Here is a 58790-nt window from a genome sequence, read left to right on the forward strand (position 1 = left end):
CCCGCTCAACGGTGAACAACAGAGTAGGACCATGATTTTGGTCACTCTCCCAAATTTAGTAGGAGTGCTACAATTGGCAAGAGACGAAAAACGGCTAAGGAGTGGTTCCGTTTATCACGAGTTTGTGAGACTTCATGCGGTACACTACAATTTTTTGGCAAGTGATGGCATTGGTAATGGCGAAAAAAAGAAAGTCTTAGATTGTTATTTCAAAATGATTGTCACTGAGTATCCTCAAATCAAGGAGGATATTACAGCTAAAAACCCAAGTGGTTATGTAAGTTTTATTTTATTTCACTTGAAATGCGTTTCTTAAACTATATTTAAATGTATGTTTTCAGAGATGCCTCAAGGATGACATTTAAAATTCCGCCAGAAACATGCGTAGTTACTGAAGTAAAAAAGAAAAGCGGTTCGAGAATACCATAGTGCCGACGGCCGGTTCTTCTCGGCAAAGTGCGAAAAGACCAAGAGAGTGTAGCAGTTCAAGGCCGGTTAGTGATGCTGATTTTGAAAAGAGAAGATTTATAGTGCAGGTAAATCCCACCTCATTAATGAATGAGATCGTGTCTCTTATTCCTCATTACGCAACTTTCGATTCGGTAAGAAAGGTATATTTAATTTAAAATTATGTGCTGTTTGGAAAACTAATGAAACCCATCAGGTTTTTGGATACGTACCTACCTCAACGGTTTTATCCACGAGCACACAATCAGCCGCTTAAGAAGAAAACAGCAACCCCCGGTAAAAAGGGGAAAAAGACAACGTCTACGGTTGGGAGATTCATTGACAAGTTTAACATGCATTTAAAAACTAGTGAAATTCATTTGGACTCTACTGACTCTGTAAACGATGCTACTACTGACGATTGCATTGTTTACACTTTAGTGTTTTGATGTTTTCTGTGTGCAAAATAAATAAATTCAACACAACAAATTTTACGGTTAACTGAATACAGTTTTTGATTAAGTGAAATAATTTCTCGGTACGCTACGGTGCGTACTGAAATGTAAAAATGCGTTTCAATGGTTAAAGCATTCGATGGGTACTAAAAATTAAATACGGCATAATATTGTAATATTTTAAATAAGCATGCAAAGAGTGCTGAAAATTAAAGACTGTACACTATAGTTATTAAAGTACCCAATTGTCACTGAAAAATAAATATGGATAATGAAAAAAATTTGTTAACTAAGCATGCAATGCGTACTGGAAATGAAATAGGGAATTTTAGTTTAAAGTCCAATATTTTTAATTACCGACAAAATGTTAAGTATGCATAGCATGGTGAAAAACTTTTGGAAAGTACTTTTATTTTAAGCATGCAAAATACGATAAGCACCCAGTTTTTTAAGCACCCGTTTTTATTTTAAGCACCTTGTAAAACACTAAAACCTTAAAATTTTAAGCATTCTTCGCCGTATGAATTTTAAGCCACTTTACGCCGCTGTGAGGACACAAGCTTGAAATGGACTCTTAGTTTAATAGGCAACCAGCGTAGGTGTCTGATGATCGGCTTAGCATGGTCGAATTTGCGGGTACCGACGACCAGTTTAGCGGCAGCATTCTGTAGTCGTTGGAGTCGAGTGATTAGGTTCTTCGGTAGGTTAACGAACAGGGAGTTGGCATAGTCGACATGCGATAAAACCAAGGCGTTAACAAGGCATTTTGCAGCTGAGGTGGTCAGGAACTTCCAAATTTTGCCAATCGTCCGTAGTTGGAAGAAGCCATTCTTGCACACCTGGCTAATTTGGGCCACCATGGAGAGGGAGCTATCAAGAAAAACACCCAGGTTTTTTAATTGAGTCGGACGGCGGGATGACGGTGTCACTGAGGGTGATAGGAATAGGCGCTATCTTGGTCGCAGCGTGAGAAGAAGATGTGTAGAAAAGAAGGTTCTTACTTGAATTAGGCTTCAATCTATTCCTTGTGAACCAGTCAGTTTGGTTTGGAAATTTCTTATTATTAAGTTCTTGTCATCTAGAGAAACAGTAAATTGGACTCGATGGAGCCCGCTCCAGGCTAAAAACGCGCTTGCTTGTCACATCCATTTATTTCTTCGCTAAATCGGCCTTTGTTCACGGGCTAGTCTAGTGAGAGAGTCGACTTTTTTTCCGGCGATGGTGAGTGGACGGACCTGTATTTTAGGCGGGGTCTCGACTACTGACTTGTCCGTGCCCAGGACGGACGGCTTCCAGCCCTCCGTCCACATTCATTTTTTTCTTCGCCAATTCGGCTATTGCACACGATTTGGTATAGTAAAAAAGGCGACTTTTTTTTTCGTCGATCGATGGAGAGTGGACGGAGACCAAATTCAGGCGGGGTCTCGTCGACTGACTTGTCCCGGTCTAGGGCGGACGGCTTCCAGTCCTCCGTCCTCATTCATTTTTTTCTTCGCTAATTCGGCTATTGTACACGGGTTGGTATAGTGAAAAAGGCGACTTTTTTTTCGTTGGTCAATGGAGAGTTGACGGAGATCAAATTCAGGTAGAGACTCGACTACTGACTCGTCCCGGTATAGGACGGACGGCTTTCAGCCCTCCGTCCTCGTTCCACATTTTCTTCGCCACATCGGCTATTGTTCACGGGCTAATCTAGTGAGAAAGGCGACTTCTTTTCCGTCCGGCGACAGAGAGTGGATGGACCTGTATTTCAGGTAGAGTCTCGTCGCCTAAATTGTCCTGGCCCATGGCGGATGGCTCCCAGTTCTCCGTTTTCATTCCGTTATGTCCTAGCTAAATCGAATTTTGTTCACGAGCAAGTCTAGTGCTTTCGGCGGATTACGGTTCGTGCTAGAGATTTCATCGCTACAACGTTTAATTTTGATACCGTTATCTGTAATGTTTTTTGGTTCGGAAATATGAAAAAAAAATTAAAACAAACATTGTGTAACAGCGACAGTTAAAGAATTGCGTGCGTATGACTTTCACAAAACATTTCATATCACCGTTCGCTTCATTAAAACCCTATTTAAATTTGTATTGCAGGAATTGTAGCACTGAACGAATGTACCACAATCTACAGGATGTAGCGTCTAAAAAATAAAGACGTTCAGAAAGAGAACCTTAGAGCTGCAGAAAGAGGCCGTAGAAACAGAGGTGGCGGAAAATCTCGAAGATGATGAAGAAATGCCGCAGTCTCCCGACCCAGCTTTATTTCAATATGAGTGTAGTTGGGGCTCGATTTTGAGGAAGTACAACGCTCTGACAACTAATCACTATGTGAATTGGCCGAAACCACAAAATTTGGCGGCGGCCATACCTAACATGGCGCGTCAGGTGAAATCAAATTTTTTTTTTCTTTTCGGTATTTGGGAAGTTAGACTCTCGGAGACATTCATGTTTTTCCCTTCATTTCTGTTGTTGCTTGTAGCCAATTGTGACACTCACGACGACGAGTAAGATCCAGCAAACAATCGCGGCCAATAAAAGGAAATTCGACGACTGGATGGGTACGCAAGGCGTCTTCTCGCGTTCTCTGAACAGTAAGCTGAGAAGTTGTTGAGATTGTTTTCTTTATTTGTTTTCGGAATGAATTTCTTGGATAAAAAAGCATAATTCTACTTTTTGGTTATGTCGAATGGTAGAGCACATGGTGGACGTCACGCCGAAGCTGACTGCAGCCGGAAAGCGTGACCCAACCATCCCAGAGATAGAATTCCAAAGGAGTTCGTTAAATGTTACGGAAACTAGGCGTTCAAGTGCAAAAAGGGCTGCCATTCGGAAAAGAAATGCAGTCACAGCTCCACCTACCACAAAGAACTGAGAGCAAGAGTGACGGAACATGGTTACGATAAGGAAAGAAGCAAACCGTCACTAAAGAAATTGGTTCACAAACTCAATTGGTAGGTTTTCGTTGGGGAGAATTGAAAAATTTCTGGTTTGAGCCTGTTTATGGTGGATGAAAGGAGTCGGTGGAAGTTAAACGTTTACTTGTGTAAATTTGAATTGTCTGGAATACTTGTGAAAATTAATTTAGTTTTTGGGTGGTTGTTGACCCCGCAGGCAAGCATTGGTCGGCCAGGGGATTGCCGAAGCGGTCCAGGCCAGCTCCTTTCGACCACTTACTGAGTATGAGGAAAACGACGGACCCGTCTGCTCACTCTGTGAGCTCCGTGTCTACAAATTGGTCAAATCTAACCCTGCGACCTGTAGGCAGTGCAAGAATCGCACCGCCATGACATACGGGGAGGTCACCGGAAGCAATTTGGACAGCTACCAGCTTCAGAATCACGCGCCGGCTAGAAGCGCGAAAACGCTTGTCTTCCTGTGCACGTGAAAGTCGGGTTTGTCGAACAAGTTGGCTGACAATCACTTCAAAAAGTTGTATACAGCTGTACAACTTAGCGAAACGTAAGTGATTCTTTTGGTGTTGCTAAAAATATTTTTTATGGGTTTTGGGGAAGATGTATAGGGAAGGGGAGATGGGTCGTTGAAAAGCGTGGAAGCATCTGGGTTGGAAGCATGTCCCGGTCAAGTAGTGGGGTGTGTATGTGTGTTTGTGTTTGTGAGAGTTGAAATGTGTGTATGTGTGTGAGTGTGAGTGTCTGTTTTTGTTTGTGTTTGTGTGTGTCTGGTTTTCTATGTGCGCGTGCAACGTTTTTTTGCCTCTGTCTTTAGTAAAGAACTTTATTTCGGCGCCGGGAATTGGCCTGGCTATCCGAAGCCTCTTTTGTTGGTGGGTAAATTCGCGAGCGCAGGTTGTGACCGTTCGCCCTTGTCAGCGATGAGTCAACCAACCAGCCAGCAACCGCCTGATGTCATGACTCTGAACATGTTGCCAAATTTCATCATCAACGCCTACCGGCCAGGCAACACTGTTCTAATTGCCATGAACCAGCCGGTCAGCCTATGCATTGGTCATCAGGATTTGTTGAGTTTAGTGATTATGTGCACGATGATTTGTTGTTTTGTGTGGTTTTGCCAGTCCGTAGTTGTTGACGAACAGCAAAGCGTGACGTTTTATGCCGAATAGTTGTGTCTATTCGTTTGCTACTAAAGGGTAAGCCTGCCTTCGCATCCAATTTGGCAAAGAGCCACTGTAAACATTACGTCGGTGACGTTTGCTCAGGTCCTTGTTGCTTCACGGTAATGTGAACGCGGCTCACGTTCGATGTTACTCATGTCGTGTGGTCACTCTTGAGTCCACGCTAATTAATGCTGTTGTTCTCGTTGTTGTTGGATGTACTCGTATGTTGTGGCTGCAGAAGGCGTTCATCACGGAGATGTTTGAGCGAGGCATTCCTCGAGATTCGTTGTTTTTCTTTTGTCGCGGCCTGCAGACTGAGCACAACAAGACGGTAAACTACACGACCAATGTTTTTGCCACCAACGTTTTGGACGGCATAGTCAATAAAATTCCGCGGTACGGTATTCGACCGCCTGTTTCGGGATACCTATACGCTACCAAAGTAGGTAAATGGACATTTTAAGCTAAAAAAAAATTGTAAGGGGGAGGGTGAATAGTATTGTGTTTTGTTGGCTAATGTTAAAAAAAAACTGTCGGTGTGCACACAGTAGCATGAGTGCGACATTTGCTAATTTTTGAATTTTGCAAAATTAGGCATTATGCAGCGAGTCAACAGGCCGCTAGGAACACGCGAGGGGACGACGTATGATGCCGGCAACACGCCCTCCAAATTGGTCTTGAAGGTGGGTGTTTAATTTTTTCCCTCATCCAGGGCGAGATTTCGAATTATTACTGGGCCTAGTTGGTCGAGGGTGTGAAGGGTTGGTGGAAAACTCTGCGATTTTTTTCACCACGAGTAGGATCAAAGGTTTTTTTTCTCAAACGTTTGCCTCGCGATACCTAGGATGTCCGTGCCGATGAGAACGAGGCCCTATTGTGCAATCATCCGCTTTGCCGAGAAGATGAAATTGGCTCATATTTTGTCGTGCAGTGCGGAGTGTGCACTCGTTGGTTTAACGGAGACTGCGTTGGGCTCTCCCCCTCTTCGGCCGAAAACATCAACGCAAACGACATGGAGTGGATTTGTGTGGATTGAGAGTCACCAGCCGCCCTGGGCAAGCAGTATCTCAGAGAAAAAACGTTTGGATCTGGCTGTAAAGTACTGCAAGAAGTTTGACGACTGCTCAATCTACGCCGACGTCTGCGACAAAGGTATGCGCAAAATTAATGCATAGGTCTATAGTTGTGAACGTCTAGACATGCGTAAGCGGGCATCTAAGTTTATGTCTTATCATGTATACGTCTGCAGTTTGATAGTTTGAATGTTCACAGCGACTACTTCATTTCTTGCATTTTCGTTAATTATAATTTTTTTATGGGTTTGGATTCATTGCAGCGCAAGAGCTTCGTGCCTGGGCGACGCTAGCCGACTTTCTCGCACACTTTGCGGGCAGGATCAGTGAGTTGGACATGTGCGGTCTCTACGCTTTGGCACGAGTTGGAAATGTAGAATAATTTCAGCGGGTGCAATCTGTGGCAATCTGCAGCGCTCTCAGATTAAAGACGTGGCGATGGCAATTGAGTGGGAAAAGTTTTGCATCCCAGAATTGTCGACGTTCGTCGCCCTTCTGACCGACACAGCTGCCCACATTTGTGTCACTCCGACGCTGTTGTTGCCACGCCGCGTAGTCGCAATTTCGGGGAGCGATAGGGAAGAAGAGGAGGAAAACGTGGAGAAGACACACGAGGGGAAAGACGAGGAAAATGATGAGGAAAATGATGAGGAAAATGATGAAGAAAATGAGGAAGAGGTGATGGCTAAGCAGATCTCGCAGTTGAGTGCCATGTCCATGTCTGACAGTGGTCATGAGGATGACGCAAAGCGTAAGGATGACGTGGTTAGAAGAGGAGTCTCTTCCGCCAGCGGAACAACTGCCCGCTAAAAGGAGGCATCTTTTGTCGTCCTCTTTTTCCTCGTTTGAAATGCCTTCGACTCCGCCGCTACGGAACCTGTCTTCCACTATCGGTTTTATAAATCGTCTCAGTCTTGGCGGGAGGCAAAAGTAGTGCTAACCGCTTTGAAAGCGAGATCACTTATGTTGCGAGTTGATGTTTTTCCGACAGTCGGCCTTGCGCAAAGATTTAGCGTTGACTATAGGCGGCGCTAGATATGCTTATCAAAGGGATTCTCACATTTTTAGGTTCAGGGATATTGCCGTTGGCTCGCAACGCGCTCATTGCGCTCATTTAAAGAAATTTACGAACTTTTTTATTATATTATTAAGAGAGAGAGAGAGAGTCAGAGAGACAGAGAGATTTATGTTCCAACATTTTTTTAAATATAATTTCAGTCACGTGTCCATCGTCATTGTTTTACTTATTATACCGACCAGTCGTTAAAATACATAATTTTTCTTACTCGATTGCAAGTTTTTATTTTTTTTATTTACTTTTGGTTGGTGTGTTTATGTTTGTCAATTTTGTATGCGGACACGTTTTGTATCGGCATGGTTCGATTTAGTAGCCTTTTTCTTTGACAGAAAAAACTGACATTTTTATTAGGTGGCTCGAGTGAGTTTGGCGAGCTAGCTGATTGTGAAAAAAAAAGAATGTGTCCGTGTCGGGAGCTCCACATCATACGCAGTTATGTGTCCATCACACTACCGTGTTAGTCTGATGGAAGGAAAAGGGTAGAAATGGCAGAACGGGAAGGCCAAGTATGATGTGATTGAAAAAATATAAATGAAATGCCAATACTCTTAAGGACTTCTCGTAGCAAGTTTCGACGTGGGTGGTATTGAGACAAATCTAGCGTACGCCGATGGTTAATGATTGCGAGTGAGCGTTTGGATGTGGTACTACGCCTAGTTAGCTTCTATGTTTGTCATTGTGGAGGAGTGAATGGCTTTGAGTGGATTCCTAGCGGACAGTCTTGCCACAAAATCATTTCTCTTCCGATAATTTCCGCTAGGGGATCATCGGTATAGAAATGATTGAAAATCAAATTTTTGAAGAAAAGATTTGATTTTCTGTTAATTTTAAATCATTTTGTTTTCGATCATTTAGTGACATCTATCAATAGAAGGGAAAAGTTTGTTGGGGTTTTTAGAGATATAGAGGGGTGAAATGTGCGAAATAGCAAAGAGATAAGAAAGACGGGAAAGGTACAAAAACTCCCACATTTGAAGGGAAAGGGGTCACAAAATGATCGAAAACAAAAATTTCTCAGATATGATTTTTTGGCCTTCTGAACGCGATTAAGATCATTTTAAAAGATTTCATTTTTGATTAAATTTTCGATCGAAATTTTATCGCGATTATTTTTCAATCGCAATTGTGGCAACACTGCTAGCGGAGTGGCAACCTCGTGAAGGATTGGCCAGTTTTCTCTTTGTAGTTTGAAAATAAGGAGAGGAAATCCACAAATAGTGCCGACGTCTCTCTTATTCGAATTTGATTTTATTTGTTTTATTGTTTTGGAGATGAATTCTTTAGCAATCTATTTTTTTTACTTACGACGAAACAGTGAGGCATAAGTAACGTTTTCCTTGTCGATGCATTGGAAATGCGCCGCGCATTGCGAGGAGTAATGGAAATTACGTCGTAGCGGTGGTGGATGATGCGCTGATTAGAGTCCTTTTTCCGCCGAGCGTTTAGCATAGTTGAAAAATTTCGCCGCAAGATTGGAAGCAGCCAGCTCATTGGCGACAGGGTATTAGCGTTGATTGGTATGTGAAATCTGTTGAACATGTCACCGGGACCCATTCCAGTAGATGTGGTTTGCCTCAGGGTGGCACTTGCCTACTCCCAACAAGGCGCGCCGGAATACATCGTTTGTCTGCCTTGAAGTTGTCATCTCTCAAGCTCTTGCAAATGTAAACATTGTTTTAATGGCATGTGTTGTTGGCATGTGCTGCTGATCGTGCCAAAAGTGTCTTATTTTAGTAAAAAAAAACCCTGCTAGTCGTGAACTCTATTTCCGTTACCTTTGCCTGCGCTCCAGCTGCAGAGAATTGCTACGCGTGTATAGTGTTGCCTGCTTTAGTGAAATAAAAAAAAAGAGATGGATCAACGAGCCAACTGTCTTTCTTTCCATCGCCGAATAGTTTAGCGATTTCTATGTGTGTGGGCAAATATCAGCGTTTAGATTTCGGCTCATCATGTTTAAAGATCGCATCCTCGTCCTCAATAACCTAAACTCGGTTCGCACTACAATGATTTGGGAATGAGTTTACCTTTCTCGTGTTTACAAAAAGAAATCTAATGAGCTAGTTTTAGCGCCTAACACCGTGGCAGACGAAATGAAGTTCTCGTGTGGCTTCTGTCAACCTTTCTAATTGTCTACGCCGGGTTGCAATAGTTGCAAAACAGAAGCTAGTGTAGCAGTTATAAAAAAAAGTTAAACTTAAGACTCCGCAAAGATTTAAAGCAGGTTAAAATCGTTTGTCTGATTCCATTTGTATTTGTCATTTCAATTGCAGACAACAATCATTTAGACCACGTGTTGCATGGTGAAAATTTTTTTCCTTCAGTGGTCTTCAATATCAATTTCGTAGTCACCGTTCTCGTCGTCGCTGAGGTACTCCTTTAAGAGTCGGGTTCAAGACGCGTCAGCCTGGTGTTTTGCCAAGGCCCTTTGCCAGCACGGCGTCGACAATCTCGCCTCCCCGACTCCTGCCTGGCAAAGAACAGTACGTACAAAGCAGTTAGCGGCAAATCAAAGGGAGTTTTGGCCTTGTCGGGACAACGTTCATTAGATCATAGACATGTTGTAGAAGCAATTAACGAGGCGAAGGAAATGGTGTGGGTATTTTTTGGGGGAAGCGGGGGGGGGGGGGAAATACGTTGATGATATTTAGGTGAGCAAAAGGTAATTGCCGTTCGAAACGCAATGCAAAGTGAGACGCAGCACCGGCTGCCGAAAATACGTCAAGTGTAGCAAATCCACCTTTTTTTACTCCTTTGACACAACGCAAAAAATGTGTTCAACCGGGAAAGAATAAGGAATGAAATTTCGTTGTGGTTGCAAAGTCTTGCAGTAGAGCGGAACGAGGAGAGCGAGTGTTGCGGCACCCCACAGCCAACATTGGTTTCTTACATTTGTTAGAGTTACGATATTCCATTTTGGCCCGATGTATATAGATTTGTTTCTGCTAGTCGGGCAGCAATGGCCAATTTCGATAGGCCTCGGCTAGGTGAGCCTGGTAATTGGCAACCCAGCTCCGTTCGCGGGGTGTGCCGACTAACTGAGCAAGCATGTACTGGTGATACCTAAACGGAAGGCGAATCAGAGAAGTGGAAAATCATTCGACGGGATTGAAGGCTATTTGATCCAAATCTGAACTATCCTTTTGAGAAACTATGCGAGAAATCGTGTAACCGGTGTACGCTCGCTTGCCTGGGCGGAGGGCAATGATTTCCTTGTCTATCTTCCGTTTCTCAATGTCCACCAATTCGTTCTCTAGCCTCATCCACTCTCGGTATTTTTCCTGCGCCTCGCTTGGGAGACTCTGTTAAGTGGTGGTGCAATGAAAGAAGAAACATTTAGAGGCGAACAGTGCGTCGTGGACTGTGAGCTATAGTGTGTTGACGGCTCTATATCTAAACTCACTGCCACAAGGGAAGGGAAAAAAACCCAATTCTCCCCAAAATGAAATGGAAAGACATGGGAATTTGAAAGAGTCTGATAAACATAGTAATGGGTACAGATTGGATCGTTCGAGTATGGTATTCAAGAATTCTTTAATGTCCACCGGTTTAGGAAGCCTCAACATTGACATGCGAAGTATAGTGTGAAACCCAGGAGAAAAGGAGAAAAACAAAAAGAATAAAAAAAACCAAACGGATCAACCGCTGTACCTTCCAACTCGCCTCTACAGATTGGAAGTTGTAGTCCAATATAGTTTGGCCCCGATGATCCAACTCATAGTCTTCAGAGCGAATCTTGTAATAAGTTCCAAAAGGCGTGTACTTGACCAGCTTCAACCGTCAATATAGTAGAGCGCGTATAGATCTCTTCGGTTGAGCCGCTGGCGGCTCGGTCGGCATATCCTACCGCGAAAACGTACCATGATTAAATAACAACCACATTTTTAAAAAAGGAACATCTTGTCTTGTACGTTGGTGTTCGAAGTTGCACTTACCGAAGGCATGGCGGTCATGATGGTTGGCCCGGAAGAAGTCTAGGCATACGACGCAGTGACAAGGGAAACGTTGCAATTAGTTGAAATTTTTAGACTTCCAAACTCCCGCACAGTAAGTGAGCGACAGAGAGGGAGCAGGAGTGAGGGAAAGTGAGAGTGAGACAGAGAAAAAGAGAAAAAGAGAGAGAGAGGGGACCGCCTCCTGAGGAGGCAGCAGGACGCTAGTGAATTTTTTCTCGGACTCTTGAATTATTTTTCCGATGGTCTGCCGAACGTGGTTGAACCCATTTTGCACCAACACTTTGAGGGCGCCGTTCGCCAAACACTGGTTTGCAGATTGTAAGTTTTTTATGGTTACTCTGAGTGACAGCCAGATTGTTGTGGCGCTGTTTTTTTTCCAATTGCAGTTTTCTGATTGCATGGATTTTTTTCTGGATTGAATTTTTTTACGTTTATTACTAGTTACGGCCTAGTTAAAAGACTGCGATGTTGTTGCTGTTTCCATTCATGATGTGAGCTGCAGATGCGGGTGCCTCTGACTCGGAGTAGCTTCACCATCGGTGACTGCATGTCAGAGTTCTTGACGGATGAAGAGATTAAGGATCGGGAATGTCTGTGCTGTTCCCATAGAGAAGCCGTGATGAAGAAGACTGTTGTGGTTTGGCCCCGGTAATAGTGTTTTGTTTTTTGTTTTTTTTTTGGCTGGCCGCGTCAGCGTCTGCATACGGGAATGTAATTGGTATTTTTTTTCTGTGTGTGTTGTTTTTTCTGTTGTATTTTAGTGTGCTGATTGTTTGCCTCCAACGGTTTTCTAACCGCGAGAAATATGAGGCTCCCATTTGCTTTCCAGAAATGTGGCAACCCGTCGAGAGGGAAAAGGATTCTGATCAAGACTACGTTCTGTGAGCCGTCGTGACTCATCTTGGCGAAACGATGGAATCTGGTACATAGTTCCTTGTAATTGTTTTTAATTTTTTGGGGATTTTTTTAAAAGGGGGGCATCTGTTGGGTCAAAGGGTGAAGTGAAACTGATGATTAATAAGGTTTTTTCTAGGTTTGTTTTTAAGGTTTGTTTGATTGCCTTGGGTTTTAATTTTTTTTAAATTTTTTTTGGTTGATTAGATCACTATGTCTGTCAATGCAGATGCAGCGATGGAGTTATTAGACTATTCAACGACCAAAGTGTTTGGAGCCTTCTGTGGGACGAGTACTCTGCGGGCGCATATCTCCTTTTTTTACGGAACAGTGATGATGAGAAGCGGGCGAGAGCCATGTAGACAGGGCACGGTGGAACAATTGAACAATTTTTTTTTCTTTATTTTTAAGTTTCGGTGCATTTGTGATTCGTCAACGTGCTCCGGTTTTTATTTTTTTGGAGTTTGTCAACTGTTTGCTATGTGAACAAGTGATTTTATTTTCTTGTGTTTTCTGTGATGACAGCACTCGCCACGCTGGAGGGGTTGCATATTTTGTTTCAGTCATCTCACGAAAACAATGGTCGTTTTACTTTTATTTCTCTAATTTTTTTTATCAAATAAGTTTGTCACTGGTGGTAATTGTTTTTTTTTTTGCCTGCGAGGCCGTACGTTCACGTGTTTATTTTTTTAATGTTTTTTTCCCCTTCGTTTGAGTTGCTAGCAAACACGTGGTTTTGTGTGTCTGTTTGCGTGTGAAACAATTTTTTTTTCTTTCTTATTAAATAGATATATATGTTCTGCATATGAAAATTATTGTCGTGAATTAGTTGTGTTTTTTTGTTGTTATCATTTTGGGTGACTCTATGTAAATGGGTAAGAGGGCCAATGTTTGCTCCATCTAACTAATTCGATTGCAAATTAATAGTTGTAAGACACGTAAAAGTGTATTTTTTTCCCATGTTTTTAGTGGAATTTTTTTTTAATGTTTCTTGTTTGCAGTCTTTTATGTTTCGACCTTCGTGGCGCTGTTGCTGTTGTTGATGGTTTTGAAAGCCGTGGCATCCCCGTTTGATTGCTACAACGTAATGCGGTTTCTTTGTTTTACATGTGTTTAAATTATTTTTTGTTTTAATTATTTTTTGAACACTTGTCTGCAGTTGCCAGAAGCCTTCCGTGAGTCTGCAATCCATGATGGTATGGTATTTGTCTCTGGTGCCGTGCAGACTCACCATTGTTGGTTGCATGACGCATTTTTTGGAAGACGAAGTTTGTGGTGATTGGACATGTCAGTATTGTGATTGAAATGTGAGTTTTGAAGAAATTGGTGGAGAAATGAACTATGTATGAAAAAAAAATTTCTTTTTTTTCTTTTGTTATAGTGGTAATATTGGCGTAAAGTTGAGAACAAAAAAATTATTCCTGAAAAGTTTTTTTTTGGGGGACGTTATTTACGGATGAAAAAATAGTCGCCTTTATCACTATACCAACCGTGTGCAATAGCCGAATTGGCGAAGAAAAAAATGAATGAGGATGGAGGGCTGGAAGCCGTCCGCCCAGGGTCGGGACAAGCCAGTAGTCGACACCCCGCCTGAATTTGGTCTCCGTTCACTCTCCGTCGACCGACGAAAAAAAGTCGCTATTTTCACTATACCAACTTGTGTGCAATAGCCGATTTGGCGAAGAAAAAAATGAATGAGGATGGAGGGCTAAAAGCCGTCCGCCCTAGACCGGGACGAGTAAGTAGTCGAGTCTCTACCTGAAATACAGCTCCGTCCACTCTCCATCGTCGGATGAAAAAACACGTCTTTCTCAATAGATTAGCCCATGAACAAAGGCCGAATTGGCGAAGAAAATAAATGAATGTTGACGGAGGGCTGGAAGCCGTCCATTCTGGGCCGGGACAGACTACTGCCTCCAGGAGCCCCGTACAAAGATCTCTCTTGAACCACCCAGGAGAATCCGGGTCAAGATATTTCTACGGTTCAAAGAATATTTTGCATTGTGACAATGACAGTGACGCCTTTTAACTTCTTTTTAATTAACTTCTTATTTGAATCACACAACGCTCTACAACTTGCTACCATGGAGGCTCCCAAGCACTGAATTATGTTTCAAACAAAATCATTAAGACGAGATTTTTAAAAAATGTTGCGGTATGTAATCAAAAAAAAATTCTTATACGTGAAAGTGGAAAAGTGCAACATTCTTTTTTATGAATATACACTCCAAATAAATAGTTCCTTTGTGGTTCATGATATTTGAATTCTTTATGACCCCTATTTCGACAATTTTTTTTCAAAGTTTTTTGACAAAGTATTCCAATGCTAAGAGTTCCCGTGCTAAGGAGCAAACACGAGAAAAAAAACGAGTGGCAGTCAAACGATTAACAAAATATCATACCAACAACAAAATCTGATAACGTCAAGTATAAAAACGAGGCTGATGTACTTTTGTTCATCTTTGAAACGAGCCAACATCTTTCGTCATTACCTAAATCAAGAAAAATGAATTAACTTATTCTATTTAAGTGATACACTCCTTGAACACATACATAACATTGACCAGGTTGTTAAGGTTATCCAGAAGTTGAAAATTTATCTTTCGTAATATTCCATACGTATTTTGGAGCTGTATGAGCTTTTCATATTGCTAGTATTGGTTAGTAGTATCAACATGTAAAATGTTTATGTTACTGTTCGAATCCAATTGTCTAGTGGTTTCCTCAAACAGTAAAATTCAAAGTGGTGGCTTATTTAGCATTATTTGGTTTGATATGACCTAATCGTGTTCCGCATTAACTAACTTCAGCATTCGGCAAAAAAAAAATTCGGTTTTTCATCATCACGGATAAAAGCAGAAACTTCCATCGGAATGAATAACACAAAGCATGTGACCAATGTAAAATCCCTCATCTAAACAAACTTAAGCTAAATTTTCTGGCTAAATATCCTTATAGTTTTCGAAATTTTTAAGAAAATAGATCTGACTACTCGTTTTTTAAGGTTTTATCAATTCAATACTTTATTATAATCTTATCAACCCAGTACTTAACCAACATCATTACTTATTCATCATCGAAAGGGGCTTACACTGAGTTACAGAAAGGCTGACAGCGTGCGCTTTTTTTCAAATCCTATAGTAAATGGACAAATGATATAAAAATAATCAGTTTATCGAATAGCAACAAATTGAATATAAGATTAGAATAATATTGCTAGCGTTATAATGGAGCCAACTAAATAATTAATGTTGGATTTTTATACGTCAAATTAGGAACGGTTAGCAACAAAATTTGTTAGGCAACGACATGCTTTAAACAGATATTGCAATTTTAAATGAAATTTACATCTGATCGTGTCAAGAGCTAGTGACCGAGTGTCGGATGTCAGCTGATTCTCAGCATGGAGTTGAAATGTGAAAATAAAGAAAAGCGATAACTCCAACAACAACCGTGGGCACTCCATTTTTATCAAAGACGTGACTACAACTGGCGCAGAGTGCTGTTCGCTTGTTGCTTGTAGCTTGTAGCTTGGTATCGTCAATGTTGATATCTAGGGCGAAATGGAGTTTTATTCCACCCGATGTTTTTTCAGCGCATTGGACTTTTTTTCTTGGAAAATAGCCTTTGCTTTTTCTAATGTTGAGTTTACGTCTAATCCTTCAATCTATGAAACAATTGAGGAAATTATTTATTATAAATGCTAGTCAAATCCAATGTTACTCTTTCCAAAAATTCTTTTGACATAATATCAGGATTGGTATTATATATTTTAACAAACCGGAGTAAATCTGAATGGCAATGGATAAGCCCAGCAGAGTTTCCACATAAGCATCCTCTAAACAAAAATGAACGTATTTGCCGTCTTTAATTGATACAGGAGCTTTCGATTTCCTTAATGTTAGACTATTATGTAAAGTGGACCAATCACATCCATCAATTTGCATTATTTATTTCCCTGTGCTGGGTAACAATGAATATTGTGGGATAGCTAGGATCGTAGACCTTAAGTATTTAAGAAGATAGGTAAAGTGTTCTTTCTCCTGCTTTCTGTAGACTGCAAAATGGCTCAAGAGCCTAATTAAAGGCATTTGGCCGTGTGCGTTGTCTTTATTATTATCTTTCGATGAATTGTATCCGTTTTTGTTATCAAAAACACATATTCTGTTTTGTTCAGTTCATAATTTTCAATACCATTTGATTGAACGTCACCAACCATCGGGTCACAATTTTACCCTACCAGTTCTTGTTCAGGAATAAAAAATGACACATCTCCTTGGCAATTTGTATGATTCTGTTTTGACAAAAAAGTTTATTAAGAACCACCAGTCAATCTATTTTAACTAACGTGATTTTAATATATTCTATAGAAGTCTTCTAAAAAATTTATAGAATTCGTACTCAATACTATAATATGTTTGCAGAACCAGAAATAAATGTAGCAAAACCAGTATGATCAGGATCAAATCACGATGAATTAATTGCAGATTTATATCTTTGACAATTATTTCTGTCTAGAAAAAGTATAATATATAAATACTGAACATTCAATTAATTCATACCATCTCTTTATATATAACGTCATATTGACGTCAAATAGTAAATTACCAGATCACTTTGAAACGGTAGGGGTAAGTTTTCGATCGGTCTCAAGTTAAATTTTGCGATGAGAGTGGTGTACATTTTGAAGATTTTCTCATACTGGTTTTGGAACGCCTCGTTTACAACCTTCGATAACTCCCTAAGCTTTGTTATGCAAGGTTTTGGGTACGTTGGTTGCAATCTGTAAAGAACTTTAAATTTCATCGTCAGTCAGCATCTTTTTTATAACGTATTTTTAGCCAAAATAGCAAAGAAATATGTAATTTATAGCACCGTTGTTAACACAAATATATGCACACAACTGTGTATCAATGCCTACGTTTCCCGGAAATGGAATTTAAAGGCCCATTATTTTTAGTACAATTGTTTTGTGATGATATGAAGAAGTGGGAGAATTCTCGGTGATGACGAGCCGGGAAACAAAACGCCAACTCGGCTATAACCAACGTCATCTAAATTGTACAAGTAAAAGTATTAACAGTTTCGAAAACTAGTTGTTATAAGTCGCTGGTCGCTGTTTGGTGGTTTTATTTACAGTTTCAGTTTTTGAATGAAATTTTGGCATCGTTGTCGTTATTGTAAAAGCGGCATCCTACTATTACCCACCTACCACTCGCGGTACAGCTACCGTTCGTGTTGGTTTAAACGAGTAAACTAGTAAAAATGGTATTTCCAAGTGAGGTGTTAAGTTAAGCTTTGTTATTTGTTCTCATCCTTTCGTTATTTATAACTACGCTGAAAAGCTAATTTTAGAGATTTCATCATTAGTAATAATTGAAGATGGAGCTTTAATTATTTGTAGGTAGCCCTAATTTTTATTGGAATGGGATTAATAGTTTCTGCTTAAAGCCTTCTACTTTTTTTTCATTTGTTTTTGTTCATCACTCTGTATCACCCTTCAACCTTCAATCACATTTCTTGAGATCACTAACTGATGTAATTAAAATAAGACATATTCCATTGCAATTATTTCATTAAGTCAAGTTGATTGAAATGTGTTATGAAATTTTTAAAAAATTGTAAGTTTACATGTCTTCGTGTTGTCCTGTTACATGTCTTTGAAACTTTTTAATTCGCTTCACGTTAGGTTTTTCTTTCATTTGTTACTATAACGTTATACGTCGGAGCTGAAAAAAATGTCCTTTAACAGCAGAAAGAGTGGGGCTTATTCCCACAGTGACGAACAAGTAGGCTAAACACAATTTTAAGGTTGTCCTTGCCTGAAAAGCTGCATCCTTATATGTAGTCTTACGCAGCAAAGCGAGAATTGTAAGTGCCATCCAAACTGGTATGGAACCTACTAAAGTATTGGCCTTCCTTTCAATGGGCTACAACAACCCTTACTGTATCGTATGGTTCTTACAACCGAACCTGGTTTTGACGGAGGCGTGAAAATTTATGCTTTTAAATTACCAGAAACCTAGATGGGCCAGGGCATTCAATATTTTTTTTATTCCCCACCTGGCTTCAGCGTGAATGGCTTGGAGCCATGGAATTGGTAGATATTAGCTTAAAAAGCGTTGCTTCTACGAATAACTCTTTGTAGAATTCCAACCGTTGTAGAAACCCAAGCCGGTGCTGTTAATTAATTGTATTGCTATGTTCATACTTAGTTGTAATCCTATTTATATTTATTGCTGTTTACCGAAGCATTAACTCAGATGGAAGTGGCTCAAGTTCAATTCACAGGAGATCAAGGAAACACACCATTATGGCAAAAACGTCTAGCTTTCCAACTCAATGATGATGAAGGGAAAACAGGCGTATCTTAACTTGTGAATTTTTTAGAGGACGAAAATAGCGATTAAATTTATTCTAGATCTTACAAAAAATAGTAACTTATATTAAATCTTAACTTATTATCCTTTCGATAAATAGATTTTTGTTTGATTTTAACCTTTATTTTTTACGAACTTAAAAGTAATTGCAGTGATGGGCGCAGGCAACCCCCAACGTCAAACTGATTTGACAAGGTAAAGGTAACAAAAATATATTATGACGTGAAGCAGGCCAATTCGTCATAGCTAAATGCCAATTGGAAGACATAATTATTACCGAAAAAAAATGCAGATTAATTTACTGATGTGGGGGTATTTGTTTGCTTATTCAAACGTCATATCACCTATTGTTCCACATAAAAGATTTTCAAACATGAACAACGCTCAACCAGATATTTCTTTATTTTGTCAGACAATATTCATTCATGACGCCAGTTTTTTTATTTCTTGGTCATAGAAGAACGGAGAGATTAGTGTAATACGTAAATGATTCCCCCCAAAACTACTGTGACTTTTAGAGGCCATTTTAGGTGGTATTCATGACATGAGCGAAGAAGGTTTGACTATTAAGTCTGTTATGAAAGATAACATGGGTCACTTAAAAAAATCGTCGACTCCCAGCTTATATTGCCCATTCTCATTCCGGAAGAATTGGTCGTGCTTAATGCTGCTCATAGCGAAATAGAACTATCGGTATGTCTAGTAGCAAGCTTTAAAAATTATGTCTATACTCTTTAAACAATTTATTTTGAAATTATAGTGTTGTGTGCAGATGCAGAATCGTCATCAGACATCGGACTTTCGTATTCATTTGAAACGCTTTTCGCAGCGATTTGATGAATTTACAACTGAAATCCGGACGGAAAAATTCTTCTTGGATAAAAAATCCTCAGTCAAATAGATGAAAATTATTGAAACTCTATTTTTCAGTCAAGTGACAACTTGAACCATTATATTTCATGATACAGAGCGAAAACTTTAACTACTGCACCATTTTAATAGCACCTTCGACGAGGAAGCGAAACCATGTAAACTTAAAGCCGTCACCAACAACAAAGTTTTAAAAACCCTCAACATTTTAGATTGAAATGTTTCTATATTATCTTTTCAGGATGTCATCACAATGTGACTCTTTAAAAAAAATTCTAATTTTCATCATGTAAGTCAGGCTGTGATCATGCAAGAAAGTTGCTGGGGATCTCCTGTGTTGAGGGTTTTTATTTTTTAAGAATTTTTTTTTATTTGTTTCTCCATCTTAAAAAATATTGTTTAAGCTATTTTTCATGGTGAAGTGTTTCTTCTTGAAGTTTTTATTTGTGTTTGTTTGTTAATGTTGTGGGCAGATTCGTTTGTCATTTGTTTTAGGTTATTTTTGGTTTGTGAAGAATGGAATATGGGAATATGGGAATATCGTTAGCGAGGAGTGATTGCCCAAATTTCATCAAATCCACTGCGAATCTGGTGAAATAAAAAAAACTTTTTACAGCCAAGCAACTTTATCTTTTCACATGTCCCTTGGTTCCTATTCGTTCGTCATGGATTTTGTTATTTACAAGAAACAGAATAAGTGTTTTATTTTACGTTCCTCTCGTTCAGTTAGTACATACAGAGTATGGGATAGATAAAAACATTTTCAGATCTTTGTTCACAATGGCATTGTTCTTTATAAAAGGAAAATAAATGGTTACAATTGCCATCTTTCTCAGGTTTGGTTGAATTTGGTACTACCAAGAAGATCTCATACCACTAAAGTAAAAGGCAACATTCCCAAATACTTGTTGAAAAGTTTGTCACCATACGGTGAGCCCATTCACATCATCACAGTAATCAAACAATAAAACGGTCAGTTCATGTCAAATGGTAACTTAATATGCAATACAAAGTAAAACTGTAAGGAAATAAACTTTCTTTTAAAATAAAGTAAATACTAATATTGACCCGGTAACTTTTGTTCAATAACATTTGTTTACTAGATTTTCCCCCCTTACGGCTGCTATAGCGTCGTTTTCCCTTTCTTCAAACTGCTCCATTATAGAGTGAAGGATACCAGACAGTCTCTTTGCGTCCTGGTACAGCGGAATTTTGGAACAGATGACAAACAGCAACTCCTTGGTGGTTATCTGACGCACATCTCGAAGTGTTTTCAATTGCAGCCCTTAGTCCGGAAAAATGACCTTGGAAAACGATGACTTCGACACCGTAAGATGCAACATATTTTAAGAAAGCTGCCTAAAGAAGTAAACGTTGCTATTTATTACCTATGTTTCACGAATGCTACTCAAACAATCCTTACTAAACACTTGTGGTACAAAAGGAAGCAGCGAAGGTGTAGCATGGCCAAGTAAATTAATTTGTTTTCACGAAAAACATAAACTATAGGCCTACGGTAAAGAAGTGATGTGATCGGTTCGTACCTGCCTGCAGTCGAATGAGAACTTCACAAATAAAGCACTTGTCCCCTTTTGTGTATACTTTTATCGTATGGCGGGTAAAAACTCATGTGAAGTTCTGTATACCAATTTTCACGGTGCCGTACCTTGTCAACGTCCAATCAAATCAAGGCTCTCTCGATACGATGGATCCGTGCCGGAAGGCGTAGTAAACGTCAAGTACTTCAATGATTTTCTCATTCAAAACAATTTGCCTCTCATTGTATCTGTTAGTCAAGAGTGCACCGCAATTGTGTTATATGACACCGCCTCTAATTCCGTGATGGGTGTTAGTTTGCCAATGGAAACGAACGGACTAAGAAATCATAAAGGCGAAGTAGTCACAGATATTAGGCCTAAATCAATTATTGGCGTGTTTGAAGAGTTCTCTCGAGCAATGCTGGTGCTTGTAGTTATGGCACAAACCCTAATCAACGGCATTCCACCAATCCACATTCTTTCTTTTACGGACAACAAATTCACGGCGGAGGACGTAAAAGCTCGGATGCATTCCATTATAACCATGCACGTTAGCAGCGGAAGGTATTCTTGCTCCAGTTTGTTCCAGAGACGGAGATGACCACGAAATGAAATTTATGCATGAGACGGAAGAGTCTACCAGTTCCAAAAAGTATGCATTTTCTGTTTTTCTCGATTTAAGTTCGTCTTCTAATTGTTTCATTTAAAAAAATCGTTTGTAAAGGTTTTCCTGTTGGCCAGGAAACGCTCTATTCTCTTCTATTGAAGACATATTTCTATTTTGCTGTTATTAGGATTGGATGTGGCATATCAGTCCACGATCCCGTTCATTTAGGTATAAAGCAATCAAATGGTTTATTAATAGTAAAGAAGTAATAATAAGAAACTTCAATTATTCCAGTGGCGAAAAAGCGAATGAGATTAATTACAACGGGAAAATTTTTAGCGATTGGTAATTACATTGCTTCTTCCGTTCACTTGCAAAAACCTCATGAATCAAAATGAGAATGGTCGACATCTGCTAAAACCTGAGGATCTCAACGCACAGGATAAGATGATAAGATAATACGATCAGATCGGCAGAGAGATTATGTCATCCCTGTGTTTCCCAACTGCTTCAACATGTTGAAGGTAATAACTATGAAGACGAATTCTTTAAGAGTAAGTTCAACCTTTTTTGTTATCTGTGTGAATATAAATAGGTTTGGAAGCGACACAGTTGTATCTCACTCGACTTTGGCGCTATTGGATCACCTCCGATAAGGCTTACACACTGGCAGACATTTTTATGACACTAAACGTGTATCTTTGCGCCAAGTTTAACGCCCACGCTCTGGTACTTATAATATTATAATTTAAAGACAAACTTCTACCATTGTTTCAAACCATGGCTGTGTACCGGCCAACCATGTGTAAGCTACTTCAGAGGTAGCTGCTCTTGCACTGCGAACTGCTAAACAATGGTGAACTTCACCGCTCGCGAGTTTTTTCTAATCTCGATGCCGCAAAATTGATGCAACCATCAGCACTACAGCAGATGGAGTTATCATCCGATCTAAACCAACCAGAAATTCCTTTTAATATTGTTTTTCTGTCATAAATAGGTTTGCGAGTATCCGGCAAGTAAAAGTATTGCTTCAATAAGCAGCTAGCTGAGCAACTCATAAGTATTTTAAAAAAAATAAAAACCCAACCTCGTCGGCCGAATGTGAACCTCTTGACGAGAGCGATTACTCGCATTTGACCAAGCCGAAGATATTTTCAGCAGAGAGTCTCACAGTGGCGGTTTGCTACTTAAAAACGGGTACTGGCTTGTTCAAATCTACTAAAAGAACTATTTGGGTACTTAAGTCGTTGTATCGGGGGAAAAAAAAGGCTCGAGTACCGAATAGTCACCCTAACTCTAACTCTTCCTTTCTACCTCATCACCCACCTCCCCTCGCCTAATATTCATTCCCACCTCTCGCCCACCACCCACTCCCACCACCAACCATCACCACCCACCAGTTAGAGGAGGGGAAAGGGGCAAAATGTCGACTGCTGGACTTTACACAGAGTGGCCAATCTCCTTATCTCTGGTTGTAGGCCTATCTTCGTAATTGCATGTCTCACTACATGTTTGCGCTCATTCCCGGGATCTTCTCAGTAGTACCAAATGCCGAGAAAGATGGCAATTGCAAACATTTTCTTTTTCTTTAATAAACAGCCATGCCATTGCCAAAAAATACATTTTGCAATGTTTTAATCTATCCAAATCAAGTGCTAAATGCTAAGCCAGTAGTTTTTGGACAAAATGCTGAGCCAGTAGTTTTTGGACAAACTGCTGAAGTAAGGAGGACGACCCCGTTGACACCCTCCTGAAAAACTGGACTGGGGTGCGCGGTTCTGCTTGTGTGGATCAGCCGTCTGGTCCGGCTCCTGTGGATCAGCCTGCACAAACGGCGCTACCAGGTGGACGTCAGGATGGTCCAGAATCCAGATCTTTTTCTGGATTCTTATGATACCGAAATTTTGTATTATTATTATTATTATGGAATGAAAATAAACTGGGAGCTTCCCAGAATTACTTGTTAGAAGAAAACATAAAAATGTGAAAAACTACTTATTTGATAGATTATTATTTTATTGAAAATTGGTCTCCATAAGAAGTCTGTGCTAATTTTGGGATCTTTTACCACAATCAAGATTTTCGATCTTTTCCATGCCTGGCAACTCAGCATTTCTTGACGTGAATCTCATGAAATGTGGAAATCCCATCCTTTTCCTAAGAAAATTGGGAAAAGCATAAATGTATTGCATTAATTTAAAACCTACATTTAACATTTAAGCTACTAGGAAATGTTTTCGTCCTATAATATTTAAATATACAAACTATTTGAAAATGGCGAAAGAGGGCATAAAATAAAGGAGCTCAAAGAAACGTAAACTGGTCATTGGGGAACTCTGGTGGGATTTTGTTGAATTGCTAGCGAGTGCAATGAGTAGTAGGCCCTTTTTGTTTGGTAAAGGGAATTGTTTTGTTATTTGATTTAACCGTCGAGTATTCGTTGATTCCAGACTCAGAGTAATGAGAAATGAGATGACGTGGTTCGACGTTCGCAATCGTTTTATGAAGTGTTAATATTTCACTAAAACTGCTCGCAACCCAAAGCGTTTTATAAACTATAACCATATTTTATATAGAAAACTTGGGAGAGAACTCTGTACGTTCATTTCACACAATCGTGTGAGTAAACTAATACTGTATAAATTTACTTTTTTAAGTTGCAATTTCATAACTTTAAGACGCGCTATGTGATTGTGTGCCAGTAACATTTCAAACGTATTTGTGAATTCCTTTTCGTAAGAAATACAGAAAGTATTTCTTTAGGAATGCCTTACATTTCAATTTTTTATTTTTATTTCAGGTGTATTTTGGAAATGGATCAAGTAACAGTGAAAGGGCAACATGATTTCAGTAGGTCTCGTAGTGGACGGCTACTGATTCCAAGACTTAAAACCTGGACAGGTTCATTTATTCAGTGATAATTATATGTCAATTGGGTTCTAACACTTTAATTAATAGGAGAGAAGGTTACTGTAAGTAACCAAGGTCATGTGGAAGTTACCGAAGGTAAACCAGATTTCACTTCAACATTCAAGTCTGAACGTGCATTTTTGAGGATGGAACCTTCTTTTAACCTTTCCCAAGTAATTTCATTTGTGTAAGTTCTAAGAATGTAACTATCTCATACCTACTTTTCTATTTAGGTTTTAGTTAGAAGTCAAGAAATGAAACAAAGGAAAATGGCAAAATCTTTCAGTGAATATGATTCAGCAAAACAATTACACCCTATAAACTTAAAAGGTGGACAGCCAAAAGGTGTGACAACTGACAAGTGTAAAACATTTTGTCAAGTTCTAAATTCACTGTCGATTATAGTTAAACCAGGAAAAATATTAGAGAGAAATAATGCAGATCGCAATAAAACACCAACCAAAAGGAATTCAATGAGGATCTCTGAAAAATGCAATTTGTTGAGCACTGTTCCATCATTTAAAACAATGCCTCTTACAACAAAAGGAAATCAAAGAAAAAAGGTTCTGGTTACTAAAACTAAAACTCCGTCTCCACGTAAAACCTTAAGAAAGCAACGTTCTCAACGAAACGAAGTATGTTAAAGATGAAACCTTTTTAATCTGTTTTTTGTTGTAGTTATGCCAAATTTTACCTTTTTGTTTAACAGGATGAATTTGAAATTGATATATTTGGTCCTGAATTTCAACCGGTTGTTGTCATGGTCCGACTTTTACCTGAACAAATATTGTCACTCACAGAGAAGAAATGCGAGAAGTTAGCTGAAACTCCAAAAAAAAAAAGTGCAGATCCTAAACGCAAAAAACATCCCGACATTAAAAGAAATGCAAGACAAAAGGCGAAATTAAATCAAGAAAATACTGATCTCTGTTGTAGATTATCTAATCAGCGTCAACCTCGTACCGTAAAAGAAACCCAGCAGCTGTTGAGTTTTTTGAATCGTTCAAAAGATTGCGAGGTATTTGAAGACGAAGCTGCTAGTACTGCAGCTTTCTTCCAAAATTCGCCAAGTCGAACAGCTAAGAAGTTACTGAGCGAAGTATAATTAAGTTATGGTTTTTGTCACATTTGTTAAACTGTTACATTCATGGCATGTTTTAACTGTACACACAGGCTGCTGAATTATTGAATGATGATTTTGAGTGTAATGATAATTTAAGCATGAGGACACTATCAGAAAGGGAATCAAGTCCGATGTCGTCAGCTGTGTCACCTATTGGATCCCTTCATGAGATAGATGCCGAGATTTCAGGACGAGAGGATAGCTTGATGAGAGGATCCCCTATACTCGAAAATGCTTCCGAGTAAGTACTAAACTAAAGTTTAAATAATTTCCTGTTCCTTCCGTTAAATTTTTGTCGCAATAGGTTTCGGCGAGCCAAACTTCTGCATAGAACAATAAAAGGCAGGGCAAAGCTATTGAAAAAGGCTCAGAAGAACAATCATTGCCAGGAGGATTTCTCGTCGGATTTAGTAATTGGGACTTCCACTCCGAGCTCATCTCAGTTACTGAAACCACGAATGATACGAGCTTTAGAAAAGGATCTAAAAGAGAAAGCCACATCATCTCGTGAACGGTGGGATTTTTCAACGTATTACCGTGGCAATTTACTCCATGTTTCAATCAATTCAGACTCTGATGAATCTAGTACAGTAGACCCCTTAGACGAGATTTAGCTCGCAATATTCCCCCCTAAACCGCCGTGCGTATTTGTTTCAGGAAAATTAAATACAATTTTTTGGTCGTGGGTTTATTATTGAGATATTTGTTGTGCTCTTGTGCTGTATTTATGCAATTCTGTGGAATGCAATTTCAAAAGATTCGTTTTGCAACATTTTCCTTTTGTTTTTCTACTTCTTAGAGACGTGTCGTCGATGATGTCGATTTCGTTTTGTGTGAAGAAAAACTTTTGAAATACCACCTGATCAGTAACTAGTTTAAGAAACAAGTATCCATAATTAATTTCCCCACGTTGTATGAAAACACTTCTATTAGAAATATTGGTGCTCAGATGATGGTAGTAGAGACTAGAGAAAGATAAGGATACTTCAGTGTGGCTCGACTTGTACTAGTAACTCCACACGCAAGTACACGTCCATCCAACGTGAGCGCCAATGAAAGCTGTGAGCCGCAAACCACTTTGCATATTCGTATGTCATTGTCAAGTAAAGGACGTACAGATTGGGGGGATTCACCTGAGACGCAATCTGATAGTCCAAGCTGGCCAACTCCTAGCTCCTTTTGACCCCACGTCCAGGCAGACGGGAAAGTAAATCCCTTCCCAACGAAACCAGACGATCAAGTTAAAGTCCGATAGATTTTTCTCGATCTGTCGATATTCGAAGAAGCGTAGAATTGAGGGATAAACTTGACGATCCATTGAATTTCCATCGTTAGTGACGACTCCATGAGGTTCCTTTTACATTTTACATTTAACGTTTTACATAAATGCAAATGTGTTGATAAATTCGGATCATAAAGTGGGAAAAAAATTATTACCTGCAGGTAACGTTATGGCTTGGCTTATTTGACAGTCTTTTGGTTTGGCTTTTGTGGATGCTGCTAAGTGCGATAATTCATCTGTCGCTACTTTTGCTTCATCGAGAGCCTTTTCGACTTTTCTCTCCATATGAATTTCAAGAAAAATTCTTCTTTGCTGACCAAATTTAGGATTTCTGTCATTTGCTTCGAGGTCATTTGGATCTTTTCATCATTCAGTAATTCAATCACCTTGACAAGCATGTTGTTTAGTTTTTAAAAAGAAAATATATACAAACTGTCAATCAAATACCTTCACGAGATCATCAACTTTGACGACTCTATCACAAACTTGATCAATCTGCCCAAGGAGTTGGACAATTTTGAAGCTTCTTCGAATTCTCCACAGCCTGCTGTCTTCGGATTGAAGCAATTAATTCTCCTATGAAGACAATCTCTTCAACTTCAGTCACTTTTTCTCGCTCTTCTCGTCCTTCTAGGCGATCAAATGGACCGTCCAGTTGATGGATCATGCGGTTAACAGAGAGAAAAAGGCATTGGGCTGGACTAAGCGTTTACGTTCTGGTGCTTGTTGGGTAGCAGAAGACTCCAAGAAGTCCTTCGATTCCTCAATATCTTATTCTTTGTATTCAGCTATTTCTTCTTTGAGCTCTGTCAGACCTTCTTTCTCATTTAAGAGCCGCTTGCGCTGTACACCGATGCTTTCGAGTGCGTTTTCCAAGGCGGCGACATCAGCTGAAGTCAATCGGTCATCAGCGGCCGAAGCTGGTGTCAACACCTTAGCTTTATCGAAATAAGGAAACTCGTTAATGTTAGTCACTGGTTAAAACTTTGATCTATAATAATTAAATATTTTTTAAAGGATTTAAAAGAACAAAATCACATTGAATCACTGGAGCTACCTGCTAGCAACTCGGAGGCTGAGGTTAGGGATAGAAGAGCTGCGACTGGAACTGGTTTGACGACAGTTTCTTTGCGCTCGTCCTCGATCACAGTTTCTTGTAATTTTACAGCCAGAATACGCATTTCGTTGTCAATCTTACCACGACGTTGAATGATTGCATCGCACGTTTGCGCAACAACAGACTCTGGAAGCGAGGCGATTGCTACCTTCAGCTGATCAGCGGTAGCATCGCTATCCGGCTGATAGAGAGCACGAGAGAGAAGCATTAATGAAGGAGGAACTTTTTCGTTCAGACTCAGATCAAGTCATTGAAGCAATTGAGACTTGAGACGGATCTCGCTAACTACCGGGCCTGCTTAGATGTCCATCAAGGAAGTTCAGTCATCAGGCTTTCACTGCAGCTTAACAACGAAGATGAGAAGAAACGTCGCTGAAGATACACGGAAGTGAAATCTTAAGTTTTTTTTTCTTAAATAAACGTTCGAAAGGAATCCCAAGGATTCGCTGCGGAACTGAAGTGAGGTAAGACAATGCACGAAGCGCAACAGCAGGTGTTGGACAAGCATAGGATAGTGAGGATATGTGTGGCAACTGACAAGGATAGGATAGCTTTACAACTACAAAGTAGCCTATAAATAATGCTTAACAATAATTATGCACAATTTTCACTCTGAAAAAAATCCTGAGAATGAATTTATAACCCCTCAAAAATGTATAGTTCAAAGTTGTATTAATAATGCTAATAATAATTCAAATTACACTTTTTTAGTAACGGTGTGGTCTGACTGGTCTGTCTGGATCACAAAGCTTAGGATCCTTAAAGTATTCTACTTTTTTCAACATAATAGCCAAGTAGCCTGCATTTTGTGCTTTAATAATTTCACTTTCAACTATTTTTTGCTTTGATTTGCACAAACCTTCAAAACAAAAGGTTTTAAATTAAATGATTTTAAATGTAATGAATAATTTTACCTGTAATATTTCTTTCATAAACTTTTCCTGTAAAGGGAGACAAAAACTGAGATAGCAGGCGTGCATTCTTATAGTCAACATTTACATCATATTTGCACAAGATACAACACCGTTTCTCCTTTTGGTAGGGATTGCTGAGATTTTGAGCAGGCTAAGTAAGAAAAATTTCTCTCAATAATCTTATTTTAAATAACAACAATGACATCATTGGAAATTTACTTGATCATCCTCCTGTTGAAGACTGGCATTGAAGTTTGTAAAGTGCCTCACTGTTAAAAGAGGAAACATAGATGTTCTGTACAAACCTAAAGAGAGAAAAATGTTAAGAGACAAAAATTTTCTAATGAGGATCTTAGAATATGAGTACTTGAAATGTGAAAACATGGTAAAATTTTCTGCATTAATGCCATTTTATTTATTATTTTATTTTCCGGTTGAATTTCACGTGCGTATTCGTCTGCTACTGTGTCATAAGTCATAAGTCATAACTCGTAAGTCGTAAAAATTTGCTGTTTGCCTGTTTTCCATCTAGCATCTAATATCTACTCCATTGTTTAGGAAATATAAATATTGATTGGAGGATTAAGTTATATTAAATTTGATGTGAATAAATTCTGAACATATTCGGAATTTCAGATATTATTATTTTTTATTAATGAACGGAATTCCCAAAATTTCATCTGGCAACGTTTTTTTAGTTCACTTGTCTAACTGTACCGATTTGAGATTCAATAAAATTGAAGTGCAGTTCAAATTTGAGTAGTCAATTGCTTCTTTGAATTTGACATCTTTGTCGATTAAATTTATTTAACTGTCAAATTAATTGCTACGACTAATCAGTAATTTTCAAATCGCCGGTTCCGAAAGGATTATGGATAATCACAGTCAGTCGCTGTCCAATTCGAGGTGTGAATTCACTTGTATTTTTTTATAAATTTCAACTTCTAATGTAATCAAAATTTTAGAATTCATAAGAACTATTTCATTAATTTCGCCATTTATCTTAAATTTGTTCTTGGTTTTCAGCTGGGAAAACCCGTTTGGTCTCAGTGGAAGTATTGGTCCTTGTAATTTAGAAAGTAGCGAACAATTTGTTGGTAAGCACTAAAGATGTTTACTTTCATACAATTAACTTCATTCAATGTTTGTTTTTTATTCTAGGAGAAGAATTAAAGGCTTTTTTTGACAAAGAAGAAAAAATGTATCAATCAGCTTCATCTGTCAAGTCAGATCAAAGTCACCAAACAGAGAAAAGCAATGCAATGGTTTCAGGAATAACACTAAGGTATTTATTAAGTAGTTTAATTTAGTGTTCTTATTTCGAAAAGATGTTTTAATAGGTCATTCATGGTCGACAGTGGTGATAGTGATCTCATTCATCAGAAACTTACCATGAGTCAATATTTGGCATACAAATCAGAGCCTATGGGTCCAGAGTTGGGAGATTCTGCGTCATTTAGAGAACGAGTATTTGAAAAGCTTTACACTTCTAGCTCAAGCTTTGTAAGCTTAAATTTATTTCAATTTGTAGCCTTATTTCAGTTTTCAAGAGAAGAGTCTTCAGTCATCAAGCAGTGAAAAAAGTGAACCAGGCATAGTAGAGTTTAATCCAGACTTTAGCCAAGAGCCTTCATGGATGAAAAAGAAATCTTTGAGTTCTCTCTCCAGTTCTGAAAATCTAGAATTGCCATCCAAGAGTCCTGATAGCAGTGAAAACTGGTTGATTGGCAATAACAAGTCCGTAAGCCAAATAGGCAGTTTGGTAGATAACAATGAAAAATCGAGTGTGAGCCTTCGTGAGAAAGAACCCAGTATTCAACATGTCGAGGAAAAAAATGTCACACCAGTCGAATTTAAACAACCTGCCCCCTGTTTGACACTGCAAGAAATTGGAGAAACCAGTGAACTTCCTTCTCTTTATTGGAAACCACAAGACGAATCACATATCGATGTGGGGCAGTCTCATATTGAATCAGTGCTCGATCCCGGAGCAATAAGCCATTTTAGTTCTTATGTTGCTGGACACGTTGAATCGCTGTCGCTGGGATCCGATAGCAGTCGACGACCAAGTGAAATTGCCGCATCCAGTCAGAGTTCTTCGTCGCCAGCTAGTACGATCCGGGAGAACACCGATTTCCCTCGGTGTGATTCGCTGATTTCAGAACCACAGTTGAGTTCAACCCGTGAAATTACTGACGATTTCATAGATCAAAGCTCGTGTGAAAGGCGCGTGCATTTCTTGCCGGATCCCCAACGTGCAGAAATTAGTCACATATCAATGCCGGCACAAAACCTGCAACTGGGATCGCTTCTAGAAGTATCTTGCAAACCCAATCTGTGTTCCACGGCAATGACACCTGCAGCTAAAGCGTCCGAACATGTGATGCGCATTCTGGCAAATCTAAGTCAACATAGAAACATCACCTGTGAGCACGAGCCAGAGGTTCAGTCAGTGACTTCTCGAGTGAACAAAGCTTCTAATGTAGAAACAACATCACGAAATTTGGATCTGGAATGGGAACGAATTGAACGCGAATTGACACTACATGAAGCAAATGGATTCAGCCCAGAATCCTGGTTAGCTGTATTTTCCGACACTTCTTTGCTGTCAACACCATTGCTGATGAACAAAATCAAGGAGCACGTTCTTCGCCTAAATGGTCGTGGCATGAGCTCAGGACTTTTACCTTCGGAATCGAGCGGCATCGGCGGAAGTGGTTTTGAAATAACCGAAAGTCGAGCTGATAGCGCTTACGGACTTCCCTCGTCTAACAAAAGCACCAACAACTTTGCTCGTCGATCCTTACTCAACAATAATGATATTTCTTCTAGAACTTCGTCTGGGAAATTTAATCCGACAGAATTGAATCAGCAACCCGTGTTCCCTCTTCCTGTACCTCCAACACCTGCTGATATCGATGGGAAACTTATGAAGAATCGACACACATTGGCTGCTGTACCCACACGTAGCTCCGTGAATCGTGAACCTCAGACTCCCGTTGAAAAAATAAGCGAATTCAACGACAAAGATTTCTGTCGCATCACATCGACAGTTATCAAGAAGAATGCTACCCCCGATGTCCCAAAATCTTCTGTTGGCGTCGCTCAGGTCAAAACGAATTTAATCGAATCAGCCCATTCCCTTCATGAGCCGTTAGTCAAAGTGAATAAATCGCAAGTTTATTTTGGAGGGGCCAGAGTTCGACTCACTCAGATCCAAAATGTTGTTGTCCTTAATTCGTCCTTCAAACAGGTATGTTTCAAGATTAGTTATTCATTAGTGAATTATAAAATAAAATGAATTTTTTATTTTCAAACAGGGATTAGAGCTCGATTTGCGTATCAAGGATTCAGACGATTTTCATATGCTGGATGAAAATCGTAGTTTGGTGTCCCGTCGTAAACTCCAATTAGAACCTCGTCAAGAGTGTTGCCTTGATCTTGTGTTTCAACCGAATAGTCTTGGCCCACTAACCACGAAGCTAAATCTTTATCCACGTTGCGAATCGGCCAAAAAAATGAAGTATACTGTAGATCTCTTCGGATACGGCGGATCAAGCCACATTCGACGATTGGCAGATAATACTGCTGAACCAGAAAATACACTAGTGCCTAAATCCAAGGGATCTGTCTGGAACTGCCAACTTGTCTTGGAAAATCGGGGAAATGTTGCAGGATTCGCTTTCATTCAACCGTTGCAAGGTAATTAGAACTTATTTAAAAAGTAACTCCTTGAAATTAATTATTTTAAATTATTCAACAGAAAACGGGAAAGTTCTAGACCCTTATCAATGCATTGTCATGCCCCAGTGTTGCTCTGTGGGTGTCGGAGACATTAAAAGCATGCAAATTTTTATTCATCCGTCAGAAAATAGGAAGGTAACCTCGTTTAAATTACGACTCGTGTGGGGCGACGAGCCACTGCGTGCTCGCTGGATTAGGTAATGAACAATCGCCTAAAGAAATGTATGTTTCATTATTTTTTATTCGTTATTTATTTCTTCCAACTAGATGCATCGCCGATGGAGCTCCCGTGATCCCTACTACTGAGATCAATGAAATCGACTGGACTAGATTGTTACAGCTGGAGGCCAACGACAACCCCTTGAAACCTGCTGTCTGTGAAGGGGATATGGCATTGTTCTTTAACAATGCAACGGCGGAGGAGATCAATGTAATTATCCCAGAACACGAGAAAGACTCACGTTTTGTAACACTAGCCGCAGAGCCTGCCACGGTCCTTGAACCATCGATTCTAAGCGACGCAAAGCTCCCGCAGCATGTCCCGCAGAGACGTCAAACTACTGCTGCCAGGTTTTTATACTTAAAAAAAATAATGGTGCTATTCTGTTAGTTAATTATTCTCGTCTTTCTCCTAGTGGGAAATGCCCATCTGACGTGGTTGTCTCTGCAGCCGTTACTGAGGTGGCGTTTCCTTCCACCAAAGTTGGAGCCGTATCCTCACAAAAGATTCCGCTTCAGAATTGGAGTGGAGACAAACAAGAGGTATTTGAATTTCGTTCATTTGAAATGTTTATTTTTCAGGGCACTTGTATTACGCATCGTAGTATTAACATTTTTTGTTTATTTGTTGTTCTTTTTTCCCAAAGGTTCGAGTGAAGACCATCAGTGGGCCTTTTGTCATGAACCATGCTCGCAACGCAGTCCCAAGAGGTTACTTCACTCGTTTACCCATAGAGTTCCATCCAACAACAAGCGGTTCGCACTCTGGGCGCGTTGTATTGGATGTTGGACAGAATGGGCAAACTTTAACAGTTGCACTCAAGGGGGACGCCTACTAAAATTGTATGATGTGTTTAATTATCTTCCGTTATTCCTTTTTATATTAATAATGCATTTCTTAAGCTTTTTCTTTTACTTCGCAATTAAAAATGGCAATTCACGCTCTTTTTGGCCCATGATCGAGGTCAATAAACTTATTCTGTAATAAGCTTTTGCTTAAATGGGAAACTTGTAATTTATTCCGTCTTAAGGCCACTTTATAGACAGAATTGAACATGCATAAAGAAACATTTTAAAACAACCAACTGGATAAAAGAACGTGACAGGGAAACAGAATGAAATGGTATGAAGATTTGGAACGTCGAAATTGAAAGGAGGGAAAAAACATGGAACGACGTGAAAGCTTATTTTTTCTTTGTGATTTTGCGGTTTGATTTATCACTGTGGTCCGTTGGCAGATCCAACCGCAGTTCACGATAATCCGCCTGCGTTAAAAATACAATTGTGTGACCAAACATTTCCATAAAACAAAGTCAGTAAAATGTTTACCAGTTGCTCGTTATCGGGAACCCTGCTAAGGAAATCGAGAGCTTCGTTATTAGGAATGCTGTGGGGTCTGAAAAGCTTGCGCGTAAACTTGTTGACACCCCAGCCAAGAATGAGGAATCGTAATGGAACGGTGTATAGTAAAATGCATGACGCAATCAATAAAATTATGGCCAAGTAGGAAAGAAAAGGTACACTAAAGTTGAAGGTGCTAAAAAAAAGAAAGTTTTTTTTTTAAATAATTAAATGTCTGTTAATTTTTTTGCAATTTAAAATTCGGCGACATACTTTCTCACGCTTTCAAATAACGAAGCCAAGTAGCCAATGGAATTCTGGACGGTTAGAGTCGCTTCCTGGATTGTGTGAAGCCGCTCTTTCAAACTCTTTCGTTCTTCCTGAAATACACACACACACACATTATATTGCAATAATAAGTGATCCTGAAAATTAATTCAGAAATTAATTTACCTTATTCTTATCGTCAGCTTCTTCATCGTCGTCATCGCCAGACGCGTTATCACTCTCTTGATATTCGCTAACATAGCCGTGAGTAAATGATCGGATCTGAACGAATAAAAAAAGAAATTAATTCAATCCAAAATAACAAATGATAGAAAAAAAACTAACCAAAAAATTCCGAAGAAAAAATAGAAGTAACATTAAAGGAATAACGTAAGGTTCAAAATGCCATGTGACGACTAAAAACACGGCAAAGCCTATGCAGCTGCGCGTGGTAGATTCCCATTCCCAGATGCTCCTGCATTTGATGAAAGATAAGGAAAACAGAGAAAATTTTAGATGAAATATGGAAAGTGAACGATCTGCACACCCCCATGGTAAGCAAATCTCGATTCGCAAAAACGGAAAGTATTGGGAATGAACGGACTCGATATATTTGCCAATCTCGATCAAATCCATGACAACGGCTTTGACTCGCATCACGTTGCGGACAAAGGTGTGTCTACTGAATTTCAATTCCGGCTCGATGTACTTTTTCTCCTTCGGTTGCAAAGTTTGTATGGTGGCACGAAACTACGAATAACCAAATTTAGAATAAATTAATTTGTCATTTCAACAAAACTAATATTTGTTCGGTAAGATTAATACTTCATTCCAGACGACGTTAAGCTCGAGTAAAACTTGCGGATTACTGCCTTTTGCTCTGAAGCGCAATTTGCGATCTTTAAGGGCGTACCACCTTTTTTGACCGTTGCCAATGCGCAATAAAGGTATGGAAACAGCACCCAAAAATTCAAATCGGTGGTCTCGGTCTTCGTCGTAAACAGTGACTTGCAAAACTGAATTGATGTCCTTAACGTTACTAAAAAAAAATAAAAAATATTTCCAACGCTCTCAGTCTAAGACATAATTTAAAAACAACAATAAAAAAAGGAACTTACAAAGTAAATATCTTGTTCCAAGACGGGTTTAATGTTTTGTACTCTGTTTGAGTTTGTAATCGTGAATTGACTAGTTGAAGTACGCAAAACGGATCAGATTTGCCACCAATATCGGCCGACGCTAACCCAGTTGCACGGAAAACTTTCACGCTCAAGTGTCCCACGTCTCGTAAGTTGTTAAGCGTTCTCCATAGACTCTACATTAGACACGCAACATTAAGAAAATGTGTGAATTAGCAAAAAAAAAACCCATCCATCATAGGCATGATGTAGGATTATTTACATAACGCTGTTTCATGACTTCCACTTCCTTGGCATGTGTGTCAGATTGATGGCTGGACAAATCCGATATTGTTTCTGAGGCAGTGGTTCCGCTGATGGTGATGAGTAGCGAAAGAGATCCAGAACCTCCTTGTTGAAATTCACAGTTCAATGAATGCGTCCGCTCCCCTTCCACGCCTGCCAGATCCAGGACGGCTCTAAAATTCAGACACACACGGGTCGATAACATTGAAAATCGAGGAGCGAAAAAATCCAATTATTTCCATCGATTTACCTTGCGACAGACTCATCCCTCCCTAGAGAACCTTTCCACTCCTTCTCGTGCAAATTGATTTCAAGAATATGTGACTGGTCCTCGTAGAGGTGGAAATCAAACTGCTCCAGCCAAGTGACGCTCGTGTTGGAGGAGTTACGCGTCACTGATTTCGTCTTGTACTTTTCGTTGGCCAACCTGTTGGTTGGGAGAAGCGCAACACAAAATTATTGATGTCCGATTTTTATCCAACACACAGCACACGCAGACTAACCGCAAGCGGAGATAAGGTTTACTCAAAGGCTCGCCATCTTTGTCGGTTAAATGTCGCCCTTCTATGATGAGAATGTTGACGATCGATGACCAGATTTGAACTTTGAGTCTCTTAGCTTGATCAGCAATCTTTGAAGGATGTCTCTGTGGCATACAAAATCAAGTTAGAGTCAAGTATAACAACTGCATGATCTGACATGTGAAGGAAGTGACATATATACCTGATCGCTGTCATCCTCGGACAGTTTCGGATAGAGGGCTATTGACAAGTCGATGATGCCCTGACGTCCGTCCATTTCGTCAGTGAAAAGATCCAACGAGTATAAATTGATTCTATTGGACGTGAGCAAGACTTCATTCTCTGTTATTGTATCAAGTCCATTTTAAAGATAACTCACTTGTTTAGTTCTAATTGGTTCAAATCAAAAGTAGCTGCTCCCAGAAAATCGTCCTGCACTCCCCAATCGTAGTCAAACACCTTTTTGGCCATTCAAATATGAGACGATGTGTTTTTAATTATTGTAAATGTTGAAATAGGAATAGCATTAAATCATTACTCGTATGTGCAAAGGAGTATTGAGATCATCCAAGTGGATATCGAAATCTTCTTCCCAGATCGGATTCAAGTCACGGTGGATGGTTTTCGAGCGATAAATCACTTTGTTACCCAACTTGAACTTGACGTAAGGATCACTCGTACCTGAATTTCAATAATCAATGCAAATTTTTTGTTATCTGTCACATATGTAGACGATGTAGACGGCTCTCAGTGTTTCGCTGGCACGACATTTGCCCTACCGCATGAATCTTTGGCGGCCAAGTCGCGCCCCTGCTTTAGGACGACATGGAGACGAAAAGGACCGACAAGCTGGATCGATCCGGGTTGCAGCATCGACGTCAAGGGCGGTAAGGATGATACGGACGTTGCAGGCATTGTCGACACCATCTTGAAAGGGAGGAAAAGAAGTATTAACGTTTGATAAAAATCCTCCATTTCCAGACACAACAACAACAAAACAAGGAAAGGCTTTGCGCCCATTGCGCCAAAATGCGATCCTTCTTTCGGTCGGACAACGTATACATCAAGTCACAAACGACATGAGCTTTCAGGCTTTTGCTGGTGAACTTTGCCGCCGGCCCAGAAGAAATAAATAATAAACGATTTGGTTTTCGCGTTTTTTTTGATGAGCGGTTTTTGTGAATATATTTTTTTTATGGCAGGGGTAAGAATGGTTTTCCCGCTCCCGACGACGGCCAAAATCAATAATGCACAGAGCTAAGAGCAGACTCATTTTCATAAAATTAAGCTTTGCGTTTTCGGTTGAACTTGGGACAAAATGCCAGTCGACAGTCGATCCAGCGTATACTAAGTCCTAATTGAGATAATGTTATGTGCAAACCAAGTCACTCAGTCTCACTGAGTTTAGCAGCACTGTATACATAGCCTGTGTGATGTCTACTTGGGTATCCCGGAATCAAAATAAGAAAACGATGAATAAAGAAGTGGTAATAGTTTTCTAGCTCTCGTCACGCCTTGCATATATATACACACGACGACTCGCTCGAGGGACACTTCACAAAGAGATTAGTAAATATCTTACCGCTAACACGAGCGCAGGTCCTCAAATTGAATTTCTGATCCAACGACTGTGTTAGTCGCATTGAAGCTGAAAATCTATTACTCGCGAATGGCGGCACCTCAAACTACATGACCGAAGATGAAAGGGACGCCATTTCTCTTCACATCTGTGCACCACATTTTTTTTGTTCGCCTTTCCCTATATATATATCGGATCTCTATAGTCTACTACATGTTGTATATTATTGCAATTGTGTAGACACCTGGCTGTGAGCTCTCGCTTTTATTTGTTTCGGAAACTATCTGTAACACACACTTGCGCCACTGCTGATTGACGGTCGGGAATGACACAACTACAACTCTTGTCACTGTACGACTACGTCTTTCGAGGGACAATGGATGTTTCACATCATCAAGTGCACAATGGCGAACATCACGTTTCAGTGCTAAACAATTGCCATTAGATGTAAAGAACCAAAATAAAAAAAAATACATTTAATTGCTACTGCGCGGAAAATGAAATAAATCAGGTCCACACAGTCTGTAAGGCACCCCGGGACACAACAACTGTTAATTGCATGAATGGAGCTCGAACGACGACAATGTTCGCACGTTTTTCTGAAGAGAAAGCAAAACAGCATGGGATTCCCGAGGCGATAAGACCAAAAACAGCACATCCGATAAAACCCCCCGCCCCAAGCGTTAAAGGCCACCCGATTGTAACCAGGACAAAAGAACTTGCCATAGCAGTGAAATGATTTATCTTGATTAAATCAATACAAATTCAAAGTCAAAGTTAAGTTGACTATGGACGGGAAGCAAAAGTAAAAATCGATATTTTTCAAACTAAAGCAGCTGACATGATACGAGTTTTAAAAAAAAAAGGTAATAACTTACCCCATGTTTAAAGTCTGCTGATGACGGGTGATCCAATGACGAGTGTGGCGTGAAAGTGTGTTTGGAACTAATGGACACTTTTTTGGGCATGGCCAATCTGGGCATAACTGTAGAGGCGGCAGCCACTGCAACCAAAGACAAGCCAGCAGAGGCACACAATTGTGGATGGATATCATCACAATCTTCCTGATCGGCAAGGGGGGCTTTCGTGTTTCGCTGCTGCTCGCATCGTTCACGTTCTCTGTGTCAACAAATTAAAAAATGGCGAACGAGAGGGCGCTGGGATAAAATCAAATTCCACAAAAAAAGAAGCAAAAACAAAAATGGCTCACTGAAACGTGGGTGACAGTGCGAAGGGTTGATCGACACACAAGGATGGAAAAGTCGTCGCAGAGCTCAAATTGTCCGAGATCGTTTCTTCCCCAGCCAAGACAGACGAGCTGGACTGAAAGACTGGCTGCTGCTTGCTACGACCACTTCGATCAGAAAACTTGAACTGTTCACACAACCAAAGGAAACAGCCAATTTAGATGGCATTGAAAAAAATGGGTCACGGTAAGCAAAAAGACATATTGGAACATAAACGGAACGAGTGAAAGGCAAAGACGAACACACAAAAAAGGGAAACCCATGGACGTCTGGCGCGGGGATTTACCTTGAGGAGACTGAGAAACCCGAAAGACTTGCTGCGACTGCTGGGCAACACATTGCCGGCTGTGTTGGTGTGATGAGGCGACAGACGTGAATCGCTCCCGTTGTCGTCATCGTGATGGAGATGCTTGCTGCTGGGTACTTTGCGTTTCCTCATGAGGGGAGGTGTGAGGAACGCTCGAATAGGTGACGATTTGCGAGCGCTGGTCGACTGTTGGCCCACTGACTGGAGCGTGCGAACTGAAGGTGACAACGAGCTCGAGAGATCGCCGAGCACGTGCAAAGCCGGTTTTTCCGATGGCAACGTCGCATCTAAATGGGCGACCGGTTTTCTGGCGGCGTGATTTTCGTCATTTTCAAACTCGACCATGGACAGTTCGAGAGCCGATAGCGATTGGCTTAGGCGCTGGCGACGGCGACTTCCGGCTTCCGGTTCTGAGACAAGAAATCAAATATCGTTTATTAACGTGAAATTATTTATGTTTACTAATTCATGCATCAGAACATTGCTTTATTAACTCGCATTTGATATCGATTAACTGAATTTTCACTTTTAAACTTGTCGAGTCCCCAGACGCTTTTTGTTTTTGTTTCTTGTACTCGATCACGCAAAAGTGGCCGTCACGATTGACCTGATCGTTCCACACGAAAAAAGAACGAGAGGTGAACATGAACAACACAAATTGACACCAATCACCAAAGGGTGGAAGAAATCAGTAATCCCATTAGTATTTCCCCTCAGTGATTAATTCGTTAAGAACAGTCTGGTACTGTGTGGTTCCATGTGTCATGATGGTACGTAACATGGGGGGGAGAAGCCCATTCGTCTTGTAGTCGCGTGTTTCTTTCATCGTTTCTTCTTCTTGGCCACCTAGCAGTGTAACGGCGGCAATAAATATAGATGTTGGACACAAGGATGTTAATCTTCTTTACTCCAACATTCTTGTTCGTCTATATACTTTATAAGGTATATTATGCTGTGTGTATGAGTATGAAATTGCTTTATTCCAAAATGGATACATATTATACATTGTCTCTCTCCTCGTGTTCGAAACAAAGATTTGTCTTGTTCAACATGAAATCCTTTGCCGTAAAGCTTCTTACGGTTGCTATATCCGTGCTGGTGCTGGTACGATCGACCTAGCTCTCTTTTAATGCGATTCTGGACAGAAGCATTTCCAGATTATTTTTTTTTAGATTTCGACCATCGTTTATATGCTTCAATTGATGCTGTCTCAAATGTCAGACAGATATACAGGATAGCCTATTTTCAGAACTGAATGCATGGCATCCATTTTATTGACGGGACCAGACGGGGTACGACGGGGTACGACATATCAAAGAATAAACATGGTATATGGGTTAGATGTAACTTATCGTTATCCACTCAGTAACGCGAACGAATCGTTTGAATACACAACAAAGAAGAAAAAAGTAACGAAAAATAAGTAGAAACAAGAAGGAACAATGCCCAGTGCCCATCGATTTATTTGAGGCGTATCGATCGCCCGGGTTTCTGGCCAAAGTGCTGAGGCAAGAAGGAGGCAAAGACGAGTACCGGAGCAACACAATCACGGTGCATTACAAGTTCAAAGCAATACACAGGAAAGACTCGGAGAAGAGTAAAAAAGATGAGATGAGTTTGATAGAACGATAAGGGGGTGCAAGCAAGAAAAAAATAAAATAAAAAATGGTCGTCGGTTATGCGACAATATTTAGCAGCCTTAAGGCAATCTAGATATAGGAAACTCCCACGATCGCTTAGCCGCCGCTCTTTTCGTACACGAAAAATGACGGGATGTATATATCCGTGTAAAATGCGCAAGCGCAAATGACAAGAATTGTAGGGTTCAGCAACGACAGCATTCGGACTGAAAACTTAGACTGCGGAAGGACTCGCCAAGCGTTCTCGTACCCGGCACGTGTGAGCATTGCAAATCCTGCGAAAAGGACTTCTCACTCAGCCGTGCGTCGAAGGAAACCAGAAATAGCTTGACAATTATAGTTGCTGCTGGTTATATGTAAGCTTGCAACCAATATTAAGATATTGCATCTCAGTATAACGTCATTATTTAGTGTCCATACGTTTAATAATTGCAGAACAAAATGTACTGTAGACTAACTACGCAGTGAAATCGAAATTGAGATCGATTTTTTATTTATTTTTCACTTTTTTAGATTTTTGTATTTTTAAGCAAAAATTCAAACCGTCAACGCATATACGAGCAGAGTCTATGTCTAGCCGAACTTGTACATTCAGAATGGAATTCAGCTTGGCTGTCGTCGAAAAGGAAGAAGACCTATATACCGCTTGACTGGAATGGACATCGATAAAACTTCAATGCATAACGCGCTATTCAATCTTGTGTGACTGTTGTAGACGGCTCGATTCAACATCAGTCCAAATCAACTAGATGTCTAGATCTATGACTGCATGTTTTGTAGCTTTCAGCCTATCTGGGGACGCCCCGTAATCGATTATGGCCGAAGTTGTGTAATTCAAACCTGAACTATTTTCAGAGGGATAAGGTTATGAACACGAGAGGTCGATAACTATTCAGCCGAACACATGAAAGCAGAAGATTTAAAAAATTGCCATTTTTAAAACAACTCGCATGTTTTCCGGAAACCTTTCGCTTCAATTCTTAGAGGAGTAAACATAATAAGTTACTACATGTTGTCACACTTTGCTCATGCACGGAACTTTTTGCCAAGATACCAACCGTGTGGATGGATGTCTTGTCAATTAGATAAGGTTTTTCTGCAGCATCTGCTACAGCTGAATATTTCTAAAAATAATGATCATTCGTAAAAAATGCGAAAAATATTTGCAACGGGATTCCTGGAGGTAATGCATATGTGTCAATGTTGAATGTTCTTCCATACATTATAGAGTAACTGCATTGTTCTCCTGGTACCCTACTGACAGAGAAAAATTCTTCTCTTTTTTCTCTGTCGTAAGTTGACGAGTTGAATTATAAAAACCAAAGGTGGTCTCTCTGAAGTTCAATCTTTTACAGAATGCGTGGAAAGCGTTGCAGAAAGCAACCAAATAGTTTCACTTGCATTATGAAAACAAAACAGAAATGTTAAAATATTCACTGTTGTCTTGAGTTGGCTGGTTATGTTTATCGATCGACAGACTTTCTTGACAACTTCCCTAAACTCAGATGATTCTTTAGTTCCCGTTGCGTCATCATATCACCACGACGTCGACGCGTATGACATACAATTGGTTAGTTCTTCACTAAAACCTTACAAGTTTTCATCCGTGTCAATTAGTAATTCGAGCCGGTTAGAATTTATACAATTCCATATGGTAGCGAAATTAACCGCAATCATAAAAACTTATACACATTTAGAATAGAATAGCTTGAGAATACCAAACTTCCAGAATAGTTCTCCAATTTAGCTTACCTCCCATGATGAATTCATGAATTTAAAATTGGTTGCTGTGGATTTCTAAATTTAGATAGTTCAACTTACAAGTGAGTGTATCTAATTTTTGCCGAGAATTTACAAGTTGACTCACTCATGCACTCGACACAAAACGCAACGGTATCAACAACTGAGCGCGAGAGTTAAACTAAATAAATCAAGTATGTAATAAATAATTACTAATGCTATCTCACTCAATATGCAGGGCAACCGACACTTTATTACTAAAATAAAGAGTGTTGTTGCACATGGGCCAGGGACACGTCTGACCGCAGTCGACGCGGACTATCGACTGGCATATTACACAGTGAAACCCGGGGTGTATAGATCCTGTACGGCAGCACACACTTGACACTTGAGCTGTCTGACTTTATTTTTCTTTTTTTTTGTGTGGCTTGACGGTCGACGTCGCCGGTTACTCCAACCCTCTCTCTAAAAAAATTACATTTTATGTATATAGCCTATAGCGTCTTGGTATTATTATTTTCATCCTTTATTTCTGGAAAGAAAAAACTTCAATATTTCTCCACCAATAAACATCACTTGCACTTCCTGAAAAATTTGTCTCTCTTATTTCACGCACCCCGTGTCCATCCCAATCGCGTGGATAAAAGCAGAATTTTTGTCGTTGGTATCAACATATAAACACATTGTGTAGCGTAGCTGATAATATTTTTTCACAAAAAATTTTGTTTGGTGACAATCTTAAAATAAATCTTATATAACCTTGAAATAAATCATGTGTTTATTTATATTCAGCGTTTCACAGCACGGCTTCACACTTATTTTTCTCATATTTGGTATCAAATTATAATTAGCATTTATCAAAGAGTCCCACGACACTCCATCAGTGTATTTGCACACACATTTTGGCGAAAGAAAAGAAAATCAAAGAAAAAACGTTAATTGTTTATTTCTATTATTTTATTTAGAAAAAGTGAAAAAAAAATTAATCCAAAAAATTAAAACAAAACTGCATACATTTTCATCGCGCTGCTCTTTTCGCTAAGCACAAGGGATAAATTTAGGACGTTGATTGATGACCAAGTTGATGACGAGCCCCAACAAGCCCAATATACTTTCCAATATATTAAGTCACCAAAACAATAATATAATGGCCATATAATAATATAAAATGCAAAATAAACCATAAAAACTTCTTTCTTTCTTTAAAAATATTTTATTTTAATAAAGTTGCCATTTTCGGACCCAGTTTAGTACATTTTCGGCCCCAGGCCGAAATGGTTAAAAAGGCCGAAAAACGACGGAATACCGTTCTCAACTTGCACTAGGAAAAAAAACAAACATTTTGTCATTTTCATTATTATTTTTATTATTCATTGTCAACATATAAAATAGGTTGTCTTAATACTTTGGACTCTCCTTGGTATTCATGCATCCTCATTGATGATGGCCCACAAATAAATTAATTGAATATTTTAGTTTAAACTCAAAGGTCAAAGTTCTCCTCTTTGAAATCAATAATCAATAGGGGAGAGTGGGGTTAAGCGGGACAGTAGCCAGTAGGTAAACCGTACGGGACGGGGGATATCAACCAGAAATTATTATTTAAAAATAAAAACGCAACAAGCATAGAGGAATCAATAATTGCAGAAAAAATAAATAGACAAAAAAATATTGGAGATGAGGAAGCAACACAAGCGAACACAAGTACGGACAGATTTTCAATTACAACTCAAACATAAAAGTTATGAGGGAAATACTTAACGTGTACTAAAAGTATAGGCATTAAAAGTGAGCTACTAAATAATAAAATAATTAAGTTGCTACATTGCATATATCTATATAGCAGTGTTGCAAAAATCAATTCGAAAAACGATTTAAATGAAATCAAATCATTTTTTGAAAATGATTTAAATCAATCAATCATTAAAAAATCGATTTAAATCGTGATTTAAATCGTTTTTAAAAATCTAAATCATTTAAAATTTTTTACCACTTTCTTAAGTAGGTATAATAAGCCTTAAAAAATTCCTCGCGAATTTCAAGAATTTTTTTTGTTATCTTTGCTTCTCAGAAAGAGGCTCTGGCAAAATTTTTCAGAATTTTTTGTAAAAATTCAAAAATTTGCTATTAAATGGAATTTAACTCCAAAGTGAAAATTCTTAAAAAGAAACAAATGTCGAAAAGAAAACGAAATAAATGCTGGTGGTCATGTATAGCTATTTAGCAAAGTCCTCAAGGAAATATATATAGGGGACTTTCCAATTGTTTTTCGCAATTGATTTTCTAAAGTTATTATAGATTGATAGTGTAGAGATGTTGGGTAACTACAGGGCAACAGAGCCTTTTTTAGAAGGCGAAAATGTAAAGAATGGTAATGCGAAAATATGAAAATACAGATAGTTAAAACATAAGAAAAAATGCGATTATTTTTACTTTTTTCGATTTTTCCTTGGAGAAATTTAAAATAATTCCTTTTAAAAAAAATCCGACTAAAATGTACAGTAGGTATGTTTTTGGCTTCGTTTTATTTTTGGATCTGAAAATAACGGATCGATATAATACAGCCACCGCCTGTTTATTGATTAATCAAACTCATATGTCGTACGTGATACCATGGGGAAAGCCTTTAGCAATCACGAAAATACCAAAAGTTTAAACAATAATACCCTAAAATCGATAATTATCTAGTGTGGGAAACAGAAAACTTAATTGGATTCATTATTTTTTTTTCCTAAAAAATAGTACGTGTTTCTTCATACTACTATTTAGAATTCTAAAAGATTCTTGTGATTCTTGCAAATATTTTCATAAGCATTATTTCATAATTTGTCGATTTTTGTTATTGGTGATTTTGTAATTCGTTACAATAATTTATTTTTGTAGTTCTGATTATCACGATTTGATATAATCTACTAAAATCTGTATTTACCACGCACCTTCTTAAAATTACATTTATTGTTGCAGGGGAAATAGGATAGCATATTACGGCGATATAAAATTTTATAAAATTCTTATACAATTTTGAAATTAGAATGAAGTAATTAATTATAAAAAATATAAAAAATCAATTGTATTTTATGAATTGCTTCCAGATTTCACCCCATGATTTCTTTTCCAATGATTTTTCATAGTAGGTTTACGGGCGTGACATCCTAACGATTTTCGATGATTAATTTTATGATTAATGAATTTATGATTCTGTCACGTTATTTTGTTGAAATTGCTTTAATTTGTAATTGCGGTTAAAATGATTTTTAATTAGTTTTTATTTGTGTTAGAATAAAAATTATAATCGACTTCACTCTGATGCTGAGTTGCCGTTGTTCGGCGAGTGAACGATCGCCCCCTTTAACAAATGCCTCCTAGTAGGGTCAACAGGTCAACTATAGAGGCTATTCACCTCGCGGTTTCGCGAGTCAATTGTTTCGATGTCCGTCATTTTGTGCCGTTGTTTTGTGTTGTCTGTATTGGCTGAAAGTGGTTTTTTTTTCAATACAAAGTGGATTTTGTGAATCAATGTGTTATTTAAAAAAAAATTTTTGTGTCAGTTAATTGCTACGTATCTTGGTTAGTATGTGTAGCAATTTATGTCTCCAGATCACATTCCTTGTATAAAAAAAAATGTTTTCCCCTGTTGTTTATTTTTTTCGCGACCGAATCCACAGAGAATTGGCCCGAGGGAAGAAAGGGGAGAAGAGGAAAGTATGGGTCCCCCCTTTTCATACACTCCTTTTCTCCCTTTTCTTTGATTGACGAAATCCCAATAACCACTCTCTAAGAAATACTATCCGCTTAAAGGAGTCATACGTCTGGATATACAGAAGGCACCACAAGTGTCCGGACACCCGAGAGAACCTTATGGGAAACCGCTGTTTTCGCAAGGCGAAAAAGTGGTCAAATTTTCATTTGTCATGAAAATCTGTCTGTAGGTTCTCTCGGGTGCCAGGAAAAACCCTATTTTTTTGTTGAATTTTAAAATAATGGGAAGGATAGGTTTTTGTCCGAGGCAAAAGTATCCGGACAGTAGAGAGGCCCATATGTAAATGGGCCTACTTTAGGTTCAAATTGTGACTCACGGGGAAAGCTAGAGAAACGCAAACGGTCTTAAAAAAAAGATCTGCGTTTCTTCTATGGCACCCGTGAGTCACGATTTTTTAACAAGCGATCTCCCACTCAACCGGACCGAAATACCCTCTTTCTGGTGGAGGTACTTTTCGGATCGTAATCCGGAAAAGGACTCTAAAAATCCGGACTAGGTCTATTCTGTTCGGAATCGCAAGGCGATTCCAACGGATTAAAGTCAGGATTTTTATCTTTTTCCGTTCACGAGATAATCAGGATTAAAAATAGTAAAAAATCACAAAAACCCAAAGTCTCCCCCTCCGACTACATTGCTTTTAGCCGTATATTCGGTTTCTACAAAAAACGAATTGTAAAAAAATGTAGCCCTTTCATCCCTCTTTCCGAATCCAAAAGGATTTTTAATAATTCTTTAAGATGTCCGAGATATCACGATTTTCGTGATACCCCCATTTCGACACATTTTTCAGGCATTTTATTCGGCGTTGCCGATTGCGTTGGTGATTTAGTGATTGTGCCGTCAATCAGTATAGGGCTGTTCGACATCTTTTTTAACATTTGTTGCCATCGTGGCAACGCAGCAACTCATGTATTTCCTGTCTGCTACGAGTGACTTGTTTATTCTGTGAAATATGAAAAAATGAGTAGGCTATTCAGATTTAAACATTCGCCAAATTTTAAATGATCTAATTGAAAGGTATTCTGCGTAATAAATACTAAAAAAGGTTCTGTGAGTAGAATGTACAAAGTGTCAAATTTTCGTAACCTGAAAAGTGCAAGGGTAAAACTGTATAGTTTACCAAAGGAGGGTGCAAGGCGAGACTTGTGGTTTGAGAGAAAGAATTTCATCAACGACATCAACCTGAAAAATCTGTATGTGTGTTCGGATCACTTTCTTACAGGCGGTAATACTAACAATTATTGATTATTATCATACAATTTGAGACATGCTTACAGGAAAGCCGAGTGGGCAATTCCACAAAAAACATGTTGATTGGGCACCCTCTATAAATTTGGGATCAAATCAGACGAAACAATTTCTAGGTATTGCAGCATTCATTTCATGTGTAAAAAAACATTCATATGTTTTAATGAATGAACTATTTTGTCATTACAGTTGGTGATCAGCAAGTACGAAACAATGTTGCTTTTGACAAGGCTGATACACATCCACCTTTGCCTTCATCAACACTACCCGTGATGGGAGAGCAATGGCCATGAACTCTTGAACCCAATCATCTTTTACAGCCTTTTTTTATTCAGAAGACAGCCCCTTGCATGCGCCAAGGGCTTCCAGATGATTTTGATAGCTTGTGGTTTCAACTAGATTCATGAAGATATCTGAGGAAGCAAATTTTGAAACAATTGGACAACAGCCTTAACCGTGTTTCCACAGAGAATAAGGAAAACAATATGGACAATCACTGTTAAACATTTTTCACTTTTACAAATAACGTGTTTTGGCCTCAATACTAAGTCCACTGGCATAATTAGACAGTGACATAGTTAAACACTAACACTATAACGAACTAATATATAAAGAAAACACATTATAACTTCTAAACAACCCTTTTCTATCACTATTTTTCAAAAACATTCATATTTCGCAGAACTACACTAGTCACTCGTAGCAGACAGAAAATACATGAGTTGCTGCGTTGCCACGATGGCAACAAATGTTAAAAAAGATGTCGAACAGTCCTATATTAAACGGATTTACACAACATTTCTTAACCATGATAGGTGATTGCATGTGGACAGTGGGGAGGGGGTTTTCAATAGAATTCAACCCACATACAACCCGCTTTTACCCTCCCCCAGTTTTTTCCACCGAGCCTCCCACCCGCCAAAATTTTTTCCTTATCCCTTTGCTGTCCGTTTCACAGCGAGTGCAATCTTTGTAAGAGCAGCTGAATAATTTTGAATTTTCAAATTTTCGTTTTGCTACAATGCATTTTATTTAATTGTAGCACCTTTCACCATATCCATTTTGTTACTATGTTCGGTAAATAAAAGATTTATATGTCACCAAAACTGTCTTCTTTGTAGGCATTTTTCATTCACATCCGACGTTAATTGACGTGCAAAGATAACTTTAGTATACTTAAAAATGATTTCAATGTAATCAGCTAAATCGTCGTAAAAAGAATGCATTTCTTCCGTAAACTTCATCTAACGTAGGCATTAACAGGTAAATAGGAGTAGATGTACAACGTACCTAGTACATGCAAAGTAGATGTTATATGAATTTGGGCAGAAATGTATTCTATTTCGTTTAAAATTTTTTTTTATTCTTCTGAAATCTTGTACGATTGACATTTAAAGTGAATTCCCGTTAATGAACTGTGTAAGCTGTAATGTTTTCTTGCATTGTTAAACAATCATACACCTGATTGATCTTCGTAAAAAGTAGAAATAAGTAGAATTGAACTTCAATTCATACCTGACTTTTACGCGATGGCTAAGGGAGCACCTGCATAGACCTATTAGAAAAGGTGGAAAATATTGAATGTGAAGATATTCATATAACTCACAGAAAAGGTCCCGTTAAAGTTATTGTCAGTGTATTGGATTTGACAATAATTTAGGATTTGATCATATCTTAAAAGAAGGAATTTCAAATCAAAATCAAATCAAAATTCGAAAAATCAAAAATCGAAAATTTATTCAATTCAATTCATACCTGACTTTTACGCCATGGCTAAGGGAGCACCTGCATTAGACCATTTGGAAAGGGTGGAAAATATTGAATGTAAAGATGTTCATAGAACTCACAGAAAAGGTCCCGTTTAAGTTATTGTCAGTGTATTGGATTTGACGATAATTTAGGATTTGATCAAATCTTAAAAAAAGGAATTTCAAATAAAAATCAAATAAAAATTCAAGAAATCCAAAAAATTTCAAATGAAATCATGGAAAAGGTGTTCCCTGTCCCATGTCTTGTGGGTTTCCCCAACCGACCAGTAGATGTCCCTCTTCCCCCTCTTCCCCGGCCGAGCCAACCGCGGGCAGTCTAGTTTAGGCCAAGGAGTAAAGGAGTCGGCACTCCATACCTAGACAGGGGAACCATGCTCGGTCCGCTTGGCCGAAAAACGCCCAAAAAATTGTATGAGAAACACCCCCTTTTTCAAGGCTTTAGAGCGAACGCCAGATCCCTCGCTATCTGGTGGGTATGAACTGAAACTGTGATGCTTCTCTTAATGAAACCAAACAATACTGGCAACGCGGTTTGCGCCAAAATTTTTTTAAAAAATCTATGAAATTCGTAATTGTATGAATCAGCGCAATACCTATTAAAAAACAATAAAATTGCCTCCGGCTATGAATAAAAGTGACTTTTATTAAGCCGACTACATTAGATTTCTTTATGTAATTTATTGTGGGCAGTAATTTAATAATCCCGGTTTGTTTCGTTCCAGGCTGTAAATCAGGTCTTAAGAAATGTATTGAGAAAAGAAGATTTTTTTTCGCTCCCAAAGAAGCAATATTAAGAGTAAAGTGGGATTCTGTTATTTCTCGATCAGACACAGTGCTAACTGATAAAAGTAAGGTTTGAGAACTTCACTTCGAAGATGATGCCATAATTAAAGGCGAGATCTTACGTTACTCCGACGGCTCTGAAGAATTCATTCCTAAATTGAGATGGAAATTAAAATCCGATGCCATCCATACCCTGCATCTTGAAAATGGTACGTGTAACGACTATGAGATTACTCTTACCACCCGTAATAACCTTTTTTCAACACAAAAATTATGAAAATGCAAGTTACTTTTATCGCTTTTATGTTATATTTCAAGAGTGCGCGCCGTCTGCCAAAAAAGCAAAATTTTCTCCGTTGGAATCCGTTGAACATCATCAACGTTGAATCGCCTTTTCAAATGGGAAATTGGGAGGCTGTTGCTGATGTTGACGTTGTTCACGATGGACCGATTCCGAGTCAAACGATCCATCTAGATTTCGAACCTATTTATCTGGGAACCCACAACGAAGGATTTTCACAAACATTTCCCACAGCATTGTATTGGGAACAGAGTGAGCCTAAAATTTAGAATTCTGCAGATTCAAGGACTTCATTAGAAACGACGTATTCTGATGCGATGGTTGATAACACAGCCAATTCGCCCATTTATTTTCAGAACAAAGTTGTTGATCGTCTTGATACCGCGTCACTCATTTTTCCATCAACATGGCACCGAGAAACTAGTTTGAATAACATCTACTCAATTTTTTCATTAGCTAGGGATGATAAAACACGATGCTTATCCAAAAATGTATCGACATTGACCTAGAAAAACATGAAGCCACATTTTCAATTTGTGGCGTTGAGCTTAAAAGAGTGAAAAGTATCATATTCCTTCATCAGCTACAGGAACTACTTGATGAGTTCAATAGAGCAAAGCTATGTCAAGGTTTAAAAGTCCTAAATTTACGATCAGTTTTGCAGGCAAGTAAACATGGGTACAACAATGCTGCAACGTGGAGATCAAATTTGTAAGTAATTCAATGTTTTATTTCGACTTATCTTCATATTTAACTAAATAATCAACATTGGTTTGTTACATAGTTGTGATGGCCTAATAGACAGAGGCCCAAGAGGAAAGGGTTCCTATTGACCATTATGCGGGAGGATGAGGGAAATCACATTGCAAGCAAGCAGACGTAGCCATAAAACCAAATATACCAAGAACGTGCGATTTATGTCTCATTAGGAAATGAAGTCGGGCATAAAATCAGACGCCTACAAAAAAAAAATCCTCCGCGAACAAAACGTAAAAAACTCAACAACGGTTAAAGGTATTCACTTCCACATATTTTGCTCCTACCTTTAAGTTTTACGATTGGAGATTAAATGGGACTATTTCCTTCATATTTCAGTAAGAAAAATGGTAGCTACTGTTTTTTTTGCAGATAAAATATTGGACATATCCAACGATTCAACGATCACTGCAACGGTTACGGGAATACAGATGAAAACTGCCAAAACATCAGGATTCAGAAATAGCTGTAAGATTTCTTAAGTAAATTACCATGAAATTTTTACCTAAATTATTTTTCATATGACATTATCCAATTCGAGGATCTGTAAGCCACGAATAAACGGATGATGACGATTTGAATTGCCTCCGCAGACGTTCTATGCTCTAATGATGTACTTCGAGAAAATACCCTCTTGAATTATAAAATAAAAATGTGTTAAATATTAACGCATAAAAATTTTAAGAACTTGCCTAGAAAAACACCAAGCATTAAATGTATGTCGTCTACATCTGCTGTATCTAATCGAACTTCCGTACCGATTTTTTCAAAGACACGAACACCATAACCCAGGATCATCGAAAGGAAGTCTTTTCTAAGACCACCACCGTCCACCCCAACTTCTCTACTGAAAGAAACGATGAGAGGTCTTTTCACTTTGAATCTGAAAATAACATTTTCAAATTACTAAAACACACAAAGAGAAAATTAGCAAAAAAACTTACATAAAGAAAGGAAGTTTCGACAAACGAATCGCATCGTCAATGTCTCACCAAATTCCTTCCTATTTGCAAAGGTCATTTCATCGATGGCAGTGAAAAATTTGGATCTATGTGTAAGCATTTTCTTGAGACCATTTGCGTTCAACACAGCAGGCAATTGTTCTTGATGATTAACCTTTTCTGTCTCGATATTAGAATGTTTTCCTACAAATTTCCTTGTATGCTCTTCAATCACCTCAATATTCATGCTGATCTCACCACACTTAGCACAGGATTCCAAATACAACTCATCCATTTCTTGTCCATCCGATTCTTCGCTTTCGAGATCTTTCTCCACTATTGCAATATTTTTCTGCAACGGCGAGAAAAAAATATTCTGAGCACGCAACGCTTTCAACTGTCTCCCATCTACCAATAGGCCAGTTCCTATTAAGTGAAAGGTTTTCCCGTTTTTTTTTTATTTCATAATTTTAAACCCCACCACAATTTCTGGGATCACACTAAATTATAACAGATTTAGCTATAATTTGTTTTAGAAATTTGAAATAAAACATTTTACCTCAATATTTTCGAATTAACTGTTGGTTTGTCATCTTCTTAAAAAATGACTTCCCTTCCCCAAAGTCCTGCTTTCACCAGCTGATCAACACAAGAAGGCATCTGGACGTTTACGTCACGGGAGACTTTTAGCAAGAAACAAACATTTTTTCTGAAGCCAACATTTTCTATACATAAAAAATCCATTAGGTTACAAACAGCAAACTTTATTTCCAACCTATTCCTTAGATGCTTTTTTTCGGGTTAAAAAATGAAATCCACCCCCGAAAATTCCAACCCTAACCCGACTAGAGAACTTAGACTAATTTAAAATACGCATAACTTTGAAAGGGTTATTGAACCGAATCAAGCCGTAGATCTAAAAAAAAATTTCTATAATGATTCTAGAAAACAAAAGCAATGACCAACGATAGTCCACAGAGAACGTTTAAGAAGAAAACGATAATGAAATAACACCGTTTGGAAAAAAAAATTCTTCACCTTTGGATTGTCAACGTTTAAATATGACTGTACATTTTGATCTGTCAGCCAATGCATAAGCAGCGTGCGTCTCTATAATTCATGATTATCAATCAAGCGTACGCATCTTTTTGGAAACTGATTTGAAAATGTCTCCGTTGAATATTTACGAAGAGAAAGATTCTAATTTAAACAGAATGAATATAATTGTAGAGCAACTCAATGGAGTTTAAACTGGCCAAAATGTACTGAACCATTCTGATAATCTCGATCAAATTATTATAGCACTTCACATCGAAAGAGATCACTTGAATATTGAGGAACCATTTTCTGAAATAGCCGGTCCCGTTCAAAACGTAATGCCTGAGCTGGATTTAAATCTTATTCCACAAGCAGAATTGGTCATCAACCAATGCAATGAAAGTGATGAAGATACCGCAAGTGAAGATAACAGCATCAGCATGGATTCAAGCAACGACTCCCGACTGGAAATTCCAACACCATTTGAAGAAGAGGTAAGAAAATATTTATTTGTTTATACTTGTACAACAGTTTAAGTATTAATGAAAAACATATAAATTAGATGGATATGATTTCAGAGTACGTGGATGGCCAAAAATCTGCAAGAATCACGACGTACAATGTGTGGCAACTGATGCGAATAAACAAAGAATCGCCGAAGGCAGCCGTTCTAGTTAGGCAAGAAGAAAAGCCAAGATTTATTGTAGCAAAAATGCATCGCCAGCTAATTGATTTGCGCACAACTAAAGCAAAGCAACTTTTACAGCGAATAATGTACGATCTAAATAACGCGATTGAACAAATGGAAAAGATGGTCAAAGCGTTTTGGAATACAATATCCATATCAACAATGTTGATCAATCAATTCAAAAATATCATCTCAGCCAGCGAAAGAGGAATACGATATCATGATAAAATGCTTGACTACTCCAATAAAGCAATGAGTGTTGACCTGCGTATATCTCACAATAATCAAAACAATTAAGAATTGTGTTTGCTGATTACTTTTTCTGGTTTTTAAATAAAACAAAACATAAATTGTTACACCTTATTCTTATTTTTCAATCAAAGAAAACATCAATTATAAAACAAGTCTACTGCTTGCCCTTAACTTTTGTTATTTAGTAAAAGTGTCTGGAAGTGTTGAGTCGTCGCTTTGACGTGACAGCAGCCCCATCGTTAAAAACACAAGTGAAAACTTCGCCGTCTATTTCTCGATAAAGAAATGTGCCGTAGCTCAGTTCAGTTTCTAAATTCTTATAATATTTCTCGGCCTGCCTATTTCTCTTTTTAACTAATAGCTTCACTGATTAATTGGTGTTATGCAATCTAACAGATAGACCCTACATCAAAGGCGTTTAAAATGGACAGTCTACTCTGTTAATATTTCACTGGCTTCCTCTCCTGACATCGTTTAGGAAGTTTGTTCTTGTTGGCTCAGGTTAGTTTTAGTTCTCAATTTATTTTTTGTTGCTCCCACTAGTTTATTTATTAAAACACGCAAATGAAACTTCCTGTGGTTTACTACCTTTCCAAATGTTTCCCTGGCTATCTTACTGATGAAACCAATGAGGCCATTTTGGGGGCTAAGGTCAGTTTCAATATGGTCCACTAGCACAAGGACAAGGACAAGGACAAGAAAACTGTGGTCAGTGATGATAGCAATTTGTGCAAACTGCAATCGACACTTCATCATATAAGACTGTAACTATTTCTGATTGTCAACAATTAAGCCAATGACTAGAATAAATGTAGTGTGTATTTTTATTCAGTAAGCGACGAGTATCAGGGAATCAGCGGACGAGACTGCTTTTTTTCGAGTTCAGGAAGAGGCCAGCCACAATGTGGACAAGTCTGGTGGTGGAAGTTAGCTTCATCAAGAACGTGCGCTGAATTCGTTGAATAAAAAACAATGTTGATTCGTTCTTGTCAGTAAATACTCAAGAAACCTCGAGCTTTTTATCAAAAGTTCTTTACTCTCAACATAAGCCTAATTATCTTATTGTTTTAAGCAATCTTGTTTTATTCGAATATCTTTATCGCAGCGATGGATGAGTATACAAGAAAGTTACACGTGTTATAAAGAAGTTACATTATTAGTTAACAAGTTTCAATTTCGTTAGGTGACTTTTGTGAGTCTCAAACGTCTGGAGATTTTTCTGTGGCGGTAATAAATATGTCTTCTGATAAATTATTACATTGTAAAGATGGGACACTCCAACAGAACTGAGTTAAAAAGGGTATGTTTAAATTTAATTGGATTGTAGGTAATGACGGTGTAGATCGATTGCGTGTTCCATCGTAATTTCCTTCTCGTTGCATTTCTTGCCTAAGTAGAGCTTCCAGCAGGCTTGGTTGCCTGGACTCTCCGCTTGCTGGGCTGGACACTCCGCTTGTTGGGCTGGGAATGCAGTTATTGAACCACGAGACACCAGGCCTAAGACCATGATCCTCGCCAGCCCAACATAATAAAAGACCATTAGAGCTTCCATTTCGGCTTAATAGCCTAGAATCTTAGTTAACTCATCTAGACTCTCCGCTTCCTGAACTAGACTCTCCCCTTTGCTGGCCACAACTCTTAGCATGCTCCACTGGACTATCAGCTTGCCGTAATGGGCTCTCATCCCGCTGTCTTTCTTATGCTTGCGCACGTCTTCTCTCGGCATGCTCACGTCGTTGATCAGCTTGCAGGAGAATTTGACCATGTCGCACTGCAGCCCGTTGAAATCGGCGCTCTAATGGATACTGGAACTCCTGTTCGGGAATTGCCGGAATTTTATGGTTTCGTCTGCATGTAAAAGTCATCTATAAGCACGCACACGCCGTGCTTGAACTTGAGCAAGGCGCGCTTCAGCACGTCCATTATTTCGATCTCTCCGACAGAATCCAACAGGAATTTGTTGGCGTTGGAGATTGCGATATATTTCTTCGTCGGATTTTACCTCAACTCTTACGTCCGATTCTTCATTGTTTTCGTCTTCTTTTTCCCACATAGCACACTTCATCCGTCGGATGTCCGAATGAGAGCCGCATATCCGATTGACAGCCATGTCCCGTACGGGATGTTAAATGGATGTCCAATGGCTATACGTATTGGTTGTCCCTGGGATGAGCAAAAACAACATCCTATTGACATCCATAATACATCCAAGTATAGATATCACGTAAAGTAATTTTCTTTTAAGACGTTGAATTTTTACTTGTTTAAAAAAAAATATCAGCCGCAAAGGCGCGATTTTAAAAATTCCTTTAGGTAGAAAAATTGTTTTCGAAATTTTGTTTGCCTTCAGACATGATATGGATGAGAAGAAACTTTATTTTTTAAAATAAAGTTAAAAATAACATTAAATTTGCGTAATCGGGTTGTTTTTTAAAATGAGTTCATAAACGAAATAAGTTTAACATACAAATTTCATGCAATAAAGATATCACATCAGACACGTTAGTTTAACTGATTCCGTAAACGTTTCATTGTTGATATTTAAAAAAGAATTATTCGGATTCTCATGAATATGTGCCTTTATTGCGAACGAAGGCTGATTTCAAAGACTTATAAGAACATTTCCCTAGACTGAGTTTGTTTCGGTATCTTATCAATGGCTTGTCGGTAAAGCGCTGGGATTCCACCCAGTCGATCCGGGTTCGAATCCCGGTAGAGTCAAATCTTCTATCAGGGAAAATAGCTTTCCAGTAAGAAGTTAGATATGGAATTAAGAATGAAATATAAAAGAAATGTAAGAGGAAGTGTTAGAGACAGAAAATAAATATTTATTTCTGAAATCAGGTCTTCTAACGTTTTTCCGACCTCTAAACGCCCTCCTGTGCGGATGTCTGGCGGTCCAGTGGATGTTCGACGGATGTTTTGAATGTCCGAGTACGACATCTGTCGAACATCCGTGGGACTGCCCTGTGTTATGTGGGTTTAGCTCTTGACGTGGTGCGACATTGAATGATTTCTGAATGGCTTCTAAAAATTCCCTCAAGGTGATGCGTTCTTCTCCAAGCATTGTTTTGTATCTGGCTATCTTACGATTAATTAGCCGCTGTTGCCTTCTAGTTCCTCGGCCAATTGGCAATCCAGCTTCAGCTGCCTCAAAGTTACGGTTTTTCGAATCTTTGGCGTCCTTACTTAACTTATTTTTAATTAAACACAATGAAAAGATCTTATTATACCTATAAGATTCCAAAAATTTAGGTGGGAATGCAAACGACGCTTATTGAACCATCTGTGCCACGATTCCAAAAAATTGTTGGTTCGATTTTGTTTCCCGTTGCAGCTAAATCACAGAGGGGTTACCACGCCCAACCAATAGCCAATCCAACAACGGTCAAGTTTGCCAATCATTGGCGGCGTAACTCTTGATTGGCGTAGCAAAAGACGTGCATGAGATAGCCGTATGTTCTGGAATAGGTAATAAAATTGTTTATTAGTATTTTGCATCCATTATAATAACATTAGTTCACATACTTCAAACCCTTCGTAGATTGTATCAGGTGGAAGAAGAGCAAGGGCAATTAAATCCTGGCTAGCCACGCTGTTCAAGATAGGAATTTCCTTCTGGTGCTTGGTAGTTGATTCTGCGAAAGAAAAAAATCATCTTTTCTTCAAATGGCAGTGTCTTATGACCACCCTTGTTTCAGGCATTGTCCTATGTGTTAGTGCTGGCGTGATCCGATTGACAGATCAGGGTCGCTTCTTCGCCAACGCTACTCGAGTATGGGCCAATTGAGCCAGGAGGATTTCAAATGGATGCAGCAGCGATCTTTCTTCTATTTACCCGCTGGCCGCCGAGTCCGCCGTTGCTGTTGCTGGCGGTCACAATGAGCCACATATTCCTTTTTTCTCGTTCTTCTTCTTTCGTTCTTCTTTTTTCGTTCTCGTTCTCCTTTTTTCACGTTCTCCTTTTTCCACGTTTTTTCGTTTTTTAACCTTTTTCTCACGTTCTCACGTTTTTTCACGTTCTCCTTTTTTCTCTTCTTTTCTTCTTCTTTCTTCTGTCATATTTTTCTATTGCCTTTTCTCTTGTTGATGTTCTGTCCAATCTCCAATTCGTTGAGGCTTTTTCTCTGTGGATCCTCTATCGTGGTTATTTCGTCTATCTGAGTCTCTTGGTCGCTCTCTTTCACGAGGATACCAATTGTCTCTATCTCTCTCCTTATCCCGTATCCGTTGCGTAAAAGATCCTTTGTGCACATAGCTTCTGTCTCTGTGGCTATCACCAAAAGAATTGGGACTATCAGAACGTAGCCCTGTCCCGTTAGGCGAGTCGCGTGTTCGATCATTGTATCGATCATAATGTAACACGGTACATTAATGTAACATAGCGTTGTAATTTGCCTGCCAGCCATACGTTGAATTCCAACAAGATTCTCTTACAGATACTTTTCATCATCTGTAGCCTAATTATTCCCCCAGTCACCGGGGAAGTAGGGAGACTCGAAAACACAAGCAGATCCA

General features: G+C 38.9%; 4 protein-coding genes and 1 long non-coding RNA gene across 8 annotated transcripts; 2 read left to right on the forward strand and 3 right to left on the reverse strand.

The window, feature by feature from the left end:
- The first annotated feature begins 23735 nt into the window (after positions 1-23735).
- LOC124348447 lies at positions 23736-26166 on the forward strand. 3 transcript variants are annotated; one of them, XM_046798667.1, is made up of 8 exons: positions 23736-24096; positions 24162-24262; positions 24320-24444; positions 24505-24616; positions 24677-24906; positions 24981-25370; positions 25445-25635; positions 25699-26166. In XM_046798667.1, exons 2-8 carry the CDS (start codon positions 24175-24177, stop codon positions 26006-26008), a joined length of 1446 nt encoding a protein of 481 aa, XP_046654623.1. In that variant the 5' UTR covers positions 23736-24096; positions 24162-24174; the 3' UTR covers positions 26009-26166. The 3 variants fall into 3 exon arrangements, with proteins under 3 accessions (XP_046654623.1, XP_046654624.1, XP_046654622.1); XM_046798668.1 differs by having other exon boundaries at positions 23736-23957; XM_046798666.1 differs by having other exon boundaries at positions 23737-23980.
- Positions 26167-26270: 104 nt separating this feature from the next.
- On the reverse strand, positions 26271-27603 carry LOC124348448. Its single transcript, XR_006919990.1, has 3 exons — positions 27124-27603; positions 26832-27062; positions 26271-26748 (listed from the first exon to the last, which is right to left on the reverse strand). It is a non-coding gene; the product is annotated as an uncharacterized LOC124348448 (long non-coding RNA).
- Positions 27604-28448: 845 nt separating this feature from the next.
- LOC124351099 (28S ribosomal protein S18c, mitochondrial-like) lies at positions 28449-29235 on the reverse strand. The gene is made up of 4 exons (XM_046801861.1): positions 29075-29235; positions 28927-29012; positions 28708-28858; positions 28449-28652 (listed from the first exon to the last, which is right to left on the reverse strand). The coding sequence occupies exons 1-4, from the start codon at positions 29184-29186 to the stop codon at positions 28501-28503; spliced, it is 501 nt and encodes a 166-aa protein (XP_046657817.1). The 5' UTR covers positions 29187-29235; the 3' UTR covers positions 28449-28500.
- A 193-nt stretch (positions 29236-29428) lies between these two features.
- On the forward strand, positions 29429-33659 carry LOC124350988. 2 transcript variants are annotated; one of them, XM_046801721.1, is made up of 10 exons: positions 29429-29613; positions 29734-29804; positions 29869-29992; positions 30048-30174; positions 30239-31960; positions 32028-32409; positions 32471-32648; positions 32719-33021; positions 33087-33213; positions 33318-33659. In XM_046801721.1, exons 1-10 carry the CDS (start codon positions 29579-29581, stop codon positions 33507-33509), a joined length of 3261 nt encoding a protein of 1086 aa, XP_046657677.1. In that variant the 5' UTR covers positions 29429-29578; the 3' UTR covers positions 33510-33659. The 2 variants fall into 2 exon arrangements, with proteins under 2 accessions (XP_046657677.1, XP_046657678.1); XM_046801722.1 differs by having other exon boundaries at positions 30066-30174.
- A 125-nt stretch (positions 33660-33784) lies between these two features.
- LOC124350989 (multiple C2 and transmembrane domain-containing protein-like) lies at positions 33785-42914 on the reverse strand. Its single transcript, XM_046801723.1, has 19 exons — positions 42749-42914; positions 39336-39766; positions 39013-39176; positions 38681-38921; positions 37003-37150; positions 36762-36904; positions 36603-36682; positions 36426-36537; positions 36206-36348; positions 35953-36129; positions 35680-35875; positions 35397-35593; positions 35104-35317; positions 34883-35028; positions 34624-34753; positions 34465-34560; positions 34285-34391; positions 34000-34207; positions 33785-33935 (listed from the first exon to the last, which is right to left on the reverse strand). The coding sequence occupies exons 1-19, from the start codon at positions 42753-42755 to the stop codon at positions 33855-33857; spliced, it is 3021 nt and encodes a 1006-aa protein (XP_046657679.1). The 5' UTR covers positions 42756-42914; the 3' UTR covers positions 33785-33854.
- Between the last annotated feature and the right edge of the window lie 15876 nt (positions 42915-58790).

Source organism: Daphnia pulicaria, chromosome 7, assembly GCF_021234035.1.
Source record: "Daphnia pulicaria isolate SC F1-1A chromosome 7, SC_F0-13Bv2, whole genome shotgun sequence".
Lineage (NCBI taxonomy): Eukaryota > Metazoa > Arthropoda > Branchiopoda > Diplostraca > Daphniidae > Daphnia > Daphnia pulicaria.

Excerpts from the sequence above, each read along its gene's own strand:
- LOC124350988 (XM_046801721.1), top strand. The coding sequence starts at position 29,579 with ATGGATAATCACAGTCAGTCGCTGTCCAATTCGAG. Across the intron at positions 32,410-32,470 it reads TTTCATTCAACCGTTGCAAG|AAAACGGGAAAGTTCTAGAC; the intron begins GTAATTAGAACT and ends ATTATTCAACAG. Across the intron at positions 33,022-33,086 it reads CGTCAAACTACTGCTGCCAG|TGGGAAATGCCCATCTGACG; the intron begins GTTTTTATACTT and ends TCTTTCTCCTAG.
- LOC124350989 (XM_046801723.1), bottom strand. Across the intron at positions 38,922-39,012 it reads GCACTGTCACCCACGTTTCA|AGAACGTGAACGATGCGAGC; the intron begins GTGAGCCATTTT and ends TTGTTGACACAG. Across the intron at positions 35,318-35,396 it reads TGGAACAAGATATTTACTTT|TAACGTTAAGGACATCAATT; the intron begins GTAAGTTCCTTT and ends ATTTTTTTTTAG.
- LOC124351099 (XM_046801861.1), bottom strand. The coding sequence starts at position 29,186 with ATGACTTATGACACAGTAGCAGACGAATACGCACGTGAAATTCAACCG. Across the intron at positions 29,013-29,074 it reads ACCATGTTTTCACATTTCAA|GTTTGTACAGAACATCTATG; the intron begins GTACTCATATTC and ends TTCTCTCTTTAG. Across the intron at positions 28,859-28,926 it reads TTCAACAGGAGGATGATCAA|CCTGCTCAAAATCTCAGCAA; the intron begins GTAAATTTCCAA and ends TTTCTTACTTAG.
- LOC124348447 (XM_046798667.1), top strand. The coding sequence starts at position 24,175 with ATGGATCAAGTAACAGTGAAAGGGCAACATGATTTCAGTAGGTCTCGT. Across the intron at positions 24,617-24,676 it reads AAAAGGTGGACAGCCAAAAG|TTAAACCAGGAAAAATATTA; the intron begins GTGTGACAACTG and ends TGTCGATTATAG. Across the intron at positions 25,636-25,698 it reads ATACTCGAAAATGCTTCCGA|GTTTCGGCGAGCCAAACTTC; the intron begins GTAAGTACTAAA and ends TTGTCGCAATAG.